Source organism: Corylus avellana, chromosome ca3 (genome assembly GCF_901000735.1).
Source record: "Corylus avellana chromosome ca3, CavTom2PMs-1.0".
Classification (NCBI taxonomy): Eukaryota; Viridiplantae; Streptophyta; class Magnoliopsida; order Fagales; family Betulaceae; genus Corylus; species Corylus avellana.
In genome coordinates this window covers 25765310-25832066 of record NC_081543.1, presented here as the reverse complement: position 1 = coordinate 25832066, position 66757 = coordinate 25765310, and the positions used below count along the sequence as shown (strand labels likewise).

The 66757-nt window shown below is 38.3% G+C and overlaps 4 protein-coding genes across 6 annotated transcripts; 2 read left to right on the top strand and 2 right to left on the bottom strand.

The window, feature by feature from the left end:
- The first annotated feature begins 9664 nt into the window (after positions 1-9664).
- Positions 9665-12277, top strand: LOC132176470 (probable WRKY transcription factor 43). The gene is made up of 2 exons (XM_059588694.1): positions 9665-9945; positions 12100-12277. Exons 1-2 carry the CDS (start codon positions 9665-9667, stop codon positions 12275-12277), a joined length of 459 nt encoding a protein of 152 aa, XP_059444677.1.
- A 1047-nt stretch (positions 12278-13324) lies between these two features.
- Positions 13325-34779, bottom strand: LOC132175377 (uncharacterized). Of its 3 annotated transcripts, XR_009439420.1 has the most exons (10): positions 34522-34779; positions 27772-30483; positions 27554-27657; positions 20345-20414; positions 18293-19102; positions 17404-17606; positions 16516-16639; positions 14320-14526; positions 13762-13966; positions 13325-13612 (listed from the first exon to the last, which is right to left on the bottom strand). XR_009439420.1 is itself a non-coding variant. In XM_059587315.1 (9 exons), exons 1-9 carry the CDS (start codon positions 34675-34677, stop codon positions 13823-13825), a joined length of 4530 nt encoding a protein of 1509 aa, XP_059443298.1. In that variant the 5' UTR covers positions 34678-34779; the 3' UTR covers positions 13325-13822. The 3 variants fall into 3 exon arrangements, 2 of the variants coding, with proteins under 2 accessions (XP_059443298.1, XP_059443299.1); XM_059587315.1 differs by having other exon boundaries at positions 13325-13966; XM_059587316.1 differs by lacking the exons at positions 13325-13612; positions 13762-13966; positions 14320-14526; positions 16516-16639 and having other exon boundaries at positions 17437-17614.
- Positions 34780-40020: 5241 nt separating this feature from the next.
- On the top strand, positions 40021-45012 carry LOC132174801 (protein SGT1 homolog B-like). Its single transcript, XM_059586482.1, has 10 exons — positions 40021-40349; positions 40464-40533; positions 40851-40975; positions 41155-41320; positions 41811-41907; positions 42099-42164; positions 42882-43020; positions 43288-43370; positions 44090-44194; positions 44640-45012. Exons 1-10 carry the CDS (start codon positions 40160-40162, stop codon positions 44745-44747), a joined length of 1149 nt encoding a protein of 382 aa, XP_059442465.1. The 5' UTR covers positions 40021-40159; the 3' UTR covers positions 44748-45012.
- Positions 45013-45797: 785 nt separating this feature from the next.
- On the bottom strand, positions 45798-66114 carry LOC132174323 (E4 SUMO-protein ligase PIAL1-like). The gene is made up of 17 exons (XM_059585997.1): positions 65742-66114; positions 65409-65572; positions 65110-65226; positions 63858-64358; positions 60067-60132; positions 59891-59973; positions 59121-59172; positions 58972-59043; positions 54264-54331; positions 54131-54179; positions 53923-54007; positions 53742-53843; positions 53527-53578; positions 51930-51981; positions 48066-48182; positions 47099-47968; positions 45798-46789 (listed from the first exon to the last, which is right to left on the bottom strand). Exons 1-17 carry the CDS (start codon positions 66112-66114, stop codon positions 46121-46123), a joined length of 3492 nt encoding a protein of 1163 aa, XP_059441980.1. The 3' UTR covers positions 45798-46120.
- Between the last annotated feature and the right edge of the window lie 643 nt (positions 66115-66757).

The following is a 66757-nucleotide window of genomic DNA, read 5'->3' as shown; positions in this document are numbered from 1 at the left end:
AGCTGAATTTCAGTCTCACCATGGCTGGCGATCAAAGGAAGCTACAGCTCGATGAATTAGAAGAATTGAGGAACGATGCCTACGACTGTGCCAAGTAGTACAAAGCTCAGATGAAAAAGAATCATGACCAAAACATTTTGAGAAGATCGTTTGAAGTTGGTCAGAAAGTCCTCCTTTAACACTCACGTCTGCATCTGTTTCCAGGGAAGCTCAAATCCCGATGGACTGGATCATTCATAGTGCATGCAGTTTCTACTCATGGAGCCATCGAGATCGAGGATCCCAAGAATGGAAATACTTTCAAGGTCAATGGTCAGCGCTTAAAGCCGTTCTTGGAACTGGAGATTCCGGAGATTAAGGAATTGCCCTTGGCATATCCTACATTGTCTACTTAATCATCGGCGGTGAAAAGTCTGGCTGAAGACTGTAAACTTAGCACTTATGGGAGGCACCCCTCTTTTCCTTTTATTTTTAGTCATATGCTCTTGTTTTGTTTATGTTTATTTTTGTTTATTGTTGTGTTTTTCAGGACGGGTGTTTTCACGAGCAAGTTTGGGGGTCGTCTTTTTGCTCACTTTGGTTCCCTACACCTCTTGGTATTGTTTTTCTGCCTACATTGAGGACAATGTGTAATTCAAGTTTAGGGGTATGAAAAAACACTTTGTCTATTTATTGTTGTTCTTATTTGTTTAGTTTTATAAAAAATAAATAAACACTTTGTTTGTTTATTGTTGTTCTTATTTGTTTATTTATATATAAGAAAAATAATTTAATAATAATAATTGTACTATGTTGTTGTCAAGTTTGAGTTAAACTGTGACTATGGTTTGCATTTCATTGGCTTGCTTAAAGGGTTGAACACATCATTATGTTATTATGAGTCTGAGTCCTTTGACATATTTTTGGGTAAAAGAGATTTCACTTGTTTTGAAATAAATTTTTATGAGTACATTAGCATGTTTTTTGTGAAGTATGATGTTTGAGCTTAAGTGTATTCCTTTTGAGATTTGTTTGATGACTCATTGATAAATAACCCTAGGTTGGAAGATTAAAAAAAAAAATTAAATTAAAACTCATCATTTTGAGTTTTCCACTGAGTAACCGGATCTCTACCCTCATTAAGCATTGAGTGTTTGCGTCAAAAGGTGTGAAATTTAAGTTGATTGATGGTATGGCTCGTCTGGCTCTGTAGCCTTTTGGACTTGAGTTAATAAACCCTTAGGGATGTTCTACATTTAGTGCCCTAAAGTCATTTGGCTTTAGAGTCGCTTGGGAGTCATTGGCCTAACACTTGTTACATGGGTTAATTAGAAAGCTTAAGGGAATTAGACATTGCAGAGCCTATAAAAAAAAAATAAAAAATAAAAAATTGCATATCTTGCCTTGGTTATTTCATCTGTTAGGGATTCTTACAAATTTCATAGAATTTGTCTTGAGTTTTAGCTAAAAGCTTCATATTTATATGCTAATTACACTTTACACTTTTCAGAACATATGAAGTCTCAATTATCCATTTATGAGTGAATGGATTTTGGATTTCCTTTTGACTGTGATGATGGTATTTGTCTTTTTAAGCTTGCTATTAAACAAGAACCATGGTTTATGTGAAAATTCTTTTTTGTTAACAACATAGTGCTACAATGTTTGTAGGTATCATTCCTGTTAAGCCCTCACGAGACTTCACTCGTCCTCTAGGGATGCCTAAGGGTTTAAAAGGCTTGTTGCATATGCTAAATGCAATCGTCTCTCCCGCGAAAGAGTATTTATGTTTTTTTTTTTCTTTTCATTTTTTTTTTTGGCTAAGGGACTAGCAAAAGTTAAGTTTGGGGGTGTTTGATATATGCCAAATATTGCATATTTGAACCCTTTAATTTAATTTTGTTATTCCTTTAGCTGTGTTATTATCAGATATTTTGGGTTAGTTTTGTGTCTTTAATGCTTTGTAGGTTGCTATGGGAAAGCTGCAGGATTTATATGAAAATTGCACACTTTGGAGAAGCAGCCAACGGACCTGTGATCGAGCGCAGGATGCTACGATCAAGCGCATTGCGATCGAGCCCCACGCCCTATGATCGAGTGCATATGCGCATAATCCAAAGCTCATCGCACGTGCATGTGTGGGCCGCATAGGAGAATTGATGCTCAAGTGCGCTCGAGCGCACCTGTCCGATCTAGCAGTAGTTTTATCCGATTTCAACTTGTAAAACCCTAGTTTTAGGTCTATAAATAGATAATTATCAGTTTAGATTAAGGAGGCTGCGAATTTTGAGATTTCAGAGGAGAAAGAAGAGAGTTTTAGGGTTTCCTAGCTTTTAGATCTCAACTTTGTGATTCCATATTTGTAAGTACTCAATTTTTCATTATAAATTCAATTAATTTTGTTTTGTCTTTCAATAACATGAGAGGCTAAACCTTCAACTAAGGTTAAAAATGAAGCCTCACTTACAATTAGCACATCATTCCATGTATGTAATGTTTCCCAATTTAATGCTTTAATTGCCCTATTGTTTTACTTTAACGCAGTTGGATTAAATAAATCTTGGATATCTTATGTGATTCAAGGATACACTTGATGTTTAATATTATTCAATACAATTGCTTGCTTGGTTTTCTTTGTTAAAAATTGGATTCCCATGTGATTTATTCTCTGGATACAATTGATGTTTTGATAAAAAAAAATGGATATTTTCTTATGATTTACGGATACAGTTAATGATTTAATTATTTATTGGATTTCTTTTGTGATTTGGGTTATGTATGGATACATGAGATGTTTTGATTAATTCTTTAATGCAATAGCAAAACAAATCTAAGATTTACATGTGAGAACTTTGGGAAATATTATAGATCATGGAATTATGTTGCTATGAATTTGTGAGTGCAGATTCTGAAACCCTAGTGTTTCATCATTAGATTACATTCAAATTAAATTGCTTACGCTTTTGATTTTTCATTCAAACAATAATCTTTCAAAATTTGGAACTAGATTAGGGTTCAATTAATTTAGATTTAAAATTGCTTTCAAGAACACAATTCCTTGTGAGTTCGACCTCGCATTAGCAATCCATTGACTACAATTAATTCGTGCACTTGCAAGTAATTATAATTTGCACAACAATGTGCTCTAATGCTTAATTCTTTGTTGATAGCAGTCATGAGGTACAAGCTCAATCAGGTAACATCTTTCTTATTTTTACACCTTGTACTTGTTATCAATATAATTTTCATCCTTTTGAGGTAAGAATGAACACATTGAGGACAATGTTTGATTTAGGTTGGGGGGGACATAGTTGTGTTATGCTTAGATTTTTCTATCAAAAAAACAAAATGTTTCCTTCTTTAGCATGAATTTTATGTTTTAAGTTCATTATGCTACTTCTGTTAAAGAATTTCACTGCCTTCATGCTCAATTTATTGCACATGCACGTAGCCACATAAACATGACTCTTTGTTAAGGATAGACGTGACTTAGAATATCTTGAGGATAACAAATGCAAAGATTTGTAACCCTTGTGAGTTTGGGGCCAATCATTCTTTGTAGAGGGTAAGTTTTCATGAGATCATATTTCAATTGAAAGTGCATAAATAAATTTGTTGTGTTAGTCGCATTACTCTTCTATTAGGCCGAATGCAAAAATCATATATTTTACGCTGCACTTGAATCTTTTGAAGTCATGAATATTGAAGAACTATGCAAATCCTTGGGCAATGAGATTATGCCATTTTTCTTTATTTTGAGCCTCAACTTTCTTTGTATGATACATTGTCACTAGTCACCCCATTGAGCGGTATAATTAGACTTTCTTTCTTAAACCCTTTCTCAAGTGTTTCAAGAATGAATTTTATCAAATTATCTCAGTGTGGTGGATTAGTGATTCAAAAGAAGATGACCAAAAAAAAAAAAAAAATTGAAAGAGAAGAAAAAAAAAATGTTGATGTTCAAGGGTGGAAGGTATACTATGGAAAAGAAATGAGTGCTTTATTGAAGGAAAATTGGAGAGAGAAATTGATTGAAAATACAAAAGAAGCTGAAGTTCCAATTATCTTGAAACACTTTTCACTTTTACCATCACCTTTTTGTTATCTATTTCCCTTTTCTTAAACAGTTAAACCTACATTACGTCCAAATAAAAGTCTTTATTTGATCTTGGGGAGTGTATGGTTCAGACATGTTCATGACAAATCAATGTGAGTGGTGTAAATTATTTTTGGCATCCTTTCATAAGACTACTTGTTCTATCTTGATTAAGCGTTTTTGATTTGATGTATATGTGAGATGTTTGATTTTGCTTACATTATTCTACTCACATATACTTGAGAGTGTTACACCTATTTCAGAGTGATTTCAATTGTTGAGTGTTAACACCGGTAAGGCTTGAATCAAAACATGCTTTCTGATAGAAATTTGATGTCATGTTTATTTGGACACTGAGAGAATGTTTGTGTTGACTAAAATTTTCACTCACATTGATTTTGAAGGCATGTGAAATTTCTTTGGTAGTTATTAATGTTTTGACCTTTAATTCTTGTTGCTTTGAAAAAATAAAATAAAACTTTCCTTGAGTCTTTGTTCTTATGCTTTGTTTTGAGTCGCTTGCATTGCTAGAGACTAGCAACAAGCTGGTTGGGGTGTGATAATAGCTTAAAAGTGCATATTTTCCCTGTTAAAATAAGCATTATCATATCATATTATATTTTAATTCATATATTTTAGATTCAATTGTGGAATACTATTCAATTATTGATCTTGAGCAGGAATACTGTATTAATACAAGAAATCATCTTTTTTAGGAATCAATAGAATTTGTAGCAATTGGAAAAGTAAAAGAAAATAAAATAAAAAAATAGAAGAAAGAAGAAAGCTGGCAACAAGGACTTATATATGAGATCGTGTCTCATATATACATATATCTCGTGGGACCTCTAACAAAGAAAAGAAAACCAAGAAGAGAGGAAAGCAAGAAGCCATACGTGGAAATCAAAATAAAAGAAAGGAAGAGTCAAGGTAGGGCCCAATTGTGGAGTGCAACAAAAGAGAATAGTATTGGCGGACTTGCAGCAAACGTAAAGGAGGAGCTGAAGGGAAAGATTGAGGAGCAACAATTAACGACGGATACGTGGACAGAAATAAATGAAAGGGGGAGTTAAAGTGGGACCCAATCGTAGAGTGCATGGGCGGTAGAAACCTAAAGAACAAAAGCTCTTCCCCTTTTCATAAAAGGAAGAGAGACGACCACTAGAGGAGTGCCAGCTGCATAGGGGTGTTAAGCGAGCAAAGTCGTCGTAAATGAGTTTGGGTTTGACTCGTACTCGATTCAATTATTAAATGAGGGTTTCGTGAACATAAATACTGGCTCGAATATTAAACGAAGCAAGCTCAGCTCGACTCGATTAGGCTCGTGAGCAGCTCGTATAAGGTTCGAATTAGTAGTTGTTCACGTAGTTGTTCATATTAATATTAAAAATTGATTTTTTTTTTTTTTTTCTAATAGCATCATTTTATTATAAAAAGATACACACTATCTCTCTTCAAAACTAAGTGTCTTGTTGTATTGACTCAGACTCCATACACAACTAGTTAGACTAAGCAAATGCTCATATGCAAGCTGGCATCTTGAGTCATTTAAGATTACTTAAAGTTTAAATTTGTAATAAAAAAAATTAAATAAAATAAAATATAAGATCCAACTCTGGCTCGGCTCGACTTATTATGAGCTCGAGCTCAGGCTCGATTTTTTGGCTCGTCCTTGAACTCGACTCGAGCTTGAGTAAAATTTAAACGAGTCGAGCCCAAACAAGGAAAGCTCTCTCAAGTTCGTCTCATTTACACCCCTTGAGCCACAAGAGAACAGGAAAAAAAAAAAAAAAAAGACCTTGTGCACCGCAAGACACTGCCGCAGAGAAGAATGAGGAGTTTTCATGCAGAGAATTTATTCGTAATATTCAAGTTCTTTCTTTTTCATGTCTTTTTATTTATACATTGTTAAGTATTTTAAAATTATATGTAACTAAATACTTTATTTAGGGCTCGATTGAAGCCCTAGTCATGTTTTCTTAAGGATTTCGATTTGCCTTGTTACAAAGTATTTTTGTGATGCTTAATTGATTACTTCCAAGTTTTATTTCATTCTTCATATGGCTTATGTGTTATGCTTAATCACCATATACATGTGTTGTATGAAGATTGTCATATAGGCAAATTTAGATGACCGAGTCTTGTGCCTATACTAAGTGACGAAGGAACCAATTATGGGTTCTTGGGATTAATCAACCTGAAAACCCAGAATAGATACCATGTTCAAAGTTTCGTGTGTTTGTCGAATTCCATCGTTTTATGTTTTCTTGAAGTACAACTTAGTAGATACCATGCTAAATACTTTGAAAATGAAAAGAGTTAGAGTAGACACCCATACCTAACTTGTTGCTTAAGGAAATCAATAGCTTAAGAAGTAGATACCATGCCCTTAGGTTGATAAACAGTGAGCATCTAAATCTCGTTTGTAGCATTGTGCAAGTTGTTTGCTTTGAGGAAAATGATTAATGGTGAATATCAAAGCCTTGACTTATTTTCTCATTATTTCAATTCTAGTTTCAAATCTGTTAGAGTAGACACCCATACCATGTTCAAATCTGTTTCGTGTGTTTGTCAAATTCCATCGTTTTATGTTTTCTTGAAGTACAACTTAGTAGATACCATGCTAAATACTTTGAAAATGAAAAGAGTTAGAATAGACAACCATACCTAACTTGTTGCTTAAGGAAATCAATAGCTTAAGAAGTAGATACCATGCCCTTAGGTTGATAAATAGTGAGCATCTAAATCTCGTTTGTAGCATTGTGCAAGTTGTTTGCTTTGAGGAAAATGATTAATGGTGAATATCAAAGCCTTGACTTATTTTCTCATTATTTCAATTCTAGTTTCAAATCTGTTAGAGTAGACACCCATACCATGTTCAAATCTGTTTCGTGTGTTTGTCAAATTCCATCGTTTTATGTTTTCTTGAAGTACAACTTAGTAGATACCATGCTAAATACTTTGAAAATGAAAAGAGTTAGAATAGACAACCATACCTAACTTGTTGCTTAAGGAAATCAATAGCTTAAGAAGTAGATACCATGCCCTTAGGTTGATAAATAGTGAGCATCTAAATCTCGTTTGTAGCATTGTGCAAGTTGTTTGCTTTGAGGAAAATGATTAATGGTGAATATCAAAGCCTTGACTTATTTTCTCATTATTTCAATTCTAGTTTCAAATCTGTTTTGCTATTTTCTTTCACTAGTGCAATCTTGGTTGGTTATTCAAATATGTTAGTTTTGTTTCATTTAGATAGAAGATTTAATTAATAATATTTAAACACAATTAATTCAATCCTTGTGGGAATGATCTTATATTTGCTAGCTATACTATTTGTTTGATTTTATGCACTTGCAAGTTAAAACATACATTTAGAGGCTTATTATTTAGGCTGATATTTGTATAACAAGTTTCCATACATGAATCTTACTTTCTTAAAATAAAAATATCAACTTTAATTTATGTGATTAGAAAAACAACTAAGCATAATTATATACAAAAATTATAGGAATCAACATGCATGAAAACTACGGATTGGAGGTTGGGTTAAGCCTAAGAGCTTTTCCAAGTTTTGAGGAGTAAGACCTCCAATGGCCCTATCTCTGTCTCTCTCCTCCTTTCTCTCTCCAGGGGTTGGGTCACTAAAAGAGGGAGGGTAGAAATGGTAGGTGGGGTTTATCGTTTGTTCTTAAATAAGACTTTTTTCATGCACAAAATGCTGAAAACCCCTAAAAAAAGAAAGAAAAAAAAAAAAAAAAAAAAAAAAAAAGGCAATTGGAGGTTCGATCAAGGCATTGATCGATCGATGGGTGCCCAATGGTTATAGGATTCCTAAAGTAATAATTTTTAAACACAAGTCATGGAACACTTGGACATGTATACATATGTATGTATATATATTCAGAGAAATTTTTATATTTAAATAGTTTAAAATACTTGAAAAGTCTTGTGGTTGTAAAGTGGTGATTATTTTAAAATAATTGTCACGTTTTTAAGTGAGGTGTTACATACGGTGAACGCGCAAACTACCCCAATCAGCAAGCTGCCCTCATTGGTTGGGGTGGCTCGCGGGCCACCTCCATTGGTTGGAGTATTGGCCTCCTCGGCTCAAGGGTGGCTGCACACTATGCACCGGCCACCCTCGAAAGGTTGGGGTGGCCGCGTGAGCCACCCCCATCAAATAGGGTGGCTCGTGGGCCAACCTCATTTGTTGGGTTGGCTGTGCAGGCCATATTCTAGAGCTAGGCGGTAGACTCACGAGGCCACCCCAGGCAATGAGGGTGGCCTACGAGACACCACATTTGGTGGGGGTGGCTCGTGTGGCCATCCATAACCTTTGGAGGATGGCTTGCGAACCACCCCAACCAATGGGGGTGGCCTGCGAGATACTACATCTAATGGGGGTGGCTTGCGTGGCCATCTGTCACCTCTAGAGGGTGGCCTGCGAGCTACACTCATTTGTTTAGGGTGGCTGCTCGAGCCACCCAGCAATAAGGGTGGCCGCTCCAGTGCCCCAAGTGACCATGACTATATATATATGGTAGGGAGGAGGAGCCTTTAGGGATGCAAGGTTAATGGTGGTTAAGCATCTTCCAAGGCAAAGGTACTAATGATGTCACTCGAAATCAGTCTTCAAATTAAATTATTTATTTTACTAATAATTTATATTGTGACCCTTTTTCTCATACACATAATACCATCTCAAAAATGGGCATACACTATACTCTAAACCTCCCATCTTTCTTGGCTAGCTCTAGGTCTACCGTTTACCCTAACATAGAATTGGGTTCATTACAAACATTATAATTCATTGAAGACTTTGGTGTTCATTTCTTGCAATTAAATTAGTACGTTAGTATAGAGCAACCGATTATGAGCCACTGAGAGTACGTACGTAGTCAGCCAATATTTGATGAACATATTCTGAACTACCACAACAACATTTGATATCTTAACCATGTTTCTAGATTCAATTCTCTCATACGTACACATAATACCATCTCAAAAATGGGCATACACTAATAATTACTCTAAGCCTCCCATCTTCCTGGGCTAGGTCTACCGTTTACCCTAACATAGAATTGGATTCACTACAAACATTATAATTCATTGAAGACTTTAATAGAGCAACCGATTATGAGCCACGGAGGGTACGTTAATCGGAGTACGTAGTCAGCCAATATTTGATGAACATAATCTGAACTACCACAACAACATTTGATATCTTAACCATGATTCTAGATTAGCCCTCACCTATAACCCTCTACTTTAAGCCATTTAATTGTAAGCCTACAACATAGCTTTTCTATATATATATATATATATATAGAGAGAGAGAGAGAGAGAGAGAGAGAGAGAGAGAGAGTTCCATCCGTTTGGGAATGTCTTTTGGAAATAGGACAGTTGAACAGAATTAGGTGAAGTATAGTTGGCTTTAATATCATGTGTTTAAGCCTGCAGCTAGGGTTTCCTACAAAAATTGCAGACCTAATCTCTCTTTCTCTGATTTGCATGCATGCAACCCTTTCTCTTATTACCATTTAAAATGCATGCTTAGAAATCGATCGCATTCCCAGTGAAGGTGGAGCCATGGAAATTACTCAAATAGCTTCAGAAGACATTGATTGGGTGAGCCTCCTTGCTGGTTCCTCCATATTTGGCAACCAAAAGAGCGAGTCCTTCGCAGCTGATGAGAGTAGTGGAGGAGGCAAAAATGGCAGCACTAGACATAAAAGAAAAGTTAGAAGGAGCAAGAAAGCTATTCCCCCAAAGATTGCCTTCCATACAAAGAGCCCTGATGATATTCTAGACGATGGGTACAGGTGGCGGAAGTACGGACAAAAGGCTGTGAAGAACACCATCCACCCCAGGTTCTGCTCATATATATATATATATCTTCTATTAAAAACCAACTCATCCATTTGCAATTTTAATTATCTATCAGTCTCTTTTTCTCTCTCAATTTTTTATTCTTTCTGTACACAATTTTTTTCATCAAAAACATTAATTTCTACAATAAAATAATTTAACATATTCTAGTTTGATTTCATTTATACATAATGCAGTAAGTAATTGTGAAATAGATAACACAAAACAATCAAAAGTACTACAAATACTAAAATTTATATAGTTCCCTCACTGTGACATATGTCCACACGGGGGAGGCAATCACAAAAAATTCATTAACCAATAATAAAGTACAAAATTACGGTGAAAAAAAAAATCTCTCTCATATAAGACAAAGTAATTTTTTTTTTCTTTTACACAATTCTTTAGTCCTAACACGTATAAAAGAAAGCATGAGAAAATAATAAGAAAAGTTTACAATTGATGCCTTAACTTCCTTTTTCTTCACCTTATGCCACTGTTCTTTATCGAGTAAAAAGAGCTTTTCTATTTAAAAAATGCTACAAACACTCCTACTCTCATATTCTTAAGTGTATACGTACGTACTCCTGAACGTGCCAGTAAAATTATCATTGGATTTAAAATTCAGTAATGATCAATTCAAAATTTAATGGTAATTTTTTACTGCCATATTAAGGAATGTGCATTTAAGAGTATGAGAATGAAATTATGTGTAGTAGTTCTCTTTCCATTTTTCTTATACCAGAAAAACAAAAAAAAAAAAAAAAAAAAAAAAAAGGGTGTGTTTTGTGTCCCTCCCCAGAAAACAACAAATAAAAGGCCAAAAATATATATGTTGCTAAATCAACTACTTTTTCTATCTACTAAAGCGCTCACAACAGCTTTCTTTTACGTTTTCCTAAATAGAGTTAACCAAACTAATTTTTGTTTTCCTATTCAAATATACCCTATAGTAGTTTCTCTTATCTTTCTATATATGATATACCAATTAAATATTATTTTTTTATAAAATTTAAGTTTCCTACTTACTCTCACATTTTCTTTTTCTTTTTTAATTTTTATAAAATCCCAATACAATCAATCTCCAATGAAAGGCAAAGAGATGAGAGAAATATTTTAATTTGTATTAAAATAGAGAATGATAGAATTAATTCTATTTTTAACCATCTCCATAGTAAATGGATGAATCGCCATTGAATTTGTGTAGGGTCCACATCAGTTCACAAATCTAATGGTTGATATATTGAATTTGTAGGATGAGATGGGAAAAAGATATAAAAAATATTGATGTGAATCATTACTCATTAAAATAATGGATAGGGAAGCTCTTGGGTAGCAATGTAGCATATTCAATGTTTAGGGAACATATATATAGGGAAACTGTTACAAGTGAATTTTGTATTTGTATTTTTTTGGTTTTTTGAGATTTTTTTCTATTTTTAAGGAAAGGAAGCAGTTATAGAGTAGCTATTGTGAGAGTACTTGAACAACCAAAAAAATTGGGCTTTACTCTCTTGAAAAGTGAGTTCCTCAATGCAAAACTAAAGCCTCAATCTATTAACAATCAAACTTTATATTAAATTTGGATTTTATTGTATCCTAAATTAGAATTTGTTGTAATCCAACAGTTAGTTTTATATTTGAAAATAGAGTAATGCTAGAAATTATATTTTTACACCACAAAATTAATGTGGTAATTCAACTAACCATTAGTTTTGTCCTTATTAAAAAAGTAATGCCACATACAAGGATTCGGATCCCCAATAATTTTTTACTCGAATTGTTAACAATTTGGATAGAAAATGTGATAGAGCCTCTAGAGACTTGCATAGGCATATGGGCCTCATAGAGACTCTCTTACATTTACGGTTCAAATTGCTAGCAATCCGAACAGCAAAATTGTTAAAGATCTTTATCCCTACATATTACACCTCCATTCCACTGAACTGATACGCATGAGTTCAATGAGATAGAAGTGTGATTAGAGTGTAGTATGTAGCATTACTCTTGTTACAAAAAATTCTAACGGTTATTGGAATTGGCATGTCAATATTGTAGGATACTTATGAAATAAAAATTTAATTTCTTTGTTTCAAAACCAAGAGCACCTTCTATTTTACTAAATAGTTTATATTTTTCACTTCTCTCAAAAGCAGAAGCTACTACCGCTGCTCAAATCATACATGCAACGTGAAGAAACAAGTCCAACGGCTCTCAAAAGATTCAAGCATCGTGGTGACAACATATGAGGGCACCCACAACCATCCTTGTGAAATGTTCATGGACAGCTTCACCCCACTGCTCAGGCAACTGCAATTCCTCTCCAGAATCTAGAGCCACTCATTTTTTATTTTTTATTTCTTCTGCAAAATCATAATTGTACAGTGCATGCACCTCCATCAATAGTATTGTTAAAATATTAATTTAAATAATTAAATCAACAATTTCTTTCCAATTTAAGCTTTTTGAATTAGGTTATAATTTGATATGTTAGAGCTGAGTTCTTAAATTCGGCCCTTGACTCAATAATGTATCTCCCATTTCAATTAAAAATAGTCTACATTGTTTGCTTTCACATGAATAGTTGTGTTACATTATTAATTTAAATAATTAAATCAACTTTTGAGATAAATGATGATTTATCATATCTATATATATATATATACATAAAAGGCAGATGACTGCAACCAGTAGATAGATCCGGAATCCATGATCTCACCCTCCATCTCTTTTCTTTTCTTCTTTCTTTCTTTCTTTCTTTTTTTTTTTTTTTTAATTTTTTTTTTATTCCAATTCAATCATACCATGCTAAGGATAGTTTTGTATTTTTTTTTTCAACCCATAGTTTGGGTGAATAAAATAAATTTACTAGACACAAAATGGGAAGTCTAGAGTTACAAGGCTTGGGACTGAGCCAATACGCACACAAACTAGGGGTAAAAAGGCGGTTACCGTTAGCAGTTATTGGCTAAAACCGCTAACTGTAACCGCCTAAGCGGTTAACCAGCGGTTAATAACCCTAATAACCACTATTCACTTTTTTAAAGAAATTATTAGTGGTTTTTCCTAACCGCCTTCAAAAGCGGTTAGCGAACAGTTAATAATTGCCTCCCTTTTCACCCAACACAAACACAACACTAGACCTTAGACGCCCACTATCAAGAAGCTAAAAACAACTTACTAAAAAAAAAAAAAAAAAAAAAAAGCGCTAAAAACATCACCAAAGTTGCCCTGTTACACATCCATATGATTGGTTAACACCCAATTCACCAAAAAAAATTCCGAAGTAGGTGGAAACCCTAACAGATTTCCGCCTGACATTAGACTCAGTAGCACTTCTAGTATTATACCTGTCAGTAGAACTTCTACGGAGCCTTTCAATTCCTTGAAAATGTATTACTGCCTTAAGCAGAAAAAAACTGGAAAAGGCTACAGAAAGAAAGACCCGGGGCAGCCGTAAACATAATTGTCCATCCTAATCAGTTCAGCCATCTTCTGCTAAGAATTACATGCACATCACCCTTCCCCTCATCTTTTCCAGCCAAAGAAAAACAAATAAACGAATGGTACATCACTATCACTATCTACACAGCTATCTGCTTTGAGCAAACAGCACGTGTTGAATTCTTCTTCAGTGTGGTCTTTGAAAACAGACTTGTGCGCCGCAACCTTGTTTTGAATGATAAAAGAAACTAAAGATCATGATATCCTATGCAACTAAAATTTGATGGATTTTCTCTACACACGCACACAAAAAAAAACATTTTTCTTGGTAAGACAACTGCAACTGAAATGCAACAACGATTTGGACTCCCCACCTTGAATATGCGAGGAAAATCTTCCAAGAGCTTGCTCACAAGAATCTGAATGACAGGATGCTTATAACTGGAAAGTACCCATCTCATGGCTATGCCTTGAAAGGAGTACTTTCCGTTCACCAGCCCATGCTATCCGATAAGACAGGTCTAGATTATGAATCAATAGTTTCAGATTGTCTGCATGACTCAAACCGCTAGCATTTTCCTGCAAAAAGAAATAATAAATGGTGTTAGGTTTAAGGAGCACTTGCAGTGATCTTTATGTGGTTAATCGGACCCAGAGAGATCCATTTAGGGAGACATTGCAAATAGAGCCTGCATAAATGTGGAATAGGGGATTCGTGTCGACACATTTAGATACAATGTTCATACTCACGCAGGTTACATTCTCGATATAAGTTTTTCTCAATTCTCTAACCTGTATAATACATCATATTATTGCTAGTAGTCATAAACATATAAGCTGAAGTGAAGAATACATAACAATAGATAGTAGTATCTACTTCAAAATTCATGTCTATAAAACTAATGCCACGTAACACAAAGGAAAATAAATACCTGTGAATTGACCTGCCTATCATTTCCCATTATGCTTGCCATTATGCTTGACCTAGAAGAATTAGGTGAGAAACCCTCCCATGGAGGAACAAAGATCAGTTTGGTACAATGCACAGGAGAAAAATTTCTGCTCAGTTTTTCCCACCACACAGATCCCAGTGACCACCATCTGATCATCAATCCATGCTCAGAGAAAGCAACCAGCCCCTGCAACTAGTATATTTTAGACTGTTGTAGAAAATCATACTTCAAGTATTCAACCAAGAAAACACGGATACTTTAACGGGGACTGATGTATTCGTGTCGAACATGTATTAGACAGGGATAAGGCTCAGACATAGCAACATACATATCTGTCTTGCGTCCATGACAAAAAAAAATTAAATTTTAAAATTGGACATCTTTGGGACATATGGCAGAGACATATGGGCCAAAATAAAATTGTCTTAATAAAAAAAGGGTTCTAAAATGTTTTGGGGTCATATATTAGAAAAGAGGATCTGAATACTTTATTTTGAAAATTCAAAGGAACAAATTGCAGATTGATTGATTAAATTTTGGGGATATTATGAACAGTTGACTGATGTAATTTTTTGAATATGAACAATGTCTTTTGAGTATAATAAATAGGAAAGAAGCACATTTTTTTAGATATATTCTTCAACCTTTGGGTGTTTGGTATTTGTCTTTTAATCAAAAATTAAAATAAAATATACACACAACTGTATATTTCCTTTATTATGTAGTTAACATGTAGCAGTTGCATCATATTCGAGAATGATCGTATCACATATGCGTATCATATTCCATCCATGTCTCGTGTGGTATCAGTACTTCTTAGGTTTCACCTCTCACTAATTGATATTAACAAAAAAATTAAAAGAATTTAAAAAATCAATGGAAAGGGTAACAGGGACGAGAAGACTACAATCTAGTAACACCAAATGTCACAGCCTAATAAAGTGTCATTTTAAAATTTGAATAAGATTAAAAGCGTATGGAAGTTGATTGACAGTAAACACTGATGAAAAGACATTTTCTCAAGATGGTACATTTATAACTGTGGGAAATAGCATCAGCAACATTGGGCAAATGAATCAATGAAGCGAAGTACAAATGCAGCTGGTTCACATATCATGGAAAAAACTGAATCAAATAAAGAATAGAGAAAACAATTAAAAAGAAAACGAATATGAGCTTGAATGTGTTTGTGTGTGTGAGAGAGAGAGAGAGAGAGAGAGAGAGAGAGAAAGACCATAACAAGTGTTCCTTAACTATGCCATATGCAATGTCACATGCTGTTGAGAGCAGCCATCATTAAATGTCTGCAAAAAGATGCCAGCTAACCTGCTGGTCAAATCTCAAGGAGGGATGGATGTCCTGAGTCCAAGGATCAACCTTATCAGGGTCAGGAAGGTGGATGTTTACGGATGGGTAAGAGCAACTCCCTGGTGCGCACCCCCAACCCACACCCCAAGACACCTTTTTCTACCCCAAAAGTGAAAGAAAGAAGTAAAAGAAACCAAGCTTGAAAAGAGAGAAAAATAGTCAATTGCAAATTATTTGCACCAGTAGTCCTGACAATCAAACAAGAACTCTTCAAGGCCAGTTATCATTAGTGCTTCTGTAATTACTACTCAAAATAACACAATATCACATTTCAGAATCATCAAGTGACATGCCTAAGGAACTTTGTCAAATCAAATATTTCCTGCCAATGCTGCACATATGCTAGATCCCAATTTAAGCAATAAGGAAAGAAAAATTACAATGGAGGGAGGTGTTTGCGTGAGGCTAGATTTGGGAAGGTTCAAAATCACTCAACCTAACTCCACCTGCCAACCCGCAATTTTTTTAAAAAAAAAAAACAAAAAATTACAATATTAAAGATACTAACATTATGAAGAACTCAAAATGACAAAACAAAACAATCAATTTTCATTTTTAACAAAAAGAAAATTGGGTTGGTGCAGGTCAGTCAGATACAGTATCAAAACCAAACCTTTTAAATCAGGCTGGTTATTGGGTTTGTGTCAGCCGTTGCTAGCTCATAGTAAATCCTAATTTAATTATATGACAAAATGAATGCATGTACAAACAAAGGTGCCATAGATAAAGACAAGGTTTTGTCATGGCACTAGGAACAAGCATGACAAGGAAAATTTGTGTTTGTAGGGCCTATCCACTAACAAGTACCTCCCCATCTGGTGAAAAGCTCAAAGCTGAAATTGCAGTGGTTACCACCGTTTCTGATGCTGTTGCAAGCAAGCTTGGAAGTCCAGGAGGTCCACTTGCATCCAAAACCTTGATCTTCATCATACTACATTTTAAAAAAATAAATAAATAAATAAAAATAAAAAAGGAAAAAGGAAAAATTGAAACAACTTTTATCTCTTCCATTATTTACAAAAGAAACAAAAGCAAGAGGACTGAAACAGCTCAACTAAAATCGTATGAAGTATGTCTGAAATGTAAAACTAAATGGCCACAGGCACCAGAAAGATGAAACCCTTACTCATACTGATAAATATAAATTCAAGTAAACACATGTACCAGATATATGAAGAAATTTATAACTAGATTGCCTAAGACCACAACTGACAATTTTATGATGTCAAAATTATTTGGATAACTAGACACCAGTTTAGAAGCTAATTGATAATTGAGCGTCTAAACGGAGTAGTATATGCTTGTGTTTTTACTGTTTTAGAGTTAACCGTAATTAACAAGACCCCAAATGTCTTTCACTTGATAATACTTCGTTGAAACCAACCAAGCAAAAAAGCAAAAATCAACTTTTAGCTATAATGTGATCTAAATTTATCAGCTTCCCAAGCCCCTCTACCAAAATGGTTGTCCTACCGCGCTTACTCGTGTCTTCATTTTTGTGTGTTTGTTCGGGAAAGGGGGAGGGAGTGGGAAGAGTGGGTTGTAAAATTAGAAGGTAGTGAGAGGGGCCTTTAATGAACAAGCTGAGTCTGAAATATATTTAATTATCCTACACTATTTGTAACATGTGTGCATTTCTGGTACATCAGTAATAAATCATTCAGATTCAATAAGTTATATTTTATTTCCTAATACCTTTGCATGTCATACACCCGAATGCTAGCATTGTTAGTCTCTCCAATCACATCCCCAACCGCCAACCTGGTCCATGTGTCATTCAAAGCCACCATAGGAAATACACGCACAACTTCCTTTAAGGCTGTCATTGAACTTTGAAAACAAGTTTTACGCATGACAGAATTGGTAGGGTCCATAGTTTGTAAAATGAAGTTAACCACCTGTAAATCTGTCCAAATGTCATATATAAATTCATATTGAGACCCAACAACAAAACGATTTTAGTGATAAAAATTTAATTAAGTCTAAAGATATAAAAGATCACTCAGCATTGTGAATAACTGTAACATACAGATAAATTAGTTCTTGCAAGACTAGAACAAACCTTGATAGCTGGAGAAGTTAGTGAAGTCACCAGAAACCAAGCAATTAAAGTAATCAAAAAGGAAAGTGATAAAATCATAAGTCCACAGATAAAATAGTATGTAAAAACAAAAAATGTGAAGCAACAAGCAGTTAAGATACAAGTTTCACTAAAGAATTTGGAAAAAAAAAAAAAAAAAAAAAAAAGGATGACAACAGAACTTATTCATTCAACAATTTTGAAAATTTACATATATATAAGCATATATAAAGACATTATATCATGACATCTTAATGTAATTATCTTAATATGAAAAGAATAAGAAACATTTAAAAATCTCATGCATGTAGAGCAGAAAATAAAATGACTCGTGTAGAGGCTCCAAATCCCACAATCAGTAGTAAAACCATATGCAACTATATTGGTGCTGGTGCTGAATTTTCCACAATTTTCCACATTGTCATGCATTTCAGATTTCATTTTTTTTCCCTTTAAATTGAACATGGACCTTTGTGCTACTCAATTAGAGATGGCATTACAAACCTTATCAACGTACTGCACTAAGTTTCTCGGAGAACCACGCACAACCCTGATGAGAGTCATAAGGGATACCAGATGAACAGGTGAATCAGATGCAGTAGACCAGATTTGGCTTTCTATAACAGTTAAAAACCCCAGTATGTCAGCCATTGCTAAACTTGGAAGAAGAATACCAACCAAAGTCTCCCGAATGGCAACTGGTACAACTGGATTTGTTCCAGCTGAGTTGCCTGATGAACCGCTTACACACTCTATTTGGAAAAATATATCTCCAATCAAACGAGGTATTTCAGAACCAAGGCATGCTTTCCATGTACTCTCCATACCTTCTGCAAGGAGCTCTGCTGCAGTGGAACTGTATTTCTCATTCGTTGCCATAACCAATTTCACTAATGGATGAACAACCAGCATTGCAAGACCTGGCTTTACAAGGCTGGGATACCAAATAGCCAATGCTGCTGCAACAATAATATGAGAAGTCATGGCATCTTGGCTTGTTCCTCCAACACAAGAAATCCAGTCTTGCATTTCATATGATTCTACCCAATCAAGTATTTTAGATTCATCAACCTGAGATATTCCTTCAGTCTCTATCAGCTGGTCTGCGTGCAATCTGTTAGCAGATGTTCCCCCTACATTTAAATTCTCATGTTCATCTTCTCCAGTTCCAATTAGAGAGCTCATTTTTGCATGGTCAGCTGCTTTTTGACTACGTAGAGGAAGCGGAATTGCCCGCGAAGCAGTGCAGTGGAATAAAGAGCGAGCAGCCATACGTACATGTTCACTTTCATCTTGCCAGAAACTCACCAAGAGCTGTAAAACAAAGCAACAGAAATAAAGAACATAAAATTAACCAAAAAATTGACTAATCAGTATATTCAACCATGCCACTAGCAGTAGGAGTTCCAACTTTGAAGTGATTATTCTCATGACAGAACAGTGAAACACACCATTTTTCAGTAGAATTTAGGATAAGTGTAAGCCATGTGAGAAAAAGAGAACATGAACCCAGACTATCAGGTTTCCATCTGTTCAATAAAGACATAAAATGAATTAAATCTTACCTGAAGTTTTACAGTTCACAGCATTACTAGTTCTAGTTCTTGATGATTTCATAGATGGAATTTTACTCTTACGAATGCTGAGCTTGCTAGACAAAAAGACAGTGGAAAAAAAGAGAGAATTTGGAATATAATCACGTTCATGTTCTGGAAAATAGTTCTAAGATTCAAAACTTTGTTTCTACTTCTCAATCTTCTTAATAACCAAACACATCAGATGTATACAGTGAGGGCTTAAAACCAGTACATACATATTTCAGTAGTATGTTTTGCACTCCATGACATCTAATTGCCTATAATAACTTTTGCAAAGATACTTTAAAGATATTATATGCCATTGCATCCATACGTCTGATTAAATAAAAACCAAGTGAGTACCTATTCATAAACACAGAAAACAATCCTATACTGGATAATCCTGTCCTAGACTGAAATCAAATTATCTATTGAAAATAAGTAGCTTTTCAGGTACTCATCACCGCTTGAACACTAGGAAGTGAGCTCTTTGTTAGTAAACACGCTTCGTATTGACCCTGTTAGCCTAAGTGAGTTGCTCAACTAACATGACACGTTATTGAAAAGAGACCAACTAGATGTACATTTGCGGTCCATCTCTTTTGTAAATCAACCATTAGATTTGTCGGAGATGTACAAGAGATGTAGAAAAAGCATTTATCTATTGAGAAAAGAAAATAAGAATGCTAATTACTATGCAAGGAACTTATTCTTATCAGTGGCAAGAATTCTACACAGTTATTAATCATCAAAAAAGGTGCCGACAAGCAAAAATAATTCTGTACTTTTTTTCAGTTGGCTGGACTAATAAAAAACTAGCCACCTTTAGGTAGAATGTAACACATCAAGGAAATATGTGCTTAATACATAAAGTCAATTTCACACGTTCATACAGGAGGGAAAATCATACTGATGCATTTGAAATATTAAGTCCAGATTAGAAACCTGGAATAACAAATGAATTAGCACAAGAAGCAACCTGGAGTAAAGGTGGCTTCAAATCTGGATTTTTTTCTGCGAAATTCCTAGTATAGAATGCTGCTAAAGCACTGCAAACAATACCCATCAGGTTAAAAAAATAGCAAAAAACATATAACTGGTCTATTAAAGGGAAAAAAAAATTAACATTGCCACACTAACGATTTTTCTTCAAGAATTTTTATCACTGGACAACTGTCTTTGACTTAAATATTTCTCGCTTTCATGTTTTTCTTGATCTTTTTTCTTTTGCTAGCTAGGTGTTTCTCTTGTATCCTATGTACTTGGGTTGCGCCTTTTGCGCTTTTTAATAAATTGTGTTTACTTATCAAAAAAATAAAACATTGGCACACTATTCAGCTAGTAGAAGAAACAGAAGAATCAAAAATGAGAAGCAGAATTACATTTATGCTAGAGCAATAGGAAGCCACATATGCAAGAGGTTGAAGAGCAACCTCACAATCAGACTGCTTTTCAAATAAATGTTCACCTCGGCCTAAGTCAACTGAATGAGCTATACCTTATCCTTTATTTGAAATTTTCTTTAAGTAATAAAAAAAAACATAAAATAATGGCCATTACTTTTCCAACCATATGGAGACAATGAATACCAGCAGACAAGACAATAAATTAATATAAAGAACATAATCATATCCAGATGGCCAATGTGACTGCAACCAACAATTTTTACACAAAACATGTTTTTTTTTTTTAAGTAATGTTTATATCAAAAGCGCAGAGGGGCGCAACCCAAGTATACAAGAAGTATACAAGAGAAAACGCCTAAAAAGAAGAAGAGAAAAGAACAATAAAATCAAGATAGCTAATCACTAAAGGGGCAAGCCAAGCTGCAGTCCAAATGAAAAGCGTGTAGAAGAAGAAAGCCGTGAGTTCCTCCAAAGATCTCTCCGAGTCCTCAAAGCATCTCGCATTCCTTTCTAACCATAAACATCACATTAGGCATAGAGGAACCATCTTCTACACAACAGCGCTCCGAGAATGCCCACCCGACTACCAACAAGCAAACAAATCCACCACCTTACTAGGCATAACCCATGACAACCCAAACCGGCTAAAAATAGCATACCATAAAGAGCGAGCAATCTCACAATGGAGAAGAAGATGATCGATCGTCTCCCCGTCCGATTTGCACAAGCAACATTTATTGATCACAATAAGATTCCTTCTTCGAAGATTATCAATCGTGAGGATCTTCCCTAACACCGCCGTCTAGATAAAGAAAGCCACTCTCGAGGGTGCCTTGGTGCACCAAATGCTCTTCCAAGCAAACGGATTAGCCTCTGTGCTAGCCAAGACATTATAGTAAGATCTAACATTGAACTTCCCCTTGCGAGACGGAATCCACCAAATTTGATCCTCTCCTTCCCTATTCATTTTATGGGAATACAATAGAGTGTAGAATGAGGCTAACACTTCCAATTCCCAATCATGAATCAACCGAAAAAAGCTAACATTCCATTGAAGAACACCACCCGTGAAGTCCATATTGTCAGCGATAGACGCGTCTTTAGCACAAGCTATGTTGTAAAGGCCTGGGAAGACTTCCTTATGACACACTTCTCCACACCAAACATCATCCCAAAATCTGATTTTGGATCCATCACCTAGATTGAATCTAGTATGGCTGGAAAATAACTGCCACCCCCTACTAATATGCCTCCAAAGACCCATCCCATGGGGCCCAGAAGTGTCAGCAAAATGCCAACCACCCCACTCAGAACCATACTTGGCTTCCACAACATTTCTCCACCAAGCCTCTCTGTCGCGTGCGTAACGCCACAACCACTTCCCTAGCAAAGCCTGATTGAACAGTCTCAACTTTCTGATCCCTAGTCCTCCTTCGGAGATAGGAGAGCAAACCTTGTCCCAGTTAACCAAATGAAACTTGAACTCATCGTTTAAACCTCCCCAAAGAAAATCTCGTTGGAGCTTCTCTATATGCCTAGCCACCGAAACAGGAATAGGGAAAAGGGACAAAAAATAAGTAGGAAGATTAGATAAAGTGCACTTTATAAGAGTAACCCTACCTCCCTTAGAAAGATACAATCTTTTCCAACTTGCCAACCTACGATCAATCTTTTCCAAAATATCACCCCAAATGGTTTTGGCCTTAAAGCGTGCGCCCAATGGGAGCCCCAGGTACTTCAAAGGCAAAGACTCCGTTTCACAACCCAAAACACCAGTCAAATCTCCCATATTGGCCACATCACCTACCGGGACCAAAGCTGATTTAGCCATGTTCACCTTTAAACCTAAGACAGCCTCAAAACAAACAAGTAAGGCTTTAATGGAACGGATTTTATCAGTATTCGCCCCACAGAAAACCAATGTATCATCTACAAAAAGAAGGTGAGATATGCTAACCCTCTCAGATAGACTGGCTCCCACTGAGAAACCCGAGATAAGACCACTTTCAATGGCAGCAGTAATCATCCTACTAAATGCCTCCATAACAATGACAAACAAAAACGGAGACAACGGATCCCCTTGCCTCACCCCTCAAGAGCTACTAAAGAAGCCAGCAGGAGTGCTATTGATCAACACAGAAAAGCGAGCAGTCGAAATTCATTGCTCTATCCAAGAACACCATTTCTCACCAAAACCACACCTCCTCAACAAATACAAAAGAAACTTCCAATCAATGTGATCATAGGCCTTCTCCATATCCAATTTACAAAGCACTCTCGGTTCCCCAGAACTGATACAGCTATCCAAACATTCACTTGCTATAAGAAACGAGTCCATGATTTGCCTGCCTTTTACGAAAGCGTTTTGAGGCTTTGAAATCACCCTATCCATCACCCTCATCCTATTAGCAAGAACTTTGGCAATAATCTTATAAACACCACTAATGAGACTAATGGGACGAAACTCCTTAAGCTCGGATGCCCAAGGAATCTTTGGAATAAGGGAAATAAAAGTAGCATTAAGGCTTTTTTCAAACTTACCACGGGTATGAAAGTCTGAAAAAACCGCCATAATGTCTTCCTTTATCACTTCCCAACAATCTTGAAAGAAAGCCATTGAAAAACCATCCGGCCCAGGAGCCTTGTCTCTATCCATACCTTTCACCACCTCCAACACCTCCCTTCCTCAAAAGAAATTTCTAGCCGATCAGCCTCACCCGCTTCCAAACTTTCAAAATCAAGGTTATCCAATCTAGGCCTCCAATTGCATTGTTCGGAGAACAAAGACTTATAGTATTCCACTGCATGATCCCTAATGGTGTCTCGATTAGAAGTAGGATAGCCATTGATACATAGGGACTCAATGGAATTACACCTTCTATTAGAATTGGCAATCTGATGAAAGAACTTAGTGCACTTGTCTCCCTCCTTGAGCCATCGGATCCTAGATTTTTGTCTCCAACTGATTTCCTTTTGTAATAGAGCAATCTCCAATTCCCTAACAACCACCCTTTTTCTTTCCTTCTCGCCTTCACCTAATCCTCTCTCTTCTTCCAACCTATCCAAAGTCTTCAATTCCTCTGCTTTTTCTATGCAAATAGCATTCACATTTCCAAATTCGACTTCATTCCAATTTTTTATGTCCATCTTTAAAGCCTTAAGTTTCCGGGCCAAAATGAAACTCGGAGTGCTAAAACAAATATAAGACGACCACCAAGTCCGCACCCTATCCACAAACCCATCAGTTTTCAACCACATATTTTCAAATTTAAAAGGCCTCTTACCCCTATTCAAGCCATCACAATCGAGCAAGATGGGAAAATGATCCGAACACAATCGAAGCAACCTTTTTTGGATTAGGCTAGGATATTTGACTTCCCAATCCGGATAGACTAAAAAGCGATCAATCCTAGACCGAGAATAGGAATTGGACCAAGTGAACGTCCCTCCTGCAAGGGGAAGATCCATATGCCCCTGCTCTGAAATGAAATCCGAGAAATCGGACATTGCAGTGTTGAACAGCGCTCTCCCCGACCTTTCACTTGGGAAGTGAGTGACATTGAAATCTCCACCAATAACCCATGGCACCTCCCACCAACTAATAAGACCAGCCAACTCTTCCCAAAGAAAATGTCTAACAAAATCAAGATTCGGGCCATAGACCCCCGCAAAAGCCCAAACAAAATCATCCTCCACATTTTTGAAAGAACAAGCGGCTACAAACTCTCCCACATAGACCTCGAGCTTCGTGACCACCCTTTTGTCCCACATCAGCAAGATGCCCCCCGAAGCTCCATCAGCAGCAACAAAACACCAATCGGCATAAGCGCAACCCCATAACTTTTTCACAAACCTTCTAGAAATAAACTCCATCTTCGTCTCTTGAAGGCATACAACATCCACCTTCCATTGCCTAAGCATATTTCTCACCCTTAAACATTTATTACCCTCGTTCAAACCCCTCACATTCCAAGAAATAATCCTTGGCTTCATAACAATTCTCTTTGAGCCCTACCCTTAACCCTCCCCCGACAAGCACTACCTTCATAATTAATGGAGCATGCCAGATTATTGAGTTCTCTCGAACCTCTCTTACCCGCTTTAGAGGCCGCACCCGCTCCCTTTCCTTCATTGCTTGCAATGATATTTGCGAACTGCTCTAAAAGCTTCCCTTCATACCCATCACATGAGATCCCCACATAGTGACTAAATTCCTCCACAAGCTTCAAGAATCTTTCGCCGGAATTGGACCCCTTATTCACCAACAGTCCCTTAGCTGGACAGCACACCAGCGGATTATGATCCTCCACCTCATATACTTCCAGCTCTAGACCTGCCAAACCAGTCTGCTTGAGAGGAGTAGATTTTTCCAATGAAGAAATAGTCACCTCCATGCTGGTTTTAGAGAGCCCACAGTCCAAAACCTTCTGGTTCTCCAAGGAATCATCCAAGTAGTCCTTCTCCCTTCCTTCCATCCCTTCTATCATCCCAACTTCCACCCCTATCTCAGAAGAAACCAACTATACAATTCTAGACTCTTTCTCGCATACTCTCAGGGGTAATGAGTTAGAAACGTCCCCAGGTCTAATCACCACTACCCCCTTAGGGACACCTTCCTCTCTACCGGAAATAACCTCATAAGCATCCCCTGTCTGCACCTCCCGTGCCACAGGGATTGTCGGAACACTTGGCGGCACTACCCCCAGAGAAACGAGACCCCTGGCGCCACCCACCACCCCTCCTGCCTCCTTCACCAGCTTCATCGACGTCGTCTGCCTCAGACCCAGGTGTAGAACACCCTCCATTATGTTGGTTATACCCATATCGGCGCTAATCGGAGTGCCTGCCGGCGCTACCCCCAGAGAATCGAGACCCCTGACGCCACCCACCACCCCTCCTGCCCCCTTCACCAACTTCATCGACGTCGTCTGCCTCGGACCCAGGTGTAGAACACCATTCATCATGCCGGTTATACCCATACTAGCGCTAATCGAATCTTTTCCCAGAATACCCATCACAGATTTCGCCAGTGAACCCATCTGCGGCTGACCCAGAGAACTATGAGCTCCAGCGATAGAAGAAGATGCTCCTGGGTCACCAAACTTTGTCGACGTCCAAGCCTTTTGATGCTTTTTCACTTTCTTCGGCCTTATACGCTTATAGTGCTTAAAAAACTTTTTGGGCCCAGCATTCACCACGTGAGTCTCACCCATCTTCTGTTTGGGCTGAGCCTCAACTCCCCCCAAAACACCAGAATTAGATTGCGCAGGCCCAAGACTCGAAAGCCCGTTAGCACACATTCCTCGTTTTCCTTCTGCCAGCCGCTTCAAACAACACCCAATCTCCAGTTGTAATTTTTTCAACGAATTCCTTAAGTTGGCGTATTCGAATCCTCCAAAAACCACATATTCTCCATCAGAAAATTCCTTCCCACCAAGTACAATACGTCCTTGCACAGCCGCCATTGCATGCGACAAAGATTCGCTATCCAGCAAAACAGTGTTCGCCGGAGATGAGTTCACCGGAGGGACGGATTGCATCGGCGATAGAATCGTCGGAAATTTACTATCATAACTCTGTCTATCACCGTCTTCCAACAAGACTCCCTTATCCTTCTGCTTGCCCAAAATTTTTGTCGGATACCCCATTGAAGGCTTGAGAGAGGTTGCTGGTCCTGAACAAATTGGAACATCGACTTGACTAGGCTTCAACGTCTGTGGCTCGACTTGACCTGCATTGCTTCCCGACAGTTACTTAGGCACCCTAGTGACAAGTTCTGTCGATGGCCAAAAAAGTTCCTCAGTCGGCCGAACCGTGGATTGCAACACCTCAATAAAGCTTCTTTTTTTCTTCACTGCTTCATTACTTTGGTTCACATAAGGTTGAATGAACCTCATGGCTATTTGCAGCTCAGACTCAAGTTTGCTCCACCCTTTCTAGTTTTTTCCTTCCGGCACCATTACTACCCTGCGCTTTTCCCTCCCCTCACATTCTTCAATCACCAAAAAGCTGCCATACCTATTAGAACATTTCTGAGCTAGAACTCGAAGGTATCCCGACTTAGACTGATCTCTGAACACCCTAGAATCCTTCACTAAAACCAACTCCTCAAAGATGTGCAGAAGCCACATTGCTTCATTCCTTGCCAACCTTATAGACCTCACTAGACCCCTGCTTCTCTCCTGGAACAACAAACCAGTATCATTATCCTTCACCATCATCTGAAAATCCTTGGATTCCACCGACCAGCTTCTTAATAAACCCATCTCTCTACCACCGGCAGCCCACCGGAGACAAGAAAACACTCCTCACACACCTCCTCCGTGAAGGAAAAGAAGAGAAAGAAGAAAGCTTTTTTTGTTTGTCTGCCACTCTTTCTTACATAAAATTTTTAACACAAAACATTATCCATACACCTCTTCCAATATCGGCCAAGATTTAAACAAGATACCTTTTTTTCTTTATTATTTTCCGCTATTTTGAAATTTTAATAATCTTCCTTTCCTACACAACTTTCCGCAAAATTGAAGCTTCTAGTTTTCACCTGAACACATACTAGATTGAGATTTTGTAGATTGATGGCAATATTTAAATGCACAACTCAGCAGGGTAGAATGTGAAGAATAAGAAATCTAATAAAAATTATACAAGTAGATTCTGTAGATTGATGCCAATGTATAAAATGCACAACTCAGCAAAGTAGAATGTGAAGAATAAGAAATCTAATAAAAATAATCCAAGTAGATTCTGTACGGTAATTTTTTGTGGACCTTTGTTAATACCTGCTGGCAGCAGAACCAGAGTGAGACAGGCTAATCATGCGTTGGGCAAGGGAGACCATCGTAAGTGACCTCATCGCACTAAATTCTGATGAGGATTTCCAGAGCTGAAATAGTGTTTTCAATTTCTCAGGAAAGTTCTCAATGTCTCAAGAAAAAAAAATGGAGGGAGCCAAACAAGAAAAACATGTTTCAACATTAAGACAGTTGATCCAAAATACCTCAAGAATGGCACTCGACCCAGGAAATGTCAAAGTCAAAGACCCTTTGTCCCCTAGCAAACCAGAAGCTACAATAATATTCTCTGGCCTCTTTAGCTTCATGTCAGTTATAAGCAAATCATCAAGCTCACAATCTACATTCCACAAATGTAAAAATGACAAGGTAAATCGAAGTAAGCATTCTTCAAGTGATCTAATCCACTCAAGCTCTTCTATAGAATCAGTCGTATGCTCATTCACATCAGAACCATCATCTATATTTATCCTGCCCCCACTTGGTGTCTCAGTAACCTGTTCCTTCAAATTGGTACCATCTAGCTTATCACTGCCATTGGCAGTGCGTTCACCCTTCTGATGAAGAAACATCAATGACCCAAGGTCAAAACTCAGTGTAGCAATTCCAGGGAATGGGCAATAGCATTTAATGGAAGGCTTGTTGCTTTGAAGGATAGATGGAGTGATTGGAAATGGTTTTGCAGAAATTCCTTTGCCAACATGTGCATGTGAAGTGTTGGGCTCAATTATATTTGCCATACTCCGCACCCCATTTGATGAAGTGACCAACTTCTCTATATTATTTAGATTAGACTGAGAAAAGATTTCATCCTCAATTATTGGAAGATTTAATAAGGAAACTGAGGTATTTCCATTCAATACACTGCCAGATATCGAATTCATGCTTATGCCTTTACAAAAATGATCAAACATTGAATGAGAAGCGGTCCCACGAAGAACCCGCTCCCGAGCACCTGTCTTTACATCCCAAATGTACAAAACACCGCTGGCATCAGATGTTCCTGAATGGTTTCGGCAGAGGCATGCAATATAACCTCTTACACCATCCCATACAACTTTAGCAGGATAGCTGGGGTGTCCAGGAAACATTCTCTCAACTCGTAGAGTCTCAAGAGAAGCCAGAGCAACACATGAGTCCTCCCCAACAGAGAGGAAGCAGTCACTCCAAGGATGGTCAGTCCGGGATGGGGGAAGAATTATTTGGTGCACTGGAGCCACATGTTGGTGCATTACGGTAATGAGATTTCCTGTGTCAAGATCCCATATACGAACTGTGCAGTCCATACTTCCAGAAATTAAAACCTGACTGAAACTCCATCCTTTGGCAGTGCTGACCATGCGATGTGCTGCCAAGCATAATACAGCACCTGCGTGCCCTAGAAAATATTGTCTGGATACATGTGAACCCACTTCATGGTGTGAACTATTACCAGAAGAAGTTAGTCCATGAAACAAATTAAATCTTACAACCTCTACTTCCCCACTAAAGAAGCCATACACAAGAGCATAAGGTGCAATGATATTTTCTGAAATAATCATGGAAGAAGATACTATCCGTCCCTTATGGGACTGATATTCTGCATGTATATTGTCACCACTTATTGGACTTGGAACAGATTCTTGCTGAGAACTTAATTTATTCATTCTGTTACTGGGGCCCTCAATTTCATGAAGTGAAGTAGAGTTTGCAATCCAGTCAACAAAAAAACCGCTTTTCCCATGCATTCTGGACTGCCAGCACACTTTTCCTTGGTCATCATGTTCTGAATATACTGACCAGATTGTGAAGTGGGGTTTCCACTGTAGAGGTTCTTCAACATAAAAGCAAAGTGATTCAATGCAAAGAAGATAACGATTCAATTGAACGAAACGAACTGATAATCTCACATCAAAGGGATGAGAAGCGGTAGGGATCTGACAAAGAGATTCACACTTGAATATGTTATTTAAAAATGATACTGCATATACAACTGCATCACCTTTATTATTCCACACTGCAAAATTGGTTGTAGATATTCCCTGAAGTTTGTTAGCATTTAGCTTACTCCCAGAATCTTCACTTTCAAGAAACATTCCCCCTATAACATGTGACTGAGTAGACTTAACTTCTAGACAAAGGAAGTTGTCCACAAAAGAAATCTCTCCAATCTTAGTACCACTGGTCAATAGTCTAAATATACATTGGTTTTTCAAAACAAAAGCGATAACATTTCCACAGGTTGCAATTGACACAACCTGCCCACCTTCACTGAACCCATCTTCCCAAACATTCATCTCCAACTGAGAAGAACTTTTATGCAGACCAGTCCCGTTGTCTCTACCCCAGTGGGGATCCTTTAATATCGGAACCAATTGCAGCCTACCAAATGAATCAGCCATGACTACAGAATGCTTCTCTTTGTGTTCCATGGACGAAACTACGGCCATAAACCTCAATGAACTGATAGATAAACTCCCATGAAAAACGGTTTGGACAATCATAAGGGTATATGTATCAACAATAACTATAGCGCACTTCGGCGGTTTTCTGTGCTGGGACTCTCTATCCACCGACTCCTCACCTCCTTCCATGGAATCAATGGAATGATGACCAGACAAATGAACATTATCTACAAAAGAACAGCCAATACACACATATCTTGCATTTGAAGGCAATGTTCGAACCATGGATGGACCACCTACCCAAGGAGGCAATTTCCTCCTTCGTCTACAATGCCCACTGCTTCTGCTCCACAAGCACATCACACCATCGGTACACACACTGATTAGCGCATCACAATAATCAGAAGTAGAGGTGACCCCAACGTCACTTGAAGAATCCAGCTTTTCATTTCCTGACACCACAACAGGATAACAAATGCCAAGATCAGCTATGGGTGCAGCATGGCCACACAACATAGCTATTGGTTTAATTTCCTGTCCAAATGAAAACTCATCAGATTGGTGCATTATCAATTACCTTTTTTTTCTATAAACTGTGGAGAAGCAAAATTCATTTCAAATCTCGAAAGATTTAAGAGGATCAAGGAAAATGCGACAATGCGCGATGCTGGAATGCCTTTTGCTACTGGGATTTCAATCTTAATTTTGGCCTTAACATACAAACAAGAGTATAAACTAACCAAGTATCTGTGGTTAAAGAAAAAATGAGTCATATGGTGTGAGAGTTTAGACGATATGGCGTGAGAGAAACAATAGGCATTTCGAGGATTTGGAAAGCTCTATGGAAGAAATTTTAGCCTCTTTGTTACATTCCTTGTATTTGTGGACTGTGGCATACCTTTCCCCTCTGTCGCTTAGCTATGCGGATTTTCTTACCCGCTTCTCTTTTTCTAGTTAGGTGTTTGATGTAGATTGGAATTCAAGGCTTATCTTATCTTATCTTTTAGTCTTTGATTAGGTTTTCTTTGTTAGTTGTTTATTCTATCTTATCTTTCAGTCTTTATTTGAATTAGGTTTCTTTGTTAGTCTTTTATTTGGTTTAGTTGTCTTTCGTAGACTTCTAAATTAACTTTATTTCATTGTTATCTTAGGACTAGAAGTCTTGGGCTATAAATATATGCTTATAGCTTTTAACAATTCAGATTTGGATTATTATTGAGTTTTTTTAATAAGAATTACTCAGAGTTGAGTTTCTTCTTTATTTTCCTTAAACCTTAGATAGAATCTATTGTTTTTAAAAAGATTTCTTAGATCTCTTAATAGTCTTAAGATCTAGAAGTATTTATCCGCTGCTTAATGTTGTTATTCGCTACAGCCCACTAAGTAACGCTGCATCAGTTGGTATCAAAGCTCAATTACTTTCCATGAATGGGGAGGAGCAACCGCTTTGCACACATGAACGAGGTGCACGTGCGCACGGAGGCAGCACGTAAGGAGCAACCAGCGATTCGTTTGCGGCACATGGAGGAGAGGTTTGGTGGTCTAACCGTGTGGAAAGAGGGGCGTGCGCGCACCCATCACAAGGTCCCTACCGATCACTTGGCCGACATGGATGGTCCGAGCATTCGTCGTCGCCAACCAAGACTACGATCCGCGGAGGCGGAAGGCAAATCTATCGCTGAACCTTGGCAACACACGGAGGATCAATTCAGGGCTATGAGGGATTAAATTGAAGACCTCACTACCCAATTATCCAACTTGTATGGTCAACATGTGAACAGATCTAGAAGCCCGTTTGCGGAGCGCAGAACGCACGGACGTCAACACCTTGCGCAAGCTCATGCCAATCGGCGGGTAAGTAGATTCGAACTCAAAATTCCGAAATTCGACGAGGATCTAGAACCTGACGAATTTCTGGATTGGGTGTTGGCTGTTGAAGAGGTTTTTGAATTCAACGGGGTGCCCGATGAACAACAAGTCTCTTTGATGGTACATACATTCCAGGGAAGAGTTGGTGCGTGGTGGCAACAACTGAAGAGAACTAGGAAGCGGGAAGGCAAATTGAAGATCAATAGTTGGGAGAAACTATTGAAATACATGTGCGTCGCCCTATACCCCCTGTGTACTAGGGTTGCGCCCCTCTGCGCTTTTGATATATAAACATTACTTATCAAAAAAAAAAAAAAAATACATGCGCGTCGCTTTCTTGCCCCATAGTTATACCATGGGTCAAAAGTCACAAAATTGGAGACAAGGGTCTATGGCTGTGACAAAGAAAATAGAAAATTCATACAAAAAATAGGTATTTAAGGAAACATGGAGTGAGATGAAGAGTCAACGACATGCCAATTGGACCCCTACTTGCCAACCACAAATCCATAAACCGAATCCATATTCTGTGGAGGAAAGGGAATTTGTGGATGAAGAGTTTCAGGAATCCGAATTCATTGATGAAGAATTCAGACATGAAGATGTTGAAGATCCTTCGCAAGGATTTGGGGATTGGGACTCACCACCAACCTATGATGAGGAGCCCGAAGAAGATGACTCATGGGAAGAAGAAAGACCCACGGAGGAGCACGAAAAAGATGGGGTTTTTCCCATGTTTGGCGGTCTCTATCCAAAAGAAGATGGCCAATTGGTAGAGGAAGGTCCCACGGATGTCATCACCAATTATGTAGAGGATGGCATCGCCGATTATGAAGAGGTTGAAGAAGATCTTCTAGGTGCATTACCTAATTTTAGTGATGAAGAATTAGGTTATGTTGATTTTCTTGGTGTAGACGATATCTTATCCGATTCTCATAACAATGATTGTGATGAGTTTTATACGGATGATGACAATTATATGTTCATGAGGGAAACAATGGCTAACCCATTCTTGAGTACTTTCATGGCACGTGGAAGGGAGAAGTACGGCAAATTCGAAGAATTGCCAAGTGGTGTGTGGGCCCTTTGCAGCAACCATCAAGATATTTCGAAGAGAAAGAACGTCACGCTTATTTTGGGGTGTTGCCATGTCTTGATCTTGAGGAACGGAGAATGGAACGAGTTGACAGGGCACCCGAAAGACCGTGGAAAAGACAGTCCGAATTCGAGGGCGAATGCTCTCCAACCTCGGGTGGATGATGTAGATTGGAATTCAAGGCTTATCTTATATTTTAGTCTTTTATTAGGTTTTCTTTGTTAGTTGTTTATTCTATCTTATCTTTCAGTCTTTATTTGAATTAGGTTTCTTTGTTAGTCTTTTATTTGGTTTAGTTGTCTTTCGTAGACTTCTAAATTAACTTTATTTCATTGTTATCTTAGGACTAGAAGTCTTGGGCTATAAATATATGCTTATAGCCTTTAACAATTCAGATTTGGATTATTATTGAGTTTTTTTAATAAGAATTACTCAAAGTTGAGTTTCTTTTGTATTTTCCTTAAACCTTAGATAGAATCTATTGTTTTTAAGAAGATTTCTTAGATCCCTTGATAGTCTCAAGATCTAGAAGTATTTATCCACTGCTTAATGTTGTTATTCGCTGCAGCCCACTAAGTCACGCTGCATCAGTGTTCCTCTTGTATATATCCAATGTACCTTTGGGGCGCCTTACACTTTTTAATAAAACATTCTTATTACTTATCAAAAAAAAAAAAATGAGTCAAATAAAGAATAGCACTAGACTGGCGTACAACAAAAATATGCTGAGAGTTATTAATTGAGGCTAAATTTGGTTACCAAAAAAATATAGGACAATATAAAGATTGAAACTATACTTCCAAGCCTTAGACCCCATAAAATCTATCTTAATATACTAATTTAAAAATAAAAGGTAGAAAATAAAAGAAAACGCTAGTCTAATGTGAATCTTCTGGTAAAAATTGAGGTTTTGGATTGCAAACAAATAAAGAAAGAAAATAAGCCAATCACACATAACACCAAAATTTCATGTTTCAGCTTGAAAACACACATCGGCATGCGGAGACGATCGAGGAAAATGCTCTAACAAAAGATTGAGCAAGTGAAAACAACACTCAAATCCAAAGCCCCAAAGCACCTAAGCCTCACTCACTCATGTGATTATCTTTCAATCTCCAAAAAGCTACAAGGCTACTCCCTACATGAGTGGACCACTTTGGGACAAAGGAAATCTTTGGAAACAATGCTTACCATAGACTCACTAGAAAAATAATTCCCCTCTCCAATTCCTATCTCTTATTGGACAATGAATACCGAATTACTAATGTCTCGAATTCCTTCCACATTAAGAACCCAAAAAACTAATTTTCTCAAAATAGGAATTTGAGGCAATTTTCAACAAACCTGATTGAACTGGAATTGAATTTTAGGAGTAACTTTTTAAGAACGAAAGAAGCAAAGCATAAGACATACAACTCGTGCATTGTATTTCTCTTTTTTTTCTCATACATTTTCTCAGGAAGGCGCATGTCAAATCAAAATAAATCCATTTGAATCATGTAAGAGGATTACTGTGCTACTCGGCAAACAGTTTTAGTTCAGATATTTTAACAAACAAGTAATGAGCGAAAGCAATGGGAAAATTGTAGATAACCGAGTTGGAGTACCGGGTTGGGATCAGCGGAGGAGAGGCTCCACCAGACGATGGAGCCATCGGATCCGCCGGTGTAGAGAGTCGGAGGCTGGTTCAGCACGGCGGCGGCGGTGACTCTGTGGGACGGAGGCGTGCCTGACCATATGCACGCAACTGATCGGCACTTCATTGAATCAGTGAGTCAAGGTGAGCGAGCGAGCGAAAGATAAGTTGGACGGAAAGACTATACGGAACGTAAGAAGTTAACCGGAGGGTTATTCCGTGTGCCTCTGGCGTCGCGTGATATTGTTTTTTTTTTTTTTTTTTTTTAAGAGAAATACTAAACGTCAATATTTTTCTTATTTACAGATTAACTACTAGATTTGTGAACTTATAATCTAATAGCTGATCTATTAAATTTGTAGAAAAATATAGGCAAAATATAGAAAATTTATTGACCTCTGACATTTATCTTTTAAATACATCAAAATCTAATAATCATTTTTTATTTTTCCAAAAAATAATCCTAAAGAGTTTGAGAACCATAAGACATACAAAATAGACATGATTAGTGTTAATATTTTGTCCATTTTTTAGTAGTATTTTTGTCATATTAAAAAGTGAAAAGACAAAAATACTCATCGAATATAACTAAATAGATATTATTTAGTTCAAATTAACTGGAGAAAATCTTAATTCATTTTTTTCATATTCTCGTACAAATTTTTGATAAGTAACATCAGCCTATCTATAAGTCGGTGAGAGAGCCTATCTTCCTTTTGTGCTTTTCCAAAACAAGATCCATAAGGATTGGTTGCTTAACCCATAAAGAAGCATGAATAGTTGTAATCTGATTTTTTTTTTTTTTTTTTTTTTGTGCGTGTGGAAAAACAGATACTACCGGAGAAGTGTAGATATGTAGTATTGTCAACTAAAGTTGAAATCCGGCTTGTGAAAGCTGAAAGTATCAACTGGCCATATCTTGAATGTAGAATGGAAATTGCTCAAAAAGAATGGGATAAGTTGGAGGCACAATGGAAGAAAGAGGTATTTTAAGCAACCTTTCTTTTATGTTGGTGGATTTCTTTTAAGCGCTCCTGAAGGTATGGAGTCGAAGAAATGGGACTATTAATGGAAGGCGTCAACTAAGATAATAATGACTGTCCATCAACATTAGCCTTTTCACTTTTTTTTCTTTTTTTTTTTCTTTCTATTTTTTATTTGGATTCTACATATGTCTTTTTTTTTTTTCTTTTTTTTTTTTTTTTCCTGCTCAAAGCGGGAGAGGGGGGAAAGTTGTAAATTAGGTTGGATTATGTTTGTAAGTTACTGTAGTTGGCTTAAAGTTGACAGAATACAGCTTGAGTTATATTTTCAAGTCCATAAAAGTTGTGGAACATGTACCAAGATGTGGAACTGATATTTTGGGTTTGTGGATAACCTTAATATTTTCTCTAATTTCTTTTAATATTTTTTAGACAAATAATTTATTTAATCCAAGTCTAATATCAATAGGGAAGGAAAAAAGTGAATTCTGATTTGCCTTTTTGAAAGTGAAAAACGAACCTCATAGGAAATTCAAGATTCATATTCATGTGCAACACATTGTACCTAGTTAACTAGGCCTTCCCTGGAGTTAGAAGCTCCTAGTCCTTTTTGCTCTTAACTTTTTTACAATTCTTTTACACCTTAACCGACACGTCTCAGCATATAATGGAATCAAATCAGCCACTAATTTTTTTTCTAATCATATGCTGACACGGCTATAATATACACTATCCTTGCATTCTTTTAAAAACAGAAAATAAATATTCGCAAACTTTGGAGTTCTGTGACTGCGAACTGAATGGAGTTAGTTAAATTGTGACAAAATATGCTAGACATGCTTAATTAGAAGAAATTCCTGAAGAAATTCCTAGCTCAATTGGAAGAAATTTTTGAATTAGTGAGATGGGTTTAATTCATTAGTACAGCTTAGCCAATAAGTAAAATTAGGGAGGTGAAACCCCCACCCCCAAAAAAAAAAAAACAAAAAGCATTGGCTAGGTTCTACTACTTAGCCCAAAAAAGGGTTCTACTAGATGCTTATAGAACAAAAGGCCATATCAATGACTACTCCATCAATTCCAGCAACATAAGCTGCCATGTATGCTAGCATTACTAATACCAGTAACAAAATGTACTTAGTCCTATTAAAATGTGAGACTCAAAAAATACCAGAAACAAAATGTACTTCTTTATTGTCAGGATAAAAAGGTAAACAGATTCCCTTCTTTTCTTTTTTCTTTTTTTTCGAAGGATTCCCTTCTTTTCTTTCTACAGATATATACATTCAAAAGCTGCACTCAGAAAATTATAAAATGAGTAAAATATTAAATATCCTCTTTGGGATTTTGTTACTTTATTTTTCTTCTTTAGGTGTGATTTTTATCACAAAAGGTTCATGTGATTTTGATAATAGACTAAATTAATCCTCTGTTAGTTGATCGTTAGTTGACTTAACGGAAATCCATGTGGACCAATCAAATGTTGACACGTGACACATTCTTAAATTTTTTTTAAAATTAAAAAATAATGTATTTTTTTTATAATAAAAAAATAAAAATAAAAATTGGGTGGTCTTGGCCATTTGGGGTGGCTTCATGCCGAAAGCCCCCCCTTGGGTTCCAAAGGTGGCTCGGCTACTCCCCATAGAGCCTGGGGGTGGCCAACCACCCCTTAACCACCCTTGGGGTGGTTTCGCCCCTTTGGCATTGGGGCAGGGCTCAGCCACCCCTTTGGTCTGTTGGTGGCCGAGCCACCTCAATTTTTTTTTTTTTTTTTTTTTCTTCTAAAAAAAACTTTTTTTTTTAATTTAAAAAAAATAATAAAAAAATTTAAGTAGGTGCCATGTGTCAACATTTGATTGGGCCACGTGGATTTCCGTTAAGTCAACTAACAGTCAACTGATAGAATGACTAATTTGATCTATTATCAAAACTATAAGAACCTCCTGTGATAAAAATCAAACCCTATGAGGAAAAAAATAAAGCAACGAAACCCCGGGGGGTATTTTAGTATTTAACCCTTATAAAATACTAATAGTCTTTTTATTTATTTATTTATATAGATAAAACAAGAGATTACAACAAACAACAAAGGGTTGAGCAACCCAACAATAAGCCCCAAAACAACCCTATCAGTATGAGTAAACAAAAATTAATAGAGAATGTCTTAAATAAATGACGTAACCCTATATTTTCTTGGCACAAAGACCAAGAAACTTGGTCACCAATTAAGGTGGTTTGAAAAGGTGCACTAGAGATGGTGCACACAAGAAATATACAACTACAGTAGTGAAAGAGAGCTTTAACAGCATGGAGAACCTTGATGAAGGTCGAATCAAAGCTAATTAAAAGGAAAACTAGTACAAAGCCCAGGTGACACCGCATAACGATATGTAACTAGATCGAGAGAGCACCAAGAAAGGTGAAAAGCCCTCAAACTACAACAAAACAAAATTAAAAATAGTAGCATCAGTCAAAGGCGGGGCTGTGGGAGGCAGTAGATACACGAATGAAGATCGGCATGTGTAAGTTGCTCACCGGCTCGTGATGACCATGCATCGGCAAGGATTGTCGAAAGATAAAACAAGTCTTCACGAGACCTACGACAGCTGTTGAAGGTGGCAGAGCGGAGGAACAGAGGTGTCACGCGCCGCTTAACTAGGCGCATGCGCCAACGCTTGTAGTACACGCACCCGCGAGTAAGATCTACTCGCAGGTGCATGTGATACACACTTCGGCACGTGGTGGTTCGTTTGAAACCGGGCTGGCAGCGTTTGGTGGCGGAGACTCCTAGGGGCATGGTGGAGTGGTGCGTGCAAGGTTGTAGCTTCCTAAAATGAGTAAATCTGATTTTGGGGAAACCAAATCCAAAAATTTCAAGAAGGGGGCAAATTTGAGGTTGGGGATAGATGGAGGAGTTGGTGATCGGACGATTTGCAATAGAGGGGGAGACAATGCAGTTATTGAACAAAGATAAAACACCAAAGGCGTTGGATAAGGTCTCCAAAGAGGCGTTTTGAGCCTCCAAATAGGCATATGACTTCATAAGCCGACCGTGGGATACAAAATTGGTTATGACATATTATATGTACAGCCTCCCCAAAAGTGTCAAGTCAACATTGATATGTCTATAGAACGCCCAGGCAGGATATTTGGATCTCAACTCATATCAACTAGGTCTAGATAGACAATAAAAGCACGTAAAAACTTTTTATTAACCATATGAAATAAATTCATAGCTTGTTAAGTTCGAAGTCAAACCTTACTGAGGCCTACCCACCCTCATCCAATATTCTATTCCTAAGTCTTGGTACAAGGCTCAAAGCTACATTCGGTCATTTTTCTTTGGGGATGAGCCAAGCACAAATATAACAACACAGTGAAAGTTTTCCTTTTTGGAATGTTTTGACATTTTATACATTTCATTTTGGTTTTTTCTCTTTGAAAACGTTTTTTTTTTTAAAAAAAAAAAAAAAAATTTATACCGTGATGGTCATGAACCCATCAGAACTCTGCAGTTAAGCGAACTTATGTGATAGTAGTACTATAATGGGTGATCCCCTTGGAAGTCTGATTTGGGAAAATCAAAATCAAACAATATTGTGTGTCATTTAGGATTGAGCGTTACAGATTCTGCCAGTTGCAACATCAACAGTTGAAAGAGCCTTTTTCAACAATGAATACTGTTATTCTCCTCATAAAAGAGATCTAAGACTACTCCCTCCTCCTCTTCTACTCACCATTCCTACCCTCCCCCTCCCCTTCTGTTTTTATTTTTTTTATTTTTTCTTTATGTTTGTAGGTGTTCTCTAACTAGATCAATAATTTCGCCATCTCCGCTATGCGTCCATCCACCTTTCACCATGTTGCGCCGTTCATCTCCTTCTTGGCCGTTGCTGCTGCTTGTTAGTTGTTTGTTTGTGTTTTTTGTTTTGAATAAGAGGTTTCTTCTATCTAGGTCAGCACTTATGAGCGATCTACGAGGTGAGGTGAAATAATTAGGTGTGAGGAACTATTTCTCACGGCCGGTTTAAATAAATTTTAATAGAAAATTTGGCTACCCATATCTTAGATCTAGTCTGCTCAGAACATATCTGCTCTTTAACTATATTTGTACATGGGTTAGCAGAAGATTGAAGTTATAAATAGCACTTAATTGTAACAATTTTTATTTGTATCTATGACTTTGTAACCTCATAACATGTAACTATAATTTTGTAGAGGTTTATATTTTGTGTTGTAAGAGCTTTTGCTCTTCTCTGTAAGAGTTTTATGCTCTCAATCTTTAATCAATAAAATCTTCATATTTTCATTTTTTTTTTTTTTTTTAAATGCTCTTATGTAAGAGCTTTATCCTCACAATCTTTAATGAATAAAATCCCGTATTTCCAATTAAAAAAAAAAAAAAACAAAAAAAACAAAAAAGCAAATGAATATCGTCAAAAAAAAAAGATCAAAGAACCGACCTGTCTTTTTCCGTGTCCGACCAGTACATGGAATCCCAAGAGAACGACTATATAAGTGGGGTCACTCTAGTCTACTCTCCCTCCACTCTCCACTTTCGACTCGTGGTTGCTCTTCTCCCTCGGATTTCCACGCTCAGAAACCTCACTCTCGCTCTCTCCGATGGTGATTCTCTCTAGCGATCTCCAACCAATGGCGGCTGAGCTCGCTGAGAAGGCACAGGAAGCCTTTATGGATGACAACTTTCAACTGGCCGTAGACCTCTACACCCAGGCCATTGACTTGACCCCCAAGGACGCCAATCTTTATGCGGACCGAGCCCAGACCCATCTCAAGCTCAACAATTTCACAGGTACTTCGTCATTCTCTACCGGGTATTCGGAATCTATTTGTTGCTTTGGTTTTTCTAGTTTTTTTTTGGAGATTTTTTTTTTTTTTTTTTAAATATATATGTTTGATGGAGCAGAAGCGGTGGCCGATGCAGACAGAGCAATTCGGACCGATCCTTCGATGGCTAAGGCTTACCAGCGTAAAGGGTGCGTAATTCTAGTCGTTTGTTTACATTATACTATTGAAGACTGTTTGGAATTTCAATATTTTTGGTGGTGTAGTTGGGTGTAAATTTTGTAAATCTATGTTTTTTTTATTTTTTATTTTTTTATATAGTAATCAATAATGTGTTTATGATTTTTTTTCGTCCAATCCTTGCTTTAGATGTGGATTTACAATGTATCAAGTGGCATTTTATAAAAATTAATTAATTTAATGAGTGTTATAAAGACATTGAATTGCTTTTCTTGATAAGAATTATCGCTGTAACTTCTTTGCTGATTTTTTACTTTGTAATTGACAGCACTGCCTATATTAAGCTTGGTGAATATCATACTGCTAAGGAAACCCTTGAGCAAGGCGCATCTTTGGCGCAGAATGATTTCAGATTCATCAAGTTGATTAAAGAATGTGATCAGCACATCACAGGTATGTGATTTGTTGGTGTGGCGTTTTTTATATTTGTCTCCATTCAGTTTGGACTCTAATATTTTGAAGTTTTTGGAAGTGCGGTTGAGTTTATGCCTTCGGTAGTTATTGTACGCTGGTAGATGAATTATTTATTAGGAGTCGTTTATATAGCTTATATTATATATGATGGGTTTCAGATGTTTGTGCTGAGGACACTACACGAGATGTGCCACCAAGTGCTGCACCCGCTGCTGTTGCCTCTGAATTATCTGATGAAACTGTTGTAACTCTTGAAAAATCTAAGGAAGGAGACAATATGTCCCAGCAGACGAGCACAATTACACCAGCCAAACCAAAATACAGGTTCTTGAAGTTTTTCTTGCTTAGTATATTGCATCTCAACTATGCAGAATCTGTACCACAAAAAGTAGTTGGCGTTATAAGTGTGTAGCTTTCCATTGAACTTGGTCAATGTACACGTCCTCACATGTCATTTCACTTCATTCATTGTGCTCTGGTTATGTGGATAGAGGCAATCTTTAGATGTAGATTGGGTAGCAGAGGAAGAGAAGGAATCTTGAAGTGGAGCCGCTTCGATCTAGCTTCCTTCTTTTTTATTTGAGCAATGCTATTTCACACCTGTTTTATTCTGGCTGACATGGTGTATATCCATTTTAGTATACCAATTTTTATGTGCGAAATCATACCGTATGATATACCAATTTTAGTATATCCATTGATACAATAAGATGTATTCAACAGGGATAATTAATTTTTAGCAGTCTTCCTTGCAGAGTTTTTTTTTTTTTTTAGCCTCAGCTTTATGGTTATCTGACTGTTGATGGTTGAACAGACATGAATACTACCAGAAGGCAGAGGATGTGGTTGTCACAATATTTGCAAAGGGCATACCAGCAAACAGTGTGGTTGTTGATTTCGGAGAACAAATTGTATGTTGATCCTCTAGAAATATCCTCTTCTTTTTTTTTTTTTTTTTTTTCTCTCGATAGCTTGTGCTTTTGTTTACCCTCTGTAAACTGCTGAGGTTTGTCGATTGTTCTGTTTCAATATTCAGATAGCTTTTGTGGTATTATTTCAAATTGTTGATAGGCTACTTTGAATCTTCCTTCTTATCTTGCAGCTAAGCGTCAGCATTGATGTCTCTGGTGAAGATGCTTATCATTTTCAATGTCGATTGTTTGGAAAGGTATTGCACGAACATAATGGCACCATGGCATTGCTTCTTGCATGGATCATATAAAAATTATACTCTTTATTTACCAGCCTGAACATTACAAAGACATTACAGTGCCCATGCCATATAGCAATTAGTGAGAATCCTTTGTTTACTTGCCCTTGAATTTCGAATGTGTTTGTTTCACCGGTAGAGAAAACAAAAGAGAACTCTATTTCTCTCTTACTACCAATTGTTTGGTTTGTAAATGAGGAGCAAAAAGAAAGGTGAAAGTGGTGCAAATATTTCAGAATTTCCACTTTAGGTGGAGGTTTGGATGGAAGTTGGGGTTAAGCAGAATAGGCACTTAAGTTTTTTGTTTCTTCCGCCTTTCACTTTTTCTGCATAACAAAATAAGGGAATAATGTTTGTCTTTCTTTTTTATTTTTCTCTACTTTGTTTCCTATTCTATAAAGTGAACCAACAGAGAATTGGCAAGACTTATTATGGCATAGGCACCACTTTTGACCTCTATATGTGTCAAAAGCTGTCTATGTTCCTCATATTTTTGTACATCAGGCTATCTTGTTTTTGATAAGTAACATCAGCCTATCTATAAATCAGTGCGGTGTTAAATACATGCCTTTTGTGCTTTTCCAAAACACTATCCATAAGGATTGGTTGCTTGACCCATAAAGACGCATGAATAGTTGTAATCTGATTTTTTTTTTTTTGTGTGTGGAAAAACAGATACTACCTGAGAAGTGCAGATATGTAGTATTGTCAACTAAAGTTGAAATCCGGCTTGTGAAAGCTGAATTTATCAACTGGTCATCTCTTGAATATAGCAAGGAAATTGCAGTAACTCAAAAAGTAAATGTCTCATCAGGTAAGCTACATGCCTTCATCATGCATACTTCATATATAGTTGTATTACTGTTTATAGAAATCCTATCTCCGTTATATAGCTACTCTGGGTGCCGTTCAGTTATTGAATATTGGTACTGTACTCCAATTGATGATTTTTGAAGTAGATGCATTATTACAAAAGCATCTTATCTTGCATATATGATCTCCACTGTTCCCAGTAGAACAAGAAGAGATCTTATTATTTTCTTTGTTGTTTATTAACTTGCTTCCTGTTATAAATTTTCAGTTGGATCTCAAAGGCCTGCTTATCCATCTTCCATGCCAAGAAAAAAAGATTGGGATAAGTTGGAGGCACAATTAAAGAAAGAGGTATTTTAAGGAACCTTTCTTTTTTGTTGGTGGATTTCTGTTTTAGGATACTTCCCCCTTCCCCACTCAGATAAAAGGAAGAAAAAAAAAAAAAACTATAAAGAAACTACTAAATTACAAAATAAAAACAAGGGTTAATTACGTTTTTAGTATCTGGGTTTTCACGTTTTTATTTTTCCCACCTAGGTTTCCAATTGTATCACAGATGATACCTATGTTATTGATAAATATCGGTTTAGTACCTCCATCACCATTCCGTCAAAAAGACTTAACGGTTCGGCTGCCCCATTCCAGCCTTGGCCACCCCAAATGGCCAAAATGGGAGTGGCCGGCCACCCCCTTTATTTTTTATTTTTTTTATTTTTATTTTTTTTTTTTTAAGTTTTCGTTTATTATTTTATTATTTTATTTTAAAATTATTTTTATGATTTTTATTTTTTAAAAATAAATAGGAAAAAAAAAAAAAGGATTTTGGCCATTGGGGTGGTTGAGCCACTCCTAGGCTGGAATACATAGGTTTTAAATCGGTATTTATTGATAACATAGGTACCATATGTGATACAAATGAAAACCTAGGTGAGAAAAAATAAAAACATGAAAACTCAGGTACTAATAAGGTATTTAACCCTAAAAACAACACAAAACCTTTCTCTGCATTATCTGCTTTTCATTCATGTTATTGTTCCATTGGGGTATTAACCTCACGATCTTAAACTCAGGAGAAAGAAGAGAAGCTAGATGGTGATGCGGCTGTAAACAAGCTGTTTCGAGACATATACCAAAATTCCGATGAGGACATGAGGAGAGCTATGAGCAAATCTTTTGTAAGATTCCTACACTTTTGTTTGCTTTTAAATGCCCTGCACAATTCAAGATAAGTACATTTTGCCTTGACTAGAGTTTATTTTATATTTACATAATCTGGCCTCAGCACATTAATTTTCAAGCCCCTAGTCTCCTCTTAGAGTTTGCCTCTCTTTTATTCCCTCATCTCTTTCTCTCTCTTTCTCTCACACACACAAATATTTGGTTGCTTCCAGCAATTATTGGAATTATACAATGATTGTGGTGTTACTTTCAGCAATACTGATTTTACATGCTCTCAGTTGACCATGTCCTGATACAATTATTCTGTTTTCTTCCTTCTGCTTTCTTTTTTTCCTTCTAAATTCTTCCTTTAAAGGAGCAATCTCAGTTTCTTGTAGTATTTCCTTTTTCTTCTTAAATTCTTTGAAAGTTATTTAATATGAAAATATTTCAACATTACAGGTAGAGTCAAATGGGACAGTGCTGTCAACAGATTGGAAAGAAGTGGGTTCAAAGAAGGTGGAAGGCAGTGCTCCTGAAGGTATGGAGTTGAAGAAATGGGACTATTAGTGGAAGGCGTTAACTAAGATAATAATGACTGCAGGATCTTATTGTGCTCTATCAACATTAACCTTTTCACTTGCTTTTTCTTTGTTTTTTTGGGGGTCTACATATGTCTAAGTTGTAAATTAGGTTTGATTATGTTTGTAAGTTACTGTAGTTGGCTTAAAGTTTTTCATGGATTCTATGTTGCATTGAAGAGGACAGAATACAGCTCGAGTTATATTTTCAAATCCATAAGTTGTGAAACATGTACCATGATGTGGAACTGATATTTTGGGTTTGTGGTAACCTTAATATTTTCTCTAATTTCTTTTAATATTTTGTAGACAAATAATATATTTTGCCCAAGTCTAATATCAATAGGGAAGGAAAAAAGTGAATCTGATTTGCCTTTTGAAAGTGAAAATCGAACCTCATATAGGAAATTTAAGATTCATTTTCATGTACAACACATTGTACCTAGTTAACTCGGTGTTCTCTGAAGTTAGAAGCCCCTACTCCTGTTTGTTCTAATTTTTTTTTACAATTCTTTTACACCTTAACTGACACGTCTCAGCATATAATGGAATCAAATCAGCCACTAATTTTATTTTATTTTTTATTTTTATTTTTTCTAGTCATATGTTGACACGGTTATAATATATACTATCCTCACATTCTTTAAAAACTGAAAAATGAATGCTCGCAAACTGTGGAGTTCTGTGACCGCGAACTAAATAGAATTAGTTAAAGTGATCTTGCTATTGTGACAATTGTGACCGCGAATTGAATGGAGTTAGTTAAAGTGATCTTGCTATTGTGACAAAATATGCTAGACATTTGTTAAAGTGATCCTGCTATTGTGACAAAATATGCTAGACGTGATCAATTGGAAGCAATTTTTGAATTAGTGAGATGGGTTTAATTCATTAGTGCAGCTTAGCCAATAAGTAAAATTAGGGAGGTGAAAAAGCGCCCCCCCCCCCCAAAAAAAAAAAAAAAAACACACACACAGTGGCTGGGTTCTACTACTTACCCCAAAAAAGGGTTCTATTGGATGCTTATAGAACAAAAGGCCATATCAATGACTGCTATATCAATTCCAGCAGCATAAGCTGCCATATATGCTAGCATTACTAATACCAGTATGTAACAAAATGTACTTGGTCCTATTAAAATGTGAGGCTTAACTGCAAAGTATATTGTCAGGATAAAGAAGGTAAACAGATTCCCTTCTTTTTTCTGTTTTTTCTACAAATATATACATTCAAAAGCTACACTCAAAAAATTCTCAAATACTTACCAGCTTTATAAGCTGACAGTGGGATACAAAATTGGTTATGGCATATTATAGTACAACCTCAGAATATTTGGACCACAACTCATAGCAGCTGGGTCTATCATTGGGTATTAGGTGTTTGAGGACTGCCGGCATTTCTACTATTTGCAATGAACGCCTGCAGCTGCGGTGGAATGCTAGATACTGGAGCCAGATTAGTCGGTGGTCTTGCAGTTTGAGCTGTTTCGGTTGGCTGAATCATGAATCGGCTAAGAGCAGCAGAATAAGCCTGACCTGACAGGCTTCCACGCATTCGACCTGAAGGCCGCCAATTCTGCTCTGACGTTGAGTCCAGCAAACCATCAGCACTTGGAACTGCTTGTGACGCTCCTCCCATATTCCCTCTCTGCTCCCACATTCCATCTCTGATCCCATCAGTGTTCATTGCCAAAGAGTGCCCAGTTCTAGATGTATGATTTACGACTGGCATAGATGGTGCCTGTCTACCAATCTGGACAGCAGGTCGCTGAGCAAGCGAGCTGGCCTGTTGGTTACTGGTACTACCCGCTGCATGACTGATTCCCACTTGTGTGCCACCTTGCTGGATATGGGTTTGTGGGAGGTGTGTAGATGGTCTTGAAGATTGACCCACTGGCTGCGGCATCCTTGGGTTAAAAGTTTGATGCAGGTGTGAAATTTGGAAATCAGTTAAACGCCGAGGAGATGGTCTGTAAGGACCCTGCAATTGACTTGGCGCTGACATGAACAAACCATCTTGGTGATCCTGATTCTGTGGGTTTCATGAGAAGCAACAACATGAAGTTAAGACAAAATGCAGAAAATTTTTACCGACAGGGTATGTCTGTGAACAAACACCAAGAAAAAAAAAAAAAATCAAAGGCAAGGACCCAACAGAAAAAATATTATACACGATTAAAACAAATTGGAAATCTTATACCAAGATTAAGTCAATTGGTGCTCCGGGATTTCCAACTTGTTTTAATACTGGTAACCACCCGCCTAATTAAAAGGACAAAGAACACAAATAAAGTTCACTGTAATTTAATTCCAACAATGAAGATGAATGAATCTCGGACACCTGAAGTGGAATCTCGTGTGCTCTAAGCTGCTGCTGCCTTTCCATGTCACTACATATGGCATTGAAAGCGTTTGTAGTGGGTGCCACAGAACGGGTAACCTGAGAAGAAATCGAGGAACCATTTGGAGTCAAAGAATTCAAATTATTCCTTGGTCTTTGTTGTGGATTTGGTGCCATAGACTGGGCTGGCAGGGCTTGAACCGCTATTGGAGTCCTGCTCACAGGTCTGCTTATTGTTGAAAACCTCTCATATTCGTTGTTGACAACAGAATTTACATATTGTGACTGTCGTAACTGAAAATTGTTCGGCGAATTTTGACTTTGCATTATGGGGGTGGTGAAATTAGTATTCCCACGCCCCTCAGCTTCTTGATTAAGTGCAGGAGAAACAGCATCAGTCAACACAGGAGGCTGCATAAGATTGGCATGGATAGGCTCAGAGATACTACCAACTCTTTGGGCATTTGACCTAGCACTGGCATTCATGGACCCGTAATTCAAATAAACTCCAGACCAAAAGGCATCCTCTAGTTGACTAGCAATATTACGACAAGCTCCACTTGTTGGGTTCAATTCTGGTGGCAAAGTTAAATTTGTAGCAAATGGAAGACTAGCCTGGAAAGGTTTCCTGTCTTCAGTTTCACAGCTGCTCATTGCTTCCATCTCATCATTATCCTCAGTAAGATCCAAAACATTGGGAAGGGAAGTTGAGACTCGGCTAGATTCTAGCCCTTCAATCTTTTCTTTCTGGCAATAGGCATTTTCATCATGTGCCTGATCTACATGGTCATCACTTCCCATTATAGCCTTCCATGATCCATCTGCAGAGATAATCACTTCATCAACATTCTCTCCCACCTCTCTTAGGACCTGGGAAGAAGATGAAATGCTTAATCAATGAGAAAAAAAAAAAAAAAAAAAAGAAAACGAAAAACCACACTGAAAGTGGAAACCCAGAACTACTTGCCTTCGCCATATTCTGATCAAGACAAATGTCCAAGTAGCAGACATACTGATTACAATGTGGGCAGCGCCAGGATGGTCTTCTTGAATTTATATCAAGATAGTTACTGAAGTCGAAGCACTACAGCAAGCAAAAGTAAGAGAACAACAACAATAACAACAACAATAATGATGCAATGATAATGAAGACTAAACAAAATAAGAAATGGAAAAGCCATATCTCTTCGTGCACAAAAAAGCAGCACAATTTTATACATCAAATGAGTTTGAAGGCAATGGAAGCAGACGCATATGCAGATCCAGGAACATGTTTACATGTCCCCCCAGTTTGTTACAAACTATACATGGCATACTGTAAACATGGATAAAATCATTGTATATGTGTGTGTATATGCATATAAGGGTTCATTGTACTTTCTCCCCCTAAACTATAAGGTTATTTGCATCGTCTCCCACAAACTATTAATTCCTTTCCTCTTACTGAATTCTCAGCAGTTCTTTTTTCCCTTCTTACTTGCTAAAATTCTCAGCAATCTCTTTAAGCTTCTTCTCCTCTTTTCTAAATCCTTTCCACTTCATTCTCACCAGCGTCCAAGCAAGACCTCTGTTAGTCCCAATGTTTCAAAGACTGTCCTGCATCATTAGGTATAACAAAAAATGAAGAAATTTTGGCAGTATCAACCAAATAGTTTTGGAGGTTGAATGCTTAAATTTAAGGTTTAGTGTTAATAGGATTGCAGCAAGAAGATTAGAGGGAGAAGAGGAGGCTGATTGTATTATTCAGCTTGTAGTTAACCTAATACAAACATCCTAATATATAGGATTAGGGAAATATCACAATAACCAAACTACCCTCAAACCATAATGACTTACTAACCCTAATAACTCTTCTAACACTCCCTCAAGCTGGATCATATAAATCATATAAATTCAGCTTGGAAGAAACAAGCAAACGAAAAACACAAAAACATACTCTAACACTCCCCCTCAAGCTAAAACAACTTGGAGCACACAATACAAATATCCATAAAAATAATAAGAAAATTTGCTAAAACTTCGACGCCGGTCAAAAACTCGTCGGAAGTTGCAACAGGCAGTCGGATCTCACCAAAAAACATCAAGGCCAATAAGATCTTGCCGGAAAACAACAAGGACCGGTCAGAACCCATCGCAAAACACCAAGGCTGGTCGGATCTCACCGCAAAACACCAAGGGTAGATCAGATCTCACCGCACAACACTAAGGCCGGTCAGATCTCTCTGCAAAACACCAAGGCCGATAAAATCCTGCCGGACAACAACAACTGGTTGGAAACCACAGCAAAACACCAAGGCCAGTCGGATCTCACCACAAAACACCAAGGCCCCCCGGTCAAATCTCAACAGCTAACAACGATCACATTTCACATGATCAACCAACAAGTCTTGTCCGAACTAGTAGGATACAGGCAGAACACGCCATAGACACCAAAACCAAGTCGAAATACTACTGAAAAATCAAACAGGAACCTTCGCCGGAGCTCACTGGAACTTCACCAAGACAGACAGAACACGCCTACGACTTAAAACACATCAGCCACAAAATCAATCGACGACCACAGAGCAACTTTTCAACAACACAGACCACACCGACGCTAACAGATTTTTTTTTTTTTTTTTTTCAATGGCCACTGCAACACACCGGCCACCTTACACCAACCACCATAGACCACGCCGACCACCACAGATGGAACCAAACATAACAGAAATACCAAAAACTTAGAAAACGTTTTTTTGATAAGTAATAACCAATCTTATTAAAAGCGTAAGACGCCCCAAAGTACACAGGGAGTATATAACAGGGATCACCTAACTAGAAAGAGAAAAGCAAACATAGAAATCATCAAAGCTAATCGACAACAGGGACACAAAAGCTATAGTCCAAAGATACAAAGTGTGAAAACATGAGGATAAAATGTCCTCCGTGGACCTCTCCAAGTCCTCAAAGCACCTATTATTCCTCTCTCTCCATATACACCAAAAAAGGCAAGTAGACACCATCTTCCAAACCGCTGCACTCCCCTTCCTCCTAGCAGACCACCAACTGGCAAACAACTCGAAACCTGTCTAGGCATCACCCAAGACATTCCGAAACGACCAAAAATAGTACTCCACAAAGCAGAAGCTACCTCGCAATGAAGAAGAAGATGGTCCACCGTCTCCTTACTTCCCTTACACATGCAACATCTATTCATCACAATAACATGCCTCTTCCTGAGGTTGTCTAAGGTTAGAATTTTGCCTAGAGCCGCCAACTATGAAAAGAACATCGCCCTCAGAGGTGCCTGCGTCCGCCACACACTCTTCCAAGTGTCCTCCCTTCTGTGCAAGCTAAGGAGTAAAAGAGGGACTTAACCTGGAAAATGCCTCTTTTTGAAGAGCTCCGCAACTGAGGCATCCTTCGCACAAGCTACCTTGAGAACCATATCTCCACACCACAAATCATGCCAAAAGCTAATCCGAGTCCCATCCCCCACCACAAGTCTTGTAAGGCCTTGGAAAGTATCCCACCCTTTCCTGATATTCTTCCACAAGCCCACCCCAAAAGCTCCTCTAGGCTCCATAGAACACCACCCACCCCATAAGCTTCCGAACTTCGAGTTTACCACCACTCTCCACCAAGCATCTCTCTCCGTTCCATAGCACCACAACCATTTCTCTAAAAGAGCACTGTTAAACACCTTTATATCTCTAATACCCAACCTTCCCTCCTTAATCGTAGTGCAAACCTTCAACCATTTCACCAAGTGGTACTTGAACTCTTCACCTATCCCGCCCCATAAAAAATTGCATAGTAACTTCTCGATGTGCTTAGCAACACTCACCAGGATAGGAAAAAGAGACAAGTAATAAGTGGGCAGATTAGCAAGGGTGCTCTAGATAAGGGTGACCCTACCGCCCTTCGACAATTACATCCTTTTCCAACTGGCCAATCGATGCTCTAGTTTCTCAATAACTCCATCCCAAATATGCTTGGCCTTACAGGAGGCCCCCAACGGAAGACCAAGCTACTTCACTGGCAAAATAGCAACCCCGCATCCTAAAATACCGGCTAGCATTCCAACTTGCTCCACACTCCCATCGGGATTAACACCGACTGAGCCAAGTTAACTTTCAAACCGGAAGCAGCTTCAAAAAGCAAAAACACACTCCGCAAATAACGCAATTGGCCGGGCTTAACATTGCAAAAAATCAACATGTCATCGGTAAACAGAAGATGAGAGAGTAGAATTATCGACATTGAAACCTTCTAACAGCCCCTCATGAACCGCCGCCGTAAACTTAGAAAACTAGTAGGAAACACCACAAAAAACCACCGTGAAAGCACACGGCAAACTTTTTTTTTTTTTTCAAACTCAACCACAGACAACATCTTTCAAGGCACTACCCGTGTGGGTGGTGCTGCCACCAGAAGAACACTAACCAAAACAAAAACAAAAAATAGTGAAAAACTAAGACTACAAACAAAGGAACAAGGGTCTAAACCCTAAGGCTTTGATACCATGTTAATAGGATTGCAGCAAGAAGATTAGAGGGAGAAGATAAGGCTGATTGTATTATTCAGCTTTTAGTTAACCTAATACAAACATCCTAATATATAGAATTGGGGAAATATCACAATGACCAAACTACCCTCAAACCCTAATGACTTACTAACACTAATAACTCTTCTAACAGGGGACATTGCACACAACCTTATAGTTTATCGTATCAAATGCAATTTAACATATCCAAAAAGTGAAACACACATACATACATATATGGTCCAAATCTCCCCATATGGACATCACTTCTCTGTATGGTATGTTAAAACAAAACGGGGCACTCACCTGAAGATGTTTGCACGAATGTCCTTTGACAGGAGTCTTGATTCGCGTATAGCTGTTTGGGATGAAAAGCAAGATGGATCAATTAGCAGAATATCAATAAACTATTGTTCCTACACTTCTAAAGAAACAAGCCACTGAAAAATTACCCACACTATCTTCTTCACCGCCCACCTATCCCACATTAACAAAGTCCTACCTAATGTCCCTCTCGACCCCAAATATGTCCAATCCACATGTTAGCACCCCCATAAACTATGAATCATCTCCCTAGAAATATACTACAATTTTGTCTCCTGTAAACAAACAACGTTAGCCTTCCAATCTCTTAGAAGACTTCTAATCCTCAATCTTTTTTCCTTCTCATTCAGCCCTCTAACATTCCATGACATTATCCTAGGTTTCATAAAGAATTGATAGAGCCCCTCCCCATTACTCACCCTCTATTAGATTGCCCTCCCTTTATATCATAGTTTGTTTTTATATAAGTAATCAAAATGTCATTAACAGCACATAGCACAATCCAGGTACACAAGAAGTATACAAGGGAAACGTCTACCTATAAGAAGAAAGAAGAAGAAGAAAATCATTAAAACTAATCACCAAATGAGCTAAAACGCAGCTGTCCAAGTATAAAAAGAACCCCCAAAAAAAAAGGATTTAAGCTCCTCCAACATTCTCTCTCGGTCCTCGAAATTTCGGTCGTTTCTTTCCCTCCAAAGCCACCACAACAGGCAAGAGGGCACTATCTTCCACACTACAGCACTCTTAAGACCTACAACCCGTCCACCAGCAAGCAAACAAATCAACCACTCGACTAGGCATAACCCAAGACGACAAGCGACTAAAGAAATCATTCCATAAGGCACAAGCAACCTCACGATAGAGAAGAAGATGGTCTGAATACTCCCAAATCCTCTTGCACATGCATCACCAACCCACCATAATGACAAATCACTTCCTCACATTATCCATAGTAAGAATCTTTTCTAGCGCGGCCAACCAAGCGAAAAAAAAGCCTCTCAGAGATACCTTGGTTTGCCAAATACTATACTGAGAAAAAGGAATGCCATCAATACATGCAAGGACCCAATAAAATGAGCTAACATCGAACCTCCCTTTTTTTTGAATGAGCCCACCAAAGCTTGTCTTCCATTTCCCGTCTCAATCTATAGGAATACAACAAATTGAAGAAAGAAGCCAAAATATCTACCTCTCAATCATGAGCTGCTCTAATAAAGCTTACATTCTACTAAAGGGAACCACTAGAAAGATCCAAATGAACTACAATAGAAGCATCCTTCACACAAGCAATGTTAAATGACTCCTAAAATGCTTCCTTAAGGGCCATCTCACCACACCACACATGATCCTAGAATCTGATCTAGGAGCCATCTCCCAACTCTTATCACTATGTTTACAAAGTTCTATCTCCTCAGTAATTAGTATATTAACAACATGCAAACAAGATAAGTACCTTTTTGTTTGTTCATATGTCTATAATTTCCCTATTTGTTCATATTCTTATACAAACGGGAATAAAATGAAGAGCTCCAAAAAGTAGTAAAACATCAAGTTCTAAGCAACTAATATGGTATACCTTATTGGGCAATGAAGTGATATTCGCGATGGTCCCTCAACTATGTCAGGATCTAACATCCAAAAAAACAGAGAAAGGAGATAATCATGCAATAAAGATCAATATAGTGTCAAGGAAAGAAGTTCAACATGGCGCAAATCAATAAATTTTGTGAAACTACTAGAAACACAAAATTAATAAAGCAAAATGTCTCTACTTCTATATTTTAGGAATACCTGAATCAACTGCAGCTACAACAGGCAGAACATAATCATGTAGCACCGGAGTTTCAGATGATGAAATCACACTCATGAAGGCAACAACAATAACATAATGACCTTAACAATGATGAGAATTTCTGTTAGAGCTGGATGAGTATCACACTTTAGACAAAAAAAGATTTGTGTTCAAGCTTACCATTAAACTGGCCTACAGCTTGAAGAAGATTTGTTCCATATTTAAGAATTGGAGTCACATTTGTTGGAAACTGTGGTCCAGTTTCCTGATAAAGGGGTAAATGAACACAAGCAGAGATATGAGTTATCAGATCAAGCCTATGCTACAATCAGCACCAAATGCTGCATATGCATAAAGTTATCCACAAAGTAAATGGAATTGCACAAACCATTAGAACATTGGTCCTTCTGTCTACGGGATTTCCATTCAGAAGAAAGCTACAGAATTTAAAAATAATTTTTCAGAATAAATAGATAATAACTCTAGTATATTAAAAACAAAAAGGAAAAAATAAGTCATACTTCACTTTGGGAGGACTTATAATGCATGCAGATGTCTCTATGTTATCTGTTTGTGCTACAAATAACCACTGCAAGCAAAACATAATGCAACAATTACAAAATTTAAAAATGACTATAAAGAAGTTTTCCAAATTCATGATAATACGAAAAAACATACTAAATGGGGAAAAAGAAAAGAAAAAAAAAAGCACATATAGAAAAAACATGGTGAAGATGGTATCTTTGTTGACTATGGCTTCTGAGGAAGACTGCTCAGGTCCTTCCCAGAAAATGGGTCCCACCGACAGCAAATATAGTGGTCCAGCCTTTGCTGACACCAGATCCATGCTCAGGGGCGACTGAGCTGGGTGAGAGACTTTGTCTATCTCTTCCTGTGATGTCGGATTGTGGGGCTCCTATTTATCCTTCCGATTCCCCTAGTCACAGCCGAAATATTTTCAGAAGGTAAAGGACGATATAGGTGCACAGCTTTATAAGAAGATGAACAAGAAGTTGATTGTCGAGGTTGTGGCGGCCACACATTTGGTGGGGACTGATAAGGGCCCGGGAGCCGCGTGTGGTGCGATGAGTGCCGCTCCCTATTTGGGGTTGTCGAGGGTGACGAGAAAAGACTTAAGATTTTTCTTGGTTATTGAAGAGGATCGGTGTCTTGAAGATGGGGTTTCTATTTCAAAAACTAAGGGGATGAGGGAGCTCAAAAATTTAGACTGCTCCATCAATTTTGATGCTAGAGGCAATGGCTCTAGTCAAGGTAAAGGCTGGACTGTTTTGCGGGTTTCGGGTTCTTTTGGGGTTTTAAGGGTCTGATGTGTGGGTCTAGGGCATTTTTTGGGATTTAGGCTCCTCTTTTGGGGGTCTTTTGTGGGTTAGCTTTGGTTTTCCTATGTATACTTCATGTGTACCTAGGAGTGCCTTATGCTTTTTTAATAGAATCTCTTATTACTTATCAAAAAAGAAAGGGATAAATGCAAAATTGGTCCATGTGGTTGACCTAAATTACAAATCACTTCCTGTGGTATAACAAATAATTTATAGGTTCCTGTAATTGGCCTAAATTACAAATCACGCCATGTGGTATGAAAAATAATTTATAGGTCCTCAGGGTATGCCAAAATAACAGTTTACTCCTTAAAATCAATTTCCACTAAGTAAAATTTTGTGAAGCGGCTATTGAAGATGAAGATGAGGGAGGGTTACGCACGTGGTAAAATTTTGGAGATATAAGAGATTTGGTTAATTTACTGTAATAGTATAACGTTGAATGAAAGCTGATGTGTAATCTTAGATGGCGTCATAAAATGATGTGAAAAATCCTAATTGTCATTTTTGAAAGTCATAAATTAGTAATAACATGTATCGCATTTTTATAAGGTATGACGTGGCAAAGTGACAGATTTTGTTAATTTACTTAACAAAAATTGATTTCAAAGAATAAATTGTTATTTAGGCATACCTTGAGGACTTATAAATTATTTTTTATACCATAGAAAGTGATTTGTAATTTAGGCCAACTATAGGGACCTATAAATTATTTTTTATACCACATGGAGTAATTTGTAATTTAGGCCAACCACAAGGACCACTTCTGCATTTATCCCAAAAAGAAATACTAGCACAAATCCACAGATTGAATCCAAATGTATGGACATTGCCAATGTAAAAAGCTAGAATAGTACACAAAAGTCAAGTTGTCATGCATGTTGACAAATATTAGACCACATATAGAAATAGATCAGGGTAATAACAGACATAACAAACACATACATAAAAGATACAGTGTGGGATTCAACTCAATTTGTTTCAAACAGAGAAATGACACCATTTTGGGGGTGGGGGTGGGGGTGTTCAACAAATTCCAGTCAACAATGGGGTGAAGAAAAAAAAAATTGATAAGTAATGCCATTCATTAAAAACGCAAAGCGGGCAACCCTAGTACACAAAATATATACAAGAGAAAAAAAACTCCCCTAACGATATACAGAAGAATAGAAATCCACAAACTTAGTAAAATTTGAAAAGTGAGAAAATCTATACACCCTTGTCCATATATAAAGCGTTTTGACCATTATGTTCTTGAGCTCTTCCACCACCATCCCACTGTCTTCAAACATCTTGCATTTCGCTCTCTCCAAACATGCCACATTAAGCATAAAACGGACATCCTCCAAACAGCTAAATTTGAACAACTTCCAACCTGACCCAGCCAACAATCTAACAACTCTATAACCCTTCTAGGCATAACCCATTCAACTCTGAAAAGGCAAAAAATCACTCTCCAAAATTCTCTTGCCACTTCACAAAGGAGAAGATGATGATCTATAGATTCTCCACTCCTTTTACACATGCAACACCAGTCCACCACTATTAATTTTCTCTTCCTCAAGTTATCCAATATGAGAATCTTTCCAAGACCCACCATCCACACAAAGGAACTCACTCTCAATAGAACTTGTACTCTTCCAAGGAAAAGATTAACCCCCCGATCTAGATAATTCTTGATAAAATGACCTTACTTCAAACTTCCTCCTATTTGAAGGATTCCACCATATACGATCCTCACCACCTTGTCTCAATTAGAGAGAATACAACAAATCATAAAATCCAATCATGCAATCCACTTCCCAATCTTGTACGGATCTAATAAAAGATAAGTTCCACTGGAGATTCCCATTCAAAACCTGCACATTATCCGCAACCTACGCCCCTTTACAACAAGCTATACTAAACAACTCGGGAAAAGATTTTTTTAGTGGTTGATCCACACACCATAAATCATACCATTACCTAAGCTTAGTTCCATCTCCCACTTCATATCTGGCCAATCTCAAAAAATATCTCCACCCCCTCCTAATATATTTCCATACTCCAACTTCAAAGGATTCCTCTACCTTCTTAGTGCCAACCTTCGTTCCTACTATCATAATTTGTTTCCACCACCAATCTCCACAAAGCCTCCCTCTCCGTAAAATAAAGCCATAACCACTTACCCAACAATGTTTCATTAAGGCTCCGTTTCTTTTGATATAAAATGGTTTCCGTCGGAAAATATTTTAAGGGAAGTCATTTTTCCTGAAAATGTTTTCTGCCGAAAACATTTTACGGTGTTTACCGCACGCACGGAAAATCAATTTTTTTTTTTTTTTTTTTTTTATATATATTTTTTCATTAAATCATATTAAACTCTAAATTACGAAAATGCCCCGACCAAGTTTTAGAGGTGTCCGAACCGAGTCTCACAAGGACCCCACTAGGACTCACCCAAGACCCGCCCGAACCCCACCTAGACCCTATCAGGACTCCATCGGGATCAGCCTGAGACCTTGGTAGGACCCGCCCAAGACCCAACAGGGACATTTTCGTAATTTAGTGTTTAATATGATTTTGCGTACACCAAATATCGGAAAATGTTTTCTGCTGAAAACACTGGGGACCTGACCGGGATTCGCCTGATTTTCCGTACATGCCAAATACCTGAAAATGTTTTCCCCCGAAAATATTTTTCAATGAAAATATTTTCCGACGAGTCCAAGGTAGGTCCTGGGCGAGTCTCGATCAAGTCCCGGTTGGGTCCCAATCAAGTCCCAGGCGAGTCTCGAGCAGGCCATGGCAGGTCTGGGCGGGTCCGGGCAGGTCCGGTTATGTCCCAGAAGGGTCCTGTTCAGGTCCCGGGTTAGTCCGGTTGGTCTTAGTCAAGTCCCGGGCGGCTCTCGGGCAGGTCCAAAGGGGTACCAAGTGAGTCCAGGTCTAGTCTCGAGGTCCCGGCGAGTCCTGGTCAAGTCCCGAGCAGGTCCGGTCGGGTCCCGATTAGGTCTCGGTGGGGTCCCGGACAGGTCCCGTTAGGTCTCAGTCAAGTGCGGGGTGGGTCTTGGTCAAGTCCCGGGCAAGTCCTGGGCAGATCCGGGAGGGTCCCGATCGGGTCTTGGGCGAGTTCTAGTGTAGTCCTAGGCGGGTCCTGGGCGAGTCCTGATCAAGTCCCAGCCGGTCCTAGGTAGGTCCAGTCGGTTCCCGTTCAGGTCCAGTTGGATCCCGAATAGGTCCCGGTAGGGTCCCAAAAGGGTCCTGGGCGAGTCTCAGTCAAGTCCCGGGCAGATCCTGGTCAAGTCTCGGCAGGTTGGCCTCGTCCGTCGATTTGAGAATGAGATGCTCAAAATTGGAAAATTGTTTACGGTTTTCAAAACCGTAAACCATTTTCCGAAAATTAAAGAAGAATTTTTGGTCAAAAGAAAAATATTTTCCGTTGACCACTATTTTATGTCGCAGTAAACACCGCAAAATGCGGAAATCATTTTCCGGAAACCATTTTACGGCAAAAGAAACGGAGCCTAAGCTAAATCAAGTTTCTTACCCCCAGTCCACCAGTTTGCTTCGGAGAACAAATCTCTGACCAAATAAGTAAATGGAACTTAAACTCTTTATTGATACTTCCCCATAAAAAATCTCGCTGAAGTTTCTCAATGCTATTGGAATAAGAAACAACAACAAATAATATGTGGGCAAATTGGACAAAGTACTTTTTGATCAGGGTTAGCCTACGTCCCTTTGAAAAATAGAGCCTCTTCCAACCAGCCAACCGCCTCTTCATTTTTTCTACAATGCTGCTCCATATACAACTAGACTTATAAGGTGCACCCAATGTGTGTGAATAAAAAAATTTGGAAAAGAAAAATTGTATTGCCGCCTAATTCAGATTAATTCAGCAGATGCTTACAATTTTTTCTTTGGGCGAATGTGGCATATTCTTTAAAATATGGATATCAATCACGTATGCCCCATATCCAGGCTACAATGAAAACAAAAATATATTAGAAAATGCTTCAAAATTATAATAAAAAATCAAGCTTAGGGAAAAGGAGCCACCTTGACTTCAAGAGAAGCAAGTATATTGCCCATCTTCATTCGTGGGTAGAACCTGCAGACACACACTCACACACAGAGATCATTAATCACCCAATTAAGAAATCACAATGACTCAATATCCTACCATGTCAACACATTCTAACGAGTGGTCCAGTTAAGAAATCAACTTTCGAATCTTGGCCTACCTTACAACTTTTCAGTTGGAATTCCCCGCAACATCCATTTGGTTGACATAAGAGTTAAAATCAATATAAATCAGATACTAATATCAATATTATATAGAAAACTGTGTGTAACTTGAGTAAAACAAAGTCACAATAACATCCTTACTGACCAAACTCATGGTCTGACTTGGGTTTTACGTTCACCCACATCACCTTAGTCAGACCCTATTAATATAATCTGAAAAGCATGTTCATGCTAGCACCAGCACGATCATCGTTTAAAAAAAAGAAAAGGGATCCCTACTCTTATGAGCCAAAGATGTCAGTATTTATATACGGCAGTAATTGCTTAGACATAAAAGGGTAACTAAAGAAGTGTATATCTTCTTTGTCATTCCTTAAGTGGAAAAACTCTACCAATTCCAAGTAAAACTCAAATCTCAAATTACTCAGTATGGTTCCATTTTGGGGCTTCAGCTTCAAGTATCATACCATGATTTTAAAATGAAAGCTTAAATTGGAGTGTACTAATAATTGTTGCCATAAAACTTTATAGTCACATTATATATACAGTAAGTATTTGTGCAGTGCAAAGCATGTTCCTACCTCTCCATAATTATACTAATAGCAGAAAGAGAATTACTGGGTTCGGTGTTAATATCACCCGGACTGGAGAAGCTTCTCCATATCTGTAGATCAGAAAGAAAACTATTAGCTAGAGATAATATGACAAAAAGCCATAAACTGAATATACATTATAAGAACAACATTTGATAGCAAACCTCATTAGCGAGTGTGAAAAGTTCTTCAGTCTCCTTTTCTAAGAACCACCCAATCTTACAAGCATTCTGCCACCAAAAAAAAAAACTCATGAGGAAAAAATTGTAAGAGAACACCCACAGAATTTTGAATGGATACTATTTACCTAACATTCCTAAAGACAACTCTCAAGGCAAAAAGGGAGAAACAAAAAAATATTTTTTTTCTTTTATAAATAAGCGAGGAGTTTTGTCGGGGGGAGACAAGCAGTCTGAGTCAGCAGGTTCTTGTTGGAGAGAAAGGAGTGGAATGTATGCCGGTAATGGTGCCTATTGGCCCTGGTTCTGGTTTGGAAGAGGATAGTACCTCAGAGACAGCTGGGTTGGAGGACTTGGGGCCAGGGAGGATTTCTTCCAGCTGGGTAGTTAATAATTGTCTTAATTTTTGCCCTAAAATTGGCATAACTGATGGAGGGAAGAAAGGAGATTTGGAGCTTTTATTCAACTCTATTGAAGTTTCTAGAATGCAGGGTGATTCTGTTTTGGGAGGCATCTCTGCCTATGTTCCAGCCCCAGCAGGAATTGAGCTCAAGGAGTGTGAGAGGGGCACATTGGTGGATCAATGAAGCTTAACATCGTAGCATGGAATGTGAGAGGGTTGAATGCCCTCAAGAAAAGGTTGCGTATTAGGGGTCTTTTGAAAGAATGGAGTGTAGATATTGTGTGTTTAATTGAGACTAAGATGGAGGTTATTTCCCGAGAGGTGGTTCATAGTCTTTGGGGAGGTCAACATGTGGGATGGAAGTTTAAAGGGTCTAATGGTTTGTCAAGGGGGATTTTATTGATGTGGGATAAAAGGGTGGTGGAGTGTAAGGAGGATTGTGTGGGGCTTTTCTCCTTGGCATGCTCTTTTCAAAATGTGGAGGACAATTGGAAATGGGCTTTTGGGGGAGTGTATGGTCCGAATGATGATGGGGAAAGAAGGGCCCTTTGGGAAGAATTGGCGGGTTTGATGAATGTGTGGGAGGTTCCTTGGTGTCTTGGAGGGGATTTTAATATTGTTCGGTTTCCTAGTGAGCGTTCCAGTGTTTCTTACTATTCCACTTGCATGATGGATTTTTCGGACTTCATTTCAGAGAACAACTTGGTGGACATGCCCATGATGGGGGGTCAATTTACGTGGTCTAATAATCAAGAAAATGAGAGTTGGTCTAGGATTGACCGATTCTTGATATCCTCGGATTGGGAAGATCATTTCCCTGCAGTGTCACAAAGAAGACTTCAGCACTTGATTTCCGATCACTTCCCTTTACTATTGGATTGTGGGGCTCCTTGCGGAGGTAATAAATGCTTTAGATTTGAAAATATGTGGCTTAAAGCTGAAGGTTTTGTTGACAAGGTTAGGTCTTGGTGGGGGTCTTATTCGGTGGAGGGTTTACCTAGTTTTGTGCTAGCTAAGAAGTTGAAATCCCTTAAAATGGATTTGAAAAAGTGGAATGAGGAGGTGTTTGGGGACATTGGGAGGAAGAAAAAAGAGTTGTTGGGAGGTATTCAGGAGTTGGATGAGTTGGCAGAGGTAAGGGGCTTAGCCCAAGAGGAGAAGGCCCAAAAGGCGGATATGGTGAAAGATTTGGAGAACACCTTATTGTGTGAAGAAATTCATTGGCGCCAAAAATCGAGAGTTTTGTGGCTCAAGGAGGGGGACCGCAATACTCGTTTCTTTCATAAAATGGCTAACTCTCATCGCAGGTACAATCGTGTGGAAGTGCTTCGTATTAATGGCGTTTTATCCGATGATCCGGCTGAGGTAAAAGACCACATTGTGAGGTATTATAAAAGCTTATATTCGGAATAAAGCATGTGGGGACCTAGAATGGACAACCAGCCTTTTTTGTCCATTGATGAGGAGGATAAAAGGTGGTTAGAAAGAGATTTCGAGGAAAAGGAAGTTTGGGAGGTCGTTAAAGGTATGGATGGTGATAAGGCTCCGGGTCCGGATGGCTTCTCCATGGCTTTTTTTTCAAGCTTGTTGGGGTGTTGTTAAGAATGATGTTATGGCTGTTTTTGCCGAGTTCCATTGTAGACGACAGCTGGAGAAAAGCTTGAATGCAACTTTTATTTCCTTGATCCCAAAAAAGGCGGAAGCGGTGGAGATGAAGGACTTTCGGCCCATTAGCTTGGTCGGAGGGGTGTACAAAATTGTATCTAAGGTTCTTGCCAACAGGATGAGAACTGTGTTGGGTAAGATCATATCCTACTCTCAAAATGCTTTTATTGGGGGTCGTCAAATCCTAGATTCGGTTCTTATTGCAAATGAATGTGTGGATAATTGTATGAAGTCAGGGGTGCCAGGTGTTCTTTGCAAATTAGATTTGGAGAAGGCCTACGACCATGTTAATTGGGACTTTGTGTTGTATTTGCTGCATAGATGTGGTTTTGGCGAGAGGTGGAGGGCTTGGATAGAGTGATGCATTACGTCGGTCAGATTTTCCATTCTTGTGAATGGTTCTCCGGAAGGCTTCTTTAATAGCTCGAGGGGAATTAGGCAAGGGGACCCGCTTTCTCCGTTACTTTTTGTGCTTGTTATGGAGGCATTGAGTAAGATGGTGAATGCGACGGTTGACTTAGGCTTTTTGACTGGCTTCTCGGTGGGAAATAGGGTTTTATCGGAGTTGGTGGTCTCTCACTCTTTATTTGCTGATGACACCTTGATTTTTTGTGAAGCTTCGATCGAGCAAATCCGGTATGTGCAGCTCATTCTTTTGTGTTTTGAAGCTATTTCGGGTTTGAGAGTGAATCTTGGAAAGTCTAAAATTGTGGCTATTGGGGAGGTGGAGAACATTGAGGGTTTAGCAGATATCCTTGGGTGTAGTGTTGCCGATTTGCCTATGAAGTATTTGGGTCTCCCTCTTGGGGCGGTGCATAAGGATACAGCTATGTGGAATGATGTGATCGAAAAGATGGAGTGTCAGATGGCAGGTTGGAAGAGAATGTATCTCTCTAAAGGAGGTCGTTTAACCCTCATTAAGAGTACGCTCTCTAATCTACTGACTTACTTTTTGTCTCTGTTTCCGATCCCTATGAGTGTAGCCAAAAGACTGGAGAAAGTTCAAAGAGATTTCTTATGGGGAGGGATGGGAGACGAGCCTAAGATGCATCTTGTCAATTGGAATCAAGTCTGTCGTCCCCTTCGGTACGGCGGGCTTGGCATTCGAAAGTTGCATCAGTTTAATCAAGCTCTCTTAGGAAAATGGCTTTTTTTTTTTTTTGATAAGTAAAAATATATATCAAAAGCGCAGAGGGGCGCAACCCATATACACGGGAAGTATACAAGAGAGCGCCTAAGAAGAGGAGAAATGAAAGAGGAAATCAGAGAAGTTAATTACTAAAGGAGCTAGCCAAGCGGCTGTCCAAGAGTAAAGAGTAAAGAAGAAAAAATGAATCAGTTCCTCTATAGTCCTAGTAGAGTTCTCAAAACATCTAGCATTTCTTTCAATCCATATACACCACATAAGACAAAGAGGAACCATCTTCCACACTACCGCACTTCTAGCACGGCCTCCCGACCACCAACAAGAGAACAAGTCCCTTACTCTGCCAGGCATAACCCAAAGCAACCCAAACCGACTGAAAATAGTGTGCCAAAGAGCTCTTGCGGTTTCACAATGGAGGAGAAGATGATCTACTGACTCTCCTGACTTTTTGCACATACAACACCACTCCACCACCACAAGGTTCCTCTTCCGCAGATTATCATGAGTCAAAATTTTGCCAAGGGCCGCGGACCACCCAAAAAAAGCCACTCTCAAAGGCACCTTAGAACGCCAAATACTCTTCCAAGGAAACATCTCATGGCCAAAATTCGACAAGGCCTTGAAGAGCGAATTAACCTCGAAATTACCTTTCCTAGACGAGGCCCAGCAAATACGATCCACCGTACCTACAGAGATCTTGCACGAGTACAATCGCTCAAAAAAAGGAGCAACCAACTCCATCTCCCAATCTTGAACATGTCGCACAAAAGTGACATTCCACTCTATAACCCCACTCCTCCAAGTTAAATTGTCCTTCACCCAAGCTTCTTTGTGTCTTGCAATGCTGAATAGAGAAGGGAAAGCTTGCTTCAAAGGAGTTCCTCCACACCAAGTATCATGCCAGAAACGAACTTTCGAACCCACCCCCACCTCAAACCTACACCCTTTGGCAAAGGAACTCCAACCTTGGCGAATATGCTTCCAAACACTCACGCCATGAGAACCCGAAACCTCCTTCGTGCACCACCCGCCTTCCTGATCTTCGTATTTGGCTTTGATAACCTTGCACCAAAGAGCCTCACTCTCGTTCGCATATCTCCAAAGCCATTTCCCCAAGAGAGCTTGGTTAAACTGATGCAATTTTCGGATACCAAGACCACCGTAATATAAGGGACGGCAAACTTGATCCCACTTTACAAGATGCAACTTAGCCTCATCTCCCATTCCTCCCCACAAGAAATCTCTTTGAACCTTCTCAAGCCTTTTAGCTACACTCATGGGAATCGGAAACAAAGACAAGAAATAAGTCGGAAGATTAGACAACGTGCTCTTAATAAGAGTTAGGCGTCCTCCTTTAGAGAGGTACATCCTCTTCCATCCTGCCATTTGACGCTCCATCTTCTCAATTACATCATTCCACATAATCGTGTCCTTATATGGCGCCCCCAGGGGGAGACCCAAGTACTTCATGGGTAAATCGGCAACGCTACACCCCAAGGTATTAGCTAACACCCCAATGTTTTCCACCTCTCCAATAGCCACAATTTTAGACTTTCCAAGATTAACTCTCAAACCCGACACAGCTTCAAAACATAAAAGAATGAGGCGCACATACCGGATTTGATCGAGAGAAGCTTCACAAAAAATCAAGGTGTCATCCGCAAATAAGGAGTGAGAAACCTCCAAATCCGAGACCACCCTATCTCCCACCGAGAAACCTGTCAAAAGACCTTGGTCAACCGTAGCATTCACCATCTTACTCAACGCCTCCATGACAAGCACAAAAAGTAACGGAGAAAGGGGATCCCCTTGCCGAATTCCCCTCGAACTGCTCAAGAACCCTTCCGGAGAGCCATTCACTAGAATGGAAAATCTTACCGACGTAATACACCATTCTATCCAAGCCTTCCACCTTTCCCCAAAACCACACCTATGCAGCAAGTACAAAACAAAGTCCCAATTTACATGATCATACGCCTTCTCCAGGTCCAACTTACAAATAACACCTGGCACCCCTTGCTTTATGCGACTATCCACACACTCATTTGCAATAAGAACCGAATCTAGGATTTGTCGTCCCCCTATGAAAGCATTTTGAGAGTAGGAAATAACCTTGCCCAAGACAGTTCTCAATCTGAAGGCGAGAACCTTAGAAAAAATTTTGTACACCCCTCCCACCAAGCTTATGGGCCGGAAATCCTTCATCTCTACCGCATCCACCTTTTTAGGAATCAAAGATATGAAAGTAGCATTCAAGCTCTTCACCAAACTTCTGTCTGCGGTGGAACTCATCAAAAATCGCCATAACATCTTGTTTAACAACACCCCAACAAGCTTGAAAAAAAGCCATGGAAAAACCATCTGGACCCGGTGCCTTATCACCATCCATACCTTTTATCACCTCCCAAACCTCCTTTTTCTCAAACTCTCTTTCCAACCACCTACAATCCTCCTCATCAATAGACAGGAATGGCTGGTTGTCCATTCTAGGCCGCCATGAACTTTGCTCCGAGTATAATTGTTGATAATACTGCACCATGTGATCTTTAACCATAACTGGGTCATCAGATAAGACTCCATTAATACGAAGCACTTCCACACGATTGTACCTGCGATAAGAATTTGCCATCTTGTGAAAGAAGCGAGTATTTCGGTCCCCCTCCTTGAGCCACAAAGTTCTAGATTTTTGCCGCCAATAAATCTCTTCACACAACAAAGTGTTCTCCAAATCTTTCAACAAATCTGCCTTTCGAGACTTCTCCTCTTGATCTAACCCTCTCAACTCTGCCAATTCATCCAACTCTTGAATATCTCCCATCAACTCCTTTTTTTTCCTCCCAATATCGCCAAACTCCTCCTCATTCCATTTTTTCAAATCCATTTTGAGGGATTTCAATTTATTAGCTAACACATAACTCGGAAGACCCTCGAAAGAATAAGATCCCCACCAAGAGCTAACCTTGTCAAGAAAACCTTCGGCTTTGAGCCACATGTTCTCAAATTTGAAATATTTTTTACCTCCACAATGAGCCCCACAATCCAAAGCAATAGGGAAATGATCGGAGAACATGCGCTGCAGTCTTTTTTGAGACACTGTAGGGAAATGATCTTCCCAATCCGAGGAGAGCAAGAACCGATCTATTCTGGACCAAGTCTCGTTTTCTTGATTATTGGACCAAGTAAATTGTCCCCCCACCATCGGAAAGTCCATCAAATTATTCTCCGAGATGAAGTCTGAGAAATCCATCATGCCCGCAGAGTAATACGAATCACTAGAACACTCACTAGGGAAGCGAACAATATTAAAATCCCCACCAAAACACCAAGGAACCTCCCACACATTCAATAAACCAGCCAACTCTTCCCAAAGGATCCTCCTCTCCACATCATCATTCGGACCATAAACCCCTCCAAAAGCCCACACCCAGTTGTCCTCCACATTTTGAAAAGAGCATGCCAAG

Bases quoted from the DNA above. Each gene is read 5' to 3' on its own strand.
- LOC132176470 (XM_059588694.1), top strand. From the start codon at position 9,665: ATGGAAATTACTCAAATAGCTTCAGAAGACATTGATTGGGTGAGCCTC. The intron at 9,946-12,099 runs GTTCTGCTCATA...TCTCAAAAGCAG, and splicing joins AAGAACACCATCCACCCCAG to AAGCTACTACCGCTGCTCAA.
- LOC132175377 (XM_059587315.1), bottom strand. From the start codon at position 34,677: ATGAAGTGCCGATCAGTTGCGTGCATATGGTCAGGCACGCCTCCGTCC. The intron at 16,640-17,403 runs GTATTAGGAAAT...TTTAAAATGTAG, and splicing joins CGGGTGTATGACATGCAAAG to TATGATGAAGATCAAGGTTT. The intron at 14,527-16,515 runs GTACTTGTTAGT...TACTAGTTGCAG, and splicing joins GCTTTTCACCAGATGGGGAG to GGGCTGGTTGCTTTCTCTGA.
- LOC132174801 (XM_059586482.1), top strand. From the start codon at position 40,160: ATGGTGATTCTCTCTAGCGATCTCCAACCAATGGCGGCTGAGCTCGCT. The intron at 40,350-40,463 runs GTACTTCGTCAT...TTGATGGAGCAG, and splicing joins CAAGCTCAACAATTTCACAG to AAGCGGTGGCCGATGCAGAC. The intron at 43,371-44,089 runs GTATTTTAAGGA...TCTTAAACTCAG, and splicing joins AGGCACAATTAAAGAAAGAG to GAGAAAGAAGAGAAGCTAGA.
- LOC132174323 (XM_059585997.1), bottom strand. From the start codon at position 66,114: ATGGGAGATATTCAAGAGTTGGATGAATTGGCAGAGTTGAGAGGGTTA. The intron at 54,332-58,971 runs GTAAGCATCTGC...TTTTGCTTGCAG, and splicing joins ATTCGCCCAAAGAAAAAATT to TGGTTATTTGTAGCACAAAC. The intron at 51,982-53,526 runs GTATACCATATT...CATCCCAAACAG, and splicing joins TCACTTCATTGCCCAATAAG to CTATACGCGAATCAAGACTC.